Raw genomic sequence first — 58,735 nt, 5'->3', positions numbered from 1 at the left:
TCTCCAGTGAACTGTTACCATATCAGTTGATCGCAAGAACGAGATCAGTCTAATTCCTAAACAAATTGTTCAGACTTGTGAACTGGATGAAACAACTCGAGTCAAAAAAAATTGTTAAACGTAAACGAGGATACATTTCATTTTTTGACTATTCTAGTAGAGTAGTCTTTCTTAACCAATGTCTTACAGCACCACTAGAGCTGTGTGGAGTGCTGGCAGCTTAAACGCTGCTTTAAAACATTTAGAAAAAGCCAAGCGGTTTCAGAAAGTGACGCGAAAGCACTGAAGGGGAGAGATGTTTTGGCGAGAGAACAGACTGCTCTCTGTTTTCGTCTCTTCCTCTCTCTCCACCTGGGCAGCACAGCCTGGCAGTGGATGATACGAGCGTTTGGCAGCCTGGTGCTCAGGGCCGACCCCGTGCCTCCACCTCCCGCCTCTGGCCTGCCCATTCACCACCTCCAAACACAAGCAGTGCCCTCGGCACAATGCAACATCTCCAAATACTGAGCTGAAAAAGACAGCCTTTAGTAGTTTTAAAATGAAGTTCAGATTTTTTAATAAGGTCTTTTTAATTTGACAACCTTACGAAATGTTAGATTCATTTGTTTTGTTTCACACTTTATAAAATACAATGGTGCAAAAAAAACAAAAAACAACATTACTACAACAGGGGCTGTACATGGCTCTTAAAGGAACAATTCACTGAAATATATTTGATTTTTTGGTGAGCTATTGCTTTAATAACAGTATAAATCATGTTTGGATGTGAAATAGAAATGTTGTCCCTCTGATGTAACACTGAGTTTAGTCCTGATCAGAGAGCTCCAGGTCCTCAACCATATCTTCATCTCCTTCAGCCACCTCCTTCAGCTCTGTGTTCAACATCTTCTTTGGTGCTTTGCCTTTAGAAGACGAGGGCTTCTTCTGGTCACCATCTGAGACAATGATAAAAATGGGGAAAAGATAAATGGCATGCTACCTACAGTTAAAGTGGTTGAAAAATATGAGCAGAATTGTGTTGAAAACATATACAGAAGATTTTATATTTTCAAAGTCTTAGTAAATATCTAACCCTAAACTAAGCCAATCCTAGCTCATTACAGAAACATATGGTACCTGAATTATCCTCCTCCAAGTCATCTACATCCTCTTCATTATCATCATCGCTCAGGTCTGAGAGGTCCTCAAGGCCTTCATCGTCCTCATCAGAGTCACCCTTATCCTCTGTAAAAAAAAAAAATTAAAATAAAATAAATAAATAAATAAATTCAGAATGTCTTCAGAACAATATTCATTTGTATTCATTCATTCCGAAGGTCACAAGCTCTAATCTAATTGGTCTTACAAGTGATCTTACTAATACTGAGGTAAGGTGAACAGGCATTTTAAAGTCAACATGAAATCAAAATTCACTGGTGCATGGCTAATCCAAAGAAATATGTTTGACTTTATTTATAAAAAAAAAAAAAAAAAAAAAGTGTAATTTTTGATGAACAATTATCAGTTCTTAAATCCCAAGATCAATATTTTAGACAGGGTTGGGTATCGTTTTTTTTTTTTTCAATACCGGGGCCAAATCGATGCTTTTAAAACTGTATCGGTGCCTAAACCAATACTTAAAAATAATACAAATAAATAAAATTGACCAATTAATAATTGGATTGGCCATTAGCACTAAACACATGATGTCTTTTTCATTCATACTGGATGCCAGAGGGCGCCCTCGCACAAAAAAATCCACATATCCAGTCACAGAAGTAGCAGAACTTTAATTTTAAGATAATTTTAGCTTTAGGCATTTTAATTTAAGAATGTTTAGTTTAGCTAGTTAATGGCAGGCTACCTGCTGCCGTCAGAGCAAGTGTAATTTCTGCATTCACGCACTCCTCGGATGCTCTCATTTCCCGAGTTGTGCTTTTAAGTTGGAATGTGAAAACAGCACGCTCGCATTACTACAAAGATTTGTTGGACTTGTATTCGAGCTTTCCGACTTGAGTTCACGTGCATTTTCTCAGTCGGGAAATTATTTTTCACACGAGGTGCCGGTGATGATGCTTCTTACGTTAGTTTTGGAGAAACAAGTACAAATATTTCAATCGATCGCTCAGGCATGGCACCGAAATCTCCGTTCTGATTCGGTTCTAGTACATACCGGTTACATAGGTACCGGTGCCATATTGGTACCGGGTTTCGGTACCCAACCCTAATTTTAGACTATGTTTTTTTCAGTTGTTTTCAGTTCTCAAAACACGTCTTCCACCTTATAATTTAAAAATTCAATCAATAAATGTTATTTTGACACTCTTTTAATGTGGTGTTAAAGACTGCTTTATCTGCCTCAGTTTAAGTGGCACATGAACTGATCATCACTTTCTTTTCATTAAATAAACATGAATGAACAAAAATAAATATTTAAGAGAAAATATATTTAGAAAAGATACAGAACAACTTATTGAAATGTATCATGGTCGATGTAATCGCTCAAGCAACCGACAAATAAAACAGCTTATAAATAAATGTCACAATGTTACGGTTACCTTAGTAAAGCCCTTTAATGTCCATAAGCTTGACAGTTAGCTAGAAAAAAAAAGAACTCTAAAGAGGAGCATTCTATTAAATAAGTGCAGTATATTACATATTCATTATATTTATACTTTACCTGTTAGTGATGTCTTTATTATTTAATGTATGTTTAAATAAATCTGTCATGTTATTACAAACACTGTTTAAATGTTTATATTTCAACAGCAAATATAAGTAGAAACATAATTATATCACTAAAAAGTTAAGAACATTAAAAACTGCCTTATTTGCTATTTAAATGTTTGCATTCAACTCAGATTTTATTTGAGTGTAGATTTTGTTTTATTGAGTAAACTAATGTTATTTTCAGTTTTGGTTTTGCTGAATTAAAAGTTTAATTTTGGCATTTCAGCCTCTATTTAAAATATAAAGACTTGGTCTGCCGCTAAAATGTATTTTGACTTGTTATATTTACTTTTCACTAAGTGAATACTCATAGTTATAACGTTACAATGTTACATTTAACTTTTAAGACAATCTATACACATGAACTCCCATTAAACACACTCAACAGAAAGAGCTTGCTTGATTCTAGTGGAAGAGTTCGTCTAGAGACTAGACTACACCACAGCTGACCTACCCATGCTGCTCACGCATAGGTTACTATTTACATGACAAAAATAGAGGCTAGCTTCTGACTGCAATTTAGCCTTGTTAATCCAGAGGTGTGTGTGGGAGTGTCTCGTGCTCTCTGAAGAGGACGGGGTTGAAATCCCTGAGCTTTGAAGTGGGATTTGATTAGATGCTGCCTGGGAGGTGAATGGCAGCACAGACACCTCCCCAGCCAGGCACCCTCCACCCTAATTACCCAGCACACACTGGAGCCAGCCAGAGGGGGGAGCCGAGCTTAACACCAGGCGCACACCTTGCTGCTGAGAGGAGCCTCATGCATCTTAATATAACCGGTGACCGACTGACCGGAGAGTTCAGAGAGGGTACAGAAAGTCCACCAGGAGCACGAGGCAAAGACTTTAATGACTGCCTGTGGGGTGATCAATACAGTGAAAATGTAAGAGGGGAGAAAAAAATAAAAAATAAAAATAAAATTCAAAAGACACAATCTACATGTTGCTCTCAGCTCTGAAAACAGCCATGACACAGAAACACTGAAGATGAGGGTGTTTACAAAATCTCCACTTTAAGATGGAGAAAGCTCAAGCCAAGTTTTTGACAACGTTGAAGGCATTAAACGATCTGGCACACTGCAGAGACAACAAAATAACAAACACGACTCAAGAATATTAACGGGCCAAAAGCAGACCAAACCAGCAAGTAGTGAAACACACCAAAACTTAAGAGACTTACAAACTAGAAGTTGGGAAAAGTCATCAGACTACTTCAAAATAGTGACAAACGGATACAGCACATTAATTGGACAATACTGGGCCAACCTGAGTTTATGCCAATGAGAATATCAACTTGTCAATAATTCAAATGATGGAAACTTGATATTAAGTTTGAATCAAAAATCAAAATTATGAACCTTTTGCAAAATGTTTCTGCCTTTTTCTTTAATTAATTTTAAAAGTGAACAGAATCAATGATTGGGGTCAGTGAGATTTTTAAACGTTGCAAGACCTCTGTTATGCTCACAAAGGCGATATTTATTTGATCAAAGATACAGTAAAAATTGATTTTGTTAAATATGAATAACTTTAGTTTTTAAGATACCCTAAATAAATCTTTAATTTGAATAATTATTTAAAGTTGATATGATTCTTTAGGGTCTTAATTAAAAGCCTATAGCATACTTTGGTTAAAAGTTCTCAATGGTAGTGTAAAAAACTTTTTTTTTTACCCTGTCAAAATCAGCTCTGTTTTCATCAAGCCGTTTTTTGGTCCATGTTGCTTTAAATGCTAATGACTCAGCTGACCCCGCCCATCTCTTCTGTGGGGTGACGAGCAGTACTGTTTACCATAGACATACATATCTATGCTGTTTACTTTAGCCTCCAAACTGGCTAACTACTTGATTACCAAAATAATCATTAGTTACAGCACTAGATTAGTTAAAATATTTCTAAATACAACTGCATTGCTTTACTTTTTGTAATTAAAAGACAAATATTTCATCATTGAAAATTTCTTAAAAATAGTATTAAAATATTGGGTCCCACTTTATATCAGGTGGCCTTAACTACTATGTACTTACATTTAAATTAATTATTTGGTACAATGCACTTATTGTGCACATACATGTTTTTACATTGTACTTATATATTTTTAAAATACCTATATGTAGTTACATCTGTAAGTAATTTCTGTAATTACATTTATAATTACACTGTTGACCCATCCCTTACACCAAACCTGTCCCTAACCTTACCCATATCCCACCTCAATAGCAGCAAAAGTGTTTTGCAATACAATATGAACACAATAAGTACATTGTGCATATTTTTTGAAGTAAGTACATAGTAGTTAAGGCCACCTAATATAAAGTGTGACCAAATATGGTCCTCTTTCTACTGAACCAAGTATCTGTATTTTGTCTCATCTCGTGAGCTAAGTGTATTGTCACACCCCTAGTGTCGATAAGCGGTGATATAGCTCATAATTTTCCATGTGTATGATACAGCTTTCATTCTTCAGGTCAACCAAATATTCATGAAAAAAAAAATCAATTTGAATATGGAAAGCACTAACGTTGCCATAGTATTCTTTCAAATGTTAAAGTTTCTAATGTTAAATTTGAAAGAATTTTAATATATTGAAATTTATTCATGTGATGGCAAAGCTGTCTTATTCCAGTCTTCGGTGTCACATGATCCATCAGAAATCATTCTAACATGCAGATTTGGTGCACAAGAAATATTTCTTATTATTATCTATGCTGAAAACAGTTGTGCTGATCAATAATTTTCTGAAAACCATGATACAAATTTTTCAGGTCTGATTGATGAATAAAAATGTTAAAAAGAACAGCATTTACTTGAAATATTTTTTTGTAACTATTTATTTAATGTACTTTACTGAACAAAAGTAGTAATGTCTTTAAAAAAACAAAACGATTCTTTGAATTTCTTCGATTTGTTTTAATTAGCAAAATTAAATGTGCAAAAGGATATATATATATATATATATCATATCCTCAAACTCCAAACAAACTCCAGCACAACCAGTCGTAGTCAGATCTTGTAATAGCCAGTTCAGGGTACGGATATGCAAATATGTGAATGCACAATGACTTTATAAATAAGTCTCTTCCTTCCACTTCCACCCTTTCCTACCCTCTTTCTCACTACAGCGACGACTCTTAGGGTCACACCAGCCGCTTATACTAAATCTCTGCCATGTGACCGCCATAAAACCAACTGCAGAAGTGAAAATGTCTTAATCAAAAGTGTCGAAAAGTGAAATATATTTGTTGGTTTGGTAAAGGAGTAAAACAGAACAACAAATCAACAACAAAAAAAAGAGCTTTCTGTTTGACAATATGCAACAGAGACCACAAATTAATATATTAGAGGTCATGTGACTGTATTCCTCGGGTCTAAGCGCTGGAGGTATGGGGCCAGTTAAGCCGTGTGGTGAAGGAGCGGCCACTAACATCTTTCCAAGCAAATGTTTTGAATTACAAACCCCCACTGGGATCCAAGTATGCAAAAAAAAAGCTTCCTGTAAGAGAGAACAGAGTAAGAGAGAGCGAGAGACAGACAGAATGAGAGAGAGATTTGTAGGGACTCCACACAATGAGCACCAGATGTAATATAAAAAATAAAAATAAAAAAAGCCCTTCCTCTCGCCTCCCACCTCCATGGGACTTTTTCTGCGGCTGTCGGCTCATGGGCGGGAGGAGTGGGAGAGTGTGGCATGTGTCCGACACATGACCCAGCACACAACTCCAGATATAGAGTTAAAGAGGAGAGGCAAGTGCACGTCTGACAGCTGACCTGCCCTCCACCGAGATCCATTCACAGAGAGAGACAGAACACGAGCGAGCGATATTAGGCTCACACATCTGAAATATATTTATTTTGTGTTAGTTAATCGTTATATAATTGTTCTTTGTTTTTGAAATATGTAATACAGTTTCCTGCTTCCACGGAAATGCTTCTAAATATTAAAATGTCAATTGTAAAGATTTAAAAAATCTAATTTAAAATTTTCAAAGCCAACATGAAACCAAAATGATTTGCACATATTATTGGAATATATAATGAATATTTATCTTTATAATCTTTCAACAAAATGTTTAACCTTGCTCTAACTCTAAAAAAAAAACCATTCCCTTCAGTTGACATCAAGCCCTCTTATTTTTCAGCTCCTCCCCTTTAATCCTGTCATATAGAGACCACTTTTACAATCAGTTTAATAAAGTTCCTTACAATTTTTCTGCATAAAATGTGCTTAATTTACTAACCCTAAGGCATACAAGATGCAAATTAGTTTTTTCATTAGAACAGATTTGGAAAAGTCGAGCATTACATCACTTGCCCATCAGTGGATCCTTTGCAGTGAATGGGTGCCATCAGAACGAGTTAAAACAGCTGATAAAAATATTGCAATAATCCACAAGTAATGCAAGTAATTCACAAGCTGCATGTTTGTAATAAATCAATAGACAAATTAAGATGCTCTTTTTTAATTTCAAAATGTTGCTTTTGGCTAAAATATGAGTCCTCTATCCATAATATAATTTTTTTTCCATTGAAAAAGTGTGCTTGTCTGAATCAGGAGAGAAAAATGCATGGATCAAGCACCACTTACAAGCCAAAACAGTTATAAACAAATATTTCGGTGAATTTTGATGTAAGAGGACAACAGGGGATGGACTTTTTCACTGGAGGAAGCATTATCATGGACTCGTGTCCATAGGCGACAGGTTAAAGTTAAAATGTCTTAATGGCAGATTTGTTTCTTACAAACACAAATCTTTTCACTTCACAATGAGTTAACTGATAGACTGGTGTTGTGGGAATTACTTACCAACTGTTTGAACTTTCATTCTAACGGCACACATTCACTGCAGAGGAACCATTGGAGAGCTAGTGATGTAATGCTAAATTTGACCAAATCTGTTCCGATGAACAAACAAACTCATTTACATCTTGTTTGGCATGAGAGAAAATTTCCAACACATTTCAGTTTTGGGTGAACTATTCCTTTAAGCATTACAACAAAACAGAGATAAAATAAAGCTGCACTTCAATAGATCGGTTGGGTTTAAATTTTCTGTGTTTCAGAACCCAACTCTGAGATGAGAATCTTCTGACAGTGCAGTGCAATGGACTACAGCCTCCCAGTGACAAAGAAAGGCATTACAGGAAAACAAAACTCTAGGAATCTTTCCTATTGCACATTAAACATGTATTTGTATGGTATATGCATTAGTTGCAATACAGGAACTGGGCAATATATTAACATGAAGCCTTACCTTTGGATTTGAACAGGTCGTCGTCATCATCGTCGTCACTATCTGACTCAAAAAGCCCCTTGAACTCCTTCTTGTCTGCTTTCTTTTCTTCAGCCTTCTTGCGTTTGATCTCAGGGAGATTCAAGTCCTCCATCTAAATTAAAAAGCGATGGGAAAGAAAAAAAAGATCTTTAAATACTGTCATTAATCAAAACTGGCAAAAACATAAAACACTTCATACGTAACATTAATGAGAATATAATGCTGATGAAATGCTTGTTTTCATTTCAGATTTAGTTGTACACTAAATCTGGTTGAATGGAAGTGGAAGTGTTTTTTTTTTCTAGTTGATGTACAATGAGCTATTCTTTGAGTTTCCTTCCATCTCATTAACATCAGATGTCAAAAAATGAGTCACTGATGAGACTGGGTATTCAACCCCTTTCATCTATATATCTATATCTATATCTATCTATATATATATATATATATATATATATATCTTAATACTACAAAGGATTCAAATTAATAATATAATATAACATAATATAATATAATACAAAAATAATTTAGAAAACAAAAAGCCACAAAAAATAATAAAGTTATATTATTCTCTCCTAAAAACATAATGGGACATGTGTGTGTGTGTGTGTGTGTTGATGGAGGAAGTGGCAGAGGCAGTAGAGGCAGGAGGGAGGCAGTGGTAATCAGATCTGAGCGTGGGGACTTGGTGGATCAAAGCCTGGGACGCAGCCCTGAGCGCTATAATACTCTTCCTGTAGCACTAGCCCTGCCGCCTCCTCCGCCAATCTGCCGCTTCCTAGACGCCAACACTCCGCCTGGTGTCATCTCCATTATCTCCCTATGGACACGCTCCAGCTCCACACACATACACGAACACACACAGTAGGTGCTTTCACAGAACCAGCACTACAGTTTTCACAAAGATGATCACATCTGTGCATTTAATATAAGACTAGCATTAAAATAGCATTTGGGTAAACAGCCATCTCGATATATATTTATAATCCAAAAAATGAGATTCTTTCTGAAGATCAAACCATAGCATTATAATGACACTTTCAATGAAAAAAAAAAAAATTGAGGACCTGTCTAAATCCAACTTCCTGTGAAAGGTGTGGTTTGGATTATTTGAGTCTAATGGTAACCGTGGATGTGGTTTTGGCATTTTTACCCTTTCTTTTCCAGAGATCTCCAGCTGAATCTCCTTTTCACGAAGTTTCTTCCACTGGCTGTAATATTTAGTGAGTGGAGTGCCTTCCTCTGCTACCTGCTTCTCCCAGGCCGCCTGTAAACACACCAAAATAAACACAACGAATGCTACTGCATGTTCACCAATAGGAGAGCTAAACAAAAGGGATCTCAATACACATTCTCAACAAAATAAAGCCATAAAGTTACTCAAAAAGTACAATTGTTCGACATCATGTGTACACACAGGCCTGCTCTGTTATTTTGAATCAATACCCCCCCAAAACACACACACACCAGCAAGTCTGGAACATCTCAGAAAACAAAGATTGTAAGATCTATCACTATACTCTAAAGTGTATTAATGAAGCATCAGGCCAATCGTAGTGGACCAAGAAGCGACCCTTGGTGCACACCTTTTCTCTGAAACAGCAAAAATAAGTGGCTAATAGAAGGATAAAGGGGCAGGGGAGGGTGTAAGAGAGTGCCAGCTTTTCCTTAAAGGTCTTTGTGGATGATATTGATCAGGTAAAATGAGATTAGTTGACCTCCAAATTCAATAGACCGTAATAAATCTCAACTTCAGTCTACAGTTAGCTAAACTTATTTATAACAATTTGCAGTGGTTTGTAGAATAGTGAAAATGATCAAAGCTAGAAAAGGGGCGCAATATGCTCCTTCCTTGATGCAACAGACCCAAACAAAGCTAACAGATGTGTACATGACCAGCGAGGATGAGCTCCCTGGCAAACTGGGGGCTTCATCCTTTGAAGCATCTGTTCAACTACTGCTGTGCACATTCTGGAAGGAAATCCTGATGCGATCACTCAGCACTATGGTGCTAAGGCTAAAATTAACAGCAAGAAATTACAACGCAATGTTTAGGCCATTTCAATGGTTGGTATACATGCACATTGAGCTTTGGTGTCAAGCAGCTGAGATCATTTCAAGTTTAAGAGTGCTGATTTTTTCATATAACCAATATAATTACTATAAATAATAAGCAAATAATTGAAATAAAACTAAAATTTTAACTAAATGAAAATGAGAAATGAAACAAGTTTAACCTGAAGCATTAAAATTACTAACTGAAATAAAACTTGAATTAAAATAAATAACCATTTAGAAATATGTAAATTAAAAAAAAAATTAAAAAATTTAAAAAAAATGAACATTTAAAATCTAAAAATAAAAGTTAATTCAAAATATGAATTAATAAAACAACACTAGGTATTTAGGAATATATTTATTTAACCTCTGTGTGAAGTGTTAGGGTTAGTATTAGAGCTGATGGAGGCACTGGTACAACCCATAGAGACAGATATTTGTTTGTTGGACTGATCTGTGGGGCATGCGGCTTTATGCAGCTGTGCTGGCGGCAGTGCCGGGTGAGAAGTTTGCCATGCCACCCTTGTTACTAAAGGACATCTTTCCCGCTGGCCAGAGCCCAGCGACAGACGCACCCCGGCGTGGTGCCATGCTGTCTGCATGCTCTGCCCTGCTGCATCTCTCCCTACGGCTCAACATTACACAGAGGAGAGACACAGACCCTTCCACCCCTCCTTCATTTCAGTCTTAAACGGCCTTAAATATTTATCAGAAGCACGAGTCAGTCCAGAGACAGCAAGGGGCGGGGAGGAGAGATGAACGGGCTGTGCGTCGGCAGGGGTGACAAATGAGAGCGGAGATGGAGATGAATGGAGCCGAGATCTCGCCCCAGAGAGGAAGCAACTTCTCACCTTCTCTCACAACCTTCACCCCTGCCGTCCCCTCATTTTTTTCTTCCCACCAATTTCATCATTATCAGCCCAGTCAGCACCAGGGTTATTACTGTTAACTGAAACTGCTATAAAGACAAAAATTTGCATTAAAAAAAAAGAAAGAAAATGAATTATAAATGCACACTACAATATGGTCAACAACTAAGCAGAATTCTAAAGAAAATTAATGATATATTTTTAATTAAACTAATATATATATATGCACAATCAAACAGAAAGGAGGCCATCTGATTGATATAGAAAACAACCAACACAGTTCACTTTCTGTATACAACGTTTAGAAATCTTAATTCTAGAATTTTGAAATGGGTGACAATAATAATAATAATTATTATTATTACTATTAGTATTAATATTTATTAGTAGTAGTAATAAACAATAGGGATGCACCGGTATCGGGCCCGATACTGAGCTCCTGTACCCGTACTCGTAAAAATGCCCCTATACTAAACGCCGATACCACACAGCATGTGATAAGTGCCATATTCAGACAAAGAAACACCGACAACAGAACAACAGGCAGCAGAATTGACTTATTAGAGATTAAGAATGTCTACGAAGTATATGTATGCAATGAATATTTAACGCCTGTATAGCTGTTGAGCGCGAGCTGATAAGCAAAGCACGCTGAGTGGATTGAGCGCGCAGATGCGCGAGCTTGTCGAGTTCTCACAGACATCACTGGAAAGTTTGTAGTTCGGTCGGATATTTCAAAAACAAGTAAGTAAAACAATGCACAAGTTACTTAACGATAGGGAGAGGGAGATAGAGAGAGATCATTTCTGTTGTGTGATCTTTATTGATATTCGCTCACTTAGCACGCATCATTTGGATTAAAACTAAATCGTAAATATAAGACCATTTAAATAGGGGCATTCACTATAAACATCATTTATTTTCAACCTTATGCATACACGACTTTCTGGCGAAAGTGAAACTAAAAGCCTGCGTGAAATGCGCTAGGCTATACTGTTGTCCCTCTCATTCTGCACCAGTACAAATACTTGCGCGCGTTGCGCGTTTTGCTTGCTTCATGAGTGTTTCTGCATTATATGAGTGGCTTTGGAAAATAAATCGCAGCACGTTTCAGATGAAAAAACGCGACTTTATCTCTGTACAGTTAGGAGATTTATAAGGAGTGGTTCCCTGCATTAGTACAGCAAAACGCGTGATTACAGTAACAAGCCGCTGCAATGGAGCAGCTCTAATGCTATTAAATAAAAGATGATGTACCATAGAGCAAAGTAACAAAAACTTGTAAAATACATGTTAATGGGTATAATTAAGTGTGAAAATAACCGAAGTATATGGTCAAACCAAAAATTATTCAGACACCACATATAATTTTTGATTTTTTTTTTTGAGTGCAGCACACTATAGTTCATTTATGTAAGTGATGATAGCAAAATAAACTGTGACATATTATACCCAAAAATTCTTCATTCAGTGGACAACCAGTAAAATTGATATAAATTTGGGACCAAAAATTATTCAGTCTGGGAAGTCTGTGAAAAAAAAAAAAAAAACTGAAGTTCAGGTTTGCATGAACCTGGTTTACAGCATGCCCAGGAGACTAAAGGCTGTTATTAAGACTGACAAGGTATTGATAGTTGTGTAAATATTGTCATACTAACAGCTGTCAGTAATTTAACAGTAATTTTTGGTTGATTGTAATCCAGTACATACCGTTCTATCAAAGTTATCTGACATTATCAAACTGAATTTGTTCTGACACAATTTAACTCTTTTCTAAACTATAACGAATAAACTTTGATAATGTTTATGTTATTGTTATTAAATGTTGAAGGTGTCTGAATAAATTTTGGTTTGACTGTATCTATTTGATAAATGAAGTTAACCAACTAACATTATACATAATCTTTTGGTTTCTGTACCCAATATTTAAAAAAAATGTACAAATGCAATGAAAATCGGTATCGGTACCGCAAGTACCAAAAATAAGAGTATCGGTATTGGGCTAGTACTGGAAAAAGTGGTATCGGTGCATCCCTAATAAACAATATTATATTATATTATATTATATTATATTATATATATATATATATATATATATATATATATATATATATATATATATATATATATATATATATATATATATATATATATATATATAAAATGATATAAATATATAAACATGAATTACCTATTTATAAAATTATTCATATATAAAATCCAATATACATTTTCAATTATATAACTAAATGTGACCCTGGACCACAAACAAGTCATAAGTCGCACGGGCATATTTGTAGTAATATCCAACAATACATTGTTTGGGTCAAAATATTTTTCTTTTATGCCAAAAATCATTAGGACATTAAAGATCATGTTCCATGAAGTTATTTTGTAAATTTCTTACCGTAAATCAAAACTTAGTTTTCAATTAGTAATATGCATTGCTAAGTACTTCATTGGACAACTTTAAGGCAATTTTCTCAATATTTTGATTTTTTTTGCACCCTCAGATTACAGATTGTTGTCTCTTGGCCAAATATTGTCTGATCCTAACAAACCATACATCAATGAAAAGCTTATTTTATTCATTTATATGTATAAATCTCAATTTCAAAAAGATTGACCCTTATGACTGGTTTTGTGGTCCAGGATCACAAATATGGATAAAACAATACTGAAACTAAATAAATTAAAAATAAATTCTAAAAAAACTTTTTTGTTTGTTTTTTACACCAGCACTAATTAAAAGTAAACTAAAAAGAAAACAAAACTAATAAAACGGTGAAATGTTCTGTAAATACAATAATCCTGTTCAGCGAGCACAAAGTCTGCTACTGGATTGATGTTACCAGACGCTCGCAGACGAAGCACTTAACGTCTGCTCGTCCTCCTCTGAGTCTCTCGCTGAGAGAAACGGCATTAGAAAGCTTTCCGCTCCATTACTTTCATTTGATCTCACATCCGCCACCGACCCTGCGTCAGGCTACGGTCGTAATAGCATTCCATGCCACGATGGCCGTGTGTGTCTGTCTGAGGACCTGTGACTGCACTTCCTGACCTCCAGGTGGTGTGGTCAACTAGGCTCCAGGCCAACCGCCACATGCTGTTTTCAACTGACCACAGCAACACACACTCAGATGTGTTCACACGTAAACACGCAGGGCTCTGAACACACAAACACAGACGAAGACTGTGGGTGACCAGCAGTCACCTGCGAGGGGACGGAAGGCAGGGTGGTGTTTGAGGTGGGAGGAAAGAGGAGGAACTGCAGGGATAACAGTCTGCTTTTACAGCTAAAATAAACATCTGACTGCCATGTCTGGTCCCAAAGCTCACAAGTGTCTGACTAGATGGTCACTGTGTAATTGGAAAAAACTCAAGAGTGGAGAACAAAAAAAAAAAAAGAAAAAAAGAAAAAAAATCCTTGGGTTGACGGAATGAATCAAAACAAAAATGTTCAAACTCATTTAACGAGTGCTAAAGCAGTTAACACATCAGCTGTACTCAGACAGAGCTACAAATAAGACGTACACAGTAGGAGCAACCGTGACCTGTGTGCATGATTTTAATTCTTGATTTATAGATGGCAACTTCCAGTACTGCAGTTAAACAAAAATACATAAAGGTGTACAATGTGTGCAGAAGACTGTTTAATGCTGCACAGCAATGTTATTACAGTTAACTAAAACTAAAACCATAAAACTAATTTTGTTACTTGAAATAAAATAAACTTTAACTGAAATAAAATTCTCATTTTCATTTCTCATGTTCATTTATTTTATCTTGATGTACTAAAATAACTAAAACTGACATAAAATTAGCAAACCAAAGCAAAATCTGATCATTTAACTACAATTAAAATGAAAACAAAAACAAAACAAATTAATGCAAAAAAAAAAAAAAAATCAGTGATAATAAAATAACCCTGCTGCACAGATATGACACGAATGTACAAAAATTACAAATGCAGAAACAAATGAAAATAATAATATATAACAATATTTAAATTTTTTGAATAGAAAGTATGAATTAATTGTATTGGTTTTATTAAATATAAAACATTTTATAACATTTATAAAAATAAATAAATATAATAATATTTAATTGATATATAACATCATGAATTATTAAATTGAATGGCGGTATACTCATCTACAGGAACTTGGGACTTGATTGCATCTTGCATTTAACAGGATTTTACTGGTTTTTGTTGAACTTTTATATTAATTGCTAACAATATTCTTCCCCATCTGTGTGGCTTTTTGATACAAGGCCTACATTTTGCTAGAAGATTATAAGATAGCTGTAATGCATCCATTTTAATTTCATATTGACTTCAACAACAGTTTGCCCCTTTCCTGGTTAAAAAAAAAAAAAAAAAAAAAAACTACACAAATTTCATGTACTCACCACAGCTGTGACATCAGCCACGCCAAAAGCAGCTTTCTGCCTTCGCCCTGTGATGTAGCTGCAGTTCTCCTGTATCTTTTCCAGCAGCTGGCGCATCTGCTTGCAGTAATTGGCCACTTTGCATTCCTTCAAGAAGGCTTTCAGCTGAGGAGACCAACATGAGAGAGCATGCATGAGAGACAGTAGGGGAAAGAGCAAACAAATGAAACATCACAAAAATTGTGAACACAGAGCCACATGCAATATGAATTTTTAACTATGGTCAAAGAGAAACATTAATATATCTCTAGAAACTCTCTGTACAGATTCAATTTCCAATTTTTTTTTAATTCCTCCAATGAAAAGTATAGAAGAAACGGGAGTGGATATTATAAATAAACCTGACTGGGGCAAAAGAATAAATATTCAAAACCGGATTTTTAAACAGCTGCGAGGAAAGCTTGGTTTTGGCCAGAACAGAGGATGTGGCCAGAGTGTGTGTGTGTGTGTGTGTGTGTGAGAGAGGGCTGAAAGAAGCTGGGGTTTTTTCCTACAGCCTGTGTGTTTGTGTGCTGTCTTAGTGTGAACACTGTGGTCTACGTGTGTGCTGTGTCGCTAGGGTAAGTGTCGGGATGTGTATGTTGAGGTGTGAGGACTAAAATGAGCCATTAAATACAACTGTTGAGCACGCTCCATAACTTTCACTTATTATGATCTGTTGGCGATGTAGTAAATGTTAGGAAGGAAAGTGAATAAGTCAAAGCTTATTCCAGAGTGAGTGAGAACAGTACCTGAATGATGGTGGGCAAAGCCAGCTCAGGGAAGCCAACGGAGCAGGCCTGTGTGTGGAAGTACTCCAGAATGAGGTCATACATCTGCTCCACTAGACCATCCTGAAACAGTGAAAACACATAAACATTCACAAATCAACACATAGGATGCATTCATGGCCCAGAAACATACTATGCGAACAGGGAGGGGACGATGAGTTACCTTCAAATTTATACACCATAGAACTTGTGTTAATGATTTCAGGGAAATTGATATCAATATATTGAATTAGTCTTTAAACTGTTATAAATCACAGATTTGCATTTTTGTACTGATGTCTTTGACCACTGCGCTCACGTCTTCCGTAGTGCTTCGCATGACCAGGGCTGTCCTTAGCTGACGCAGGGCCTGGTGCAAGGTAGGGTGTTGGGCCCCCTTGAACAGTTTAAGCTAACATCCCCTATAGCCTGTCTTGCTTACAATGTAACACGTACCTGCGTTGTGAAATGTGGTCTGACATTAGACTTGGGTAGCTAGGACTGTTTGTGTTGCATAGAATTTGTTTCAGGCTTTCAACAACATCTGTTTATGCTCATTTTTAATTGTTGGATTTGGATTAAAAGGGGTGAACATGAACAGCATTTTTTATTAGTTTGTACTGTTTTCTGAGGTCCACATAATGTTATCAAGATTTGTACATCAAAAAACATAATTTAGAAGTAAAATGCTACTTTCTGTCTAGTTTTTGACCCCCCTCATCAGAACGGTCTGTTTGAATGGCGTGGCAGATTGTAGACTCGGAAGTAAACGCCCACTGCTATGATTGGCTTAAAGCTGTGTATGTTTGACAGCCTACGTCCTTCACAGATGGACACTGCTGTGATTTAGGTTGAAACTGCATAAATACATAAATACTATATCAAACGATCTGGTTAACAGACAAAGCAATAGTGACAACACAAAAACAGTTACTCACATTTGTGTGTTGTGACATTACTGCCAGATCCAATATAGTCAGCACAGCATTGTCTTTTAGTTTAATTATTTTTTTGAAAATCCTGTGTGCAATTGTGCTTTGTTTGTAAACAAATTTGCAGTAAAATAAAGTAAACAAAGGACTGAGTTCTTACTGATGCTTTCTGAAACTTCATTAAAAATAAAGTTCATCCACTATTTCCTAATTTTGGGATCAGAAGGAAGGCAATGCAAAGACGTGTTGTGTTTTTCCAGAATCTGGCACTGCACAGTCTTGTTGTCTTCAAACCATCTTTATCGTTTGGTTTCCGAATAGACCTGCACGTTTGCCTCTTTCGTTATTCACACTGCATGTGCAGATCAGTGGGGCTAAACAGACAGTGATGTCAGTCTTCTTCTGCAGAAGTGGTGTTTAGCCACACTATTACGTCAGAGCGGTGCATTCCACAACCTGTCATTTTGGAAGATTGATTCAATAAAAGTTGTTTTTAGACTAACAAGAACGTTTTGACTTCTGAAACTTAGAGAACGTTTTTATAGTACAAGGACCTCTTATATGTCAAAAGATCAAAAGGAATTTTGATTTCTCAGTTCATCATTTCTTTAATTTTTAGACAAACATCTTTTTAGTTGAGTAAAAAACAAACTTTTATTACACAGGGCAACAGGCAGTGGTATTTTCAGCTAACCTAGTTAACGTGCTTGTATTGCTTGTACAATACAGTTTGATGTTTTTAAAAGAAGTCACTAATGCTCACCAATACAGCATTTATATGATCAAAAATACAGTAAAATGGTAATACCGTAAAATATTATTACTATTTAAAATGTCCATGTTAATATATTTTAAAGTGTAATTTATTCCTGTGATGGTAAAGCTGAATTTTCAGCATCACTACTCCAGTCTTCTGTGTCACATGATCCTTCAGAAATCATTCTAATATGCTGATTTGGTGCTCAAGAACCTTTTTTTTATTATCAATGTTTAAAATGTTTATGTTCAAAAGAACAGAATTCAGGGCTCCAGACAAAAAAATCGAGTAAGGAGCCATTGGCTCCTATAAGAAAAAACTTAGGTGCCAAATTATTTTTTTAGGTGCCACAGAATAAACGCGTTTTATTTATTTGTTTTTCTTTACATTTTGACATTTCAATCATACAGTCATGTGTTTGTCTACTCTTTTCTTGACTTTATCAGCATTTTAATCCATCTTGTAGATGACCTAGGAACTAAAGTTCACTTAAAGTGGGAACTAAACGTCTTTTCCAACTTTATTACACAGAATCTGTACCAATATCATGGACCATAAGAACTTTTAAGTAATTGCAATTTAATAAATTTAAGTTGGTCCAACTTAAAATAAAAAGTGAACAACGCATTTTCAAACTGTTTTTTGTCAGTGTAACTCAGAATTGTCAAGTTCACTTAATGTATTTCTTTAATTATGCATTAAGTTGGCGCTTTAGGAGCAAATATTGCAGCTTCTCCGAGATAAGTATAAACGGAGGTTGGAGCCAGCTCCAAATGGGCGGGACTTGTTAATATTCCCTACACCAAACTCATATTTATTCAATGACATCATTGCCCTTTGAAGTTTAATCCAGCTGTATCGCGGTTCTTGTCTTTCCATCCCCAACTGTAAGACCTCTTGAAATTATAATTAAGACTTTTCTTATACCATTTAACATATTTAAAACTTTTTATGGCCATAAATTTTATACAAGTAAATTGAGAGGTTTTAAGGACCCAACGTATTTAAGTTAGCCCGTTGGGCAGGGCAGTGATACATTTTGGTAGCCCAACTGGGAAACGCAGTAGCCCCGCGATTTTGCGAGCCCTGGGTTTCCTCAATTTTTTAAAGAGAAGTCAACTGATCGCTTTTTACAGTATTAGTTTGGGCTCCTCCTCAATGCATCCTATAGAAATGTTGTCAAATCTCTCACACATCCAGTCGGTTTTTGCATTTTTTATCATATAGACAACAGGTTAAGTAACAATATTAATATGCAAGAGCGAATAAATATAGCAAAATGCTCCTCTTTATAATTCTTTTTCTTGCTGACTGATGAGCTTATGGATAGCCAGCGGTTAGGTATTGTTACGTGGCATTGTTTACAAGCTTTACAAGATTTCCACAGTTTGACACAGAATGAGCGATTACATGAGACATTTCAATAAGTGTAAGCTCTCTTATAAAATAGCCTACCTTTTGATATTAATTCACATTCATTTCATACTATAATAGATAAAGATATAATAGGTTCACTTGCCGCTTGAACTGAGGCACTAAAGCAATTGCGCCTGCCGCATTAAAGAGTGCCAAAACCGCATTTATTTTATGAATTTTGTAATGAATTTGGCAGAATGTTAAAGCTGATACTTTGTTTATTAAAAAGTAACAAAGCACAAAGCTTATTGTGATTACTGGACGGCAAGTGCGCTGCAAACAGGCTAATATGAAGTTCACGCATTTACAGAACTCAGCATATAGACTAAAGATCTTGATAACAAGAAGCCATATTAGTAATGATTAAAAACGAGAATTGTTAACGATATTGCCAATATCCACACAGCTGACAGCTTTACCTGTTGAAGTTTGTTCAAGTTGTGCATGAAATAGACACTGCTTTTCTGCACTTTCACTTTGCACATCTCCGTAATTTTGATCTCTCGCGCTGCACAACTGAGCTGCGTTTAGCAGGCATTTCGGCAGAGATGATGAGGACTGTTTGGAACTCTTTTTTTTCCATTAAAACTTTAATGCGCATCGTCTCAGTTTAATACGTGGACATAAAAGATGTGATCGCAAAACAATCAGGAAAAAAAATCAAGTCATAACATAGTCGCCATTAGCAACCTCAGCAAAAACTTCACTCGCAAATTAATATTTTTGGTCGCAAATGCAACCGTTTTAGTCGCAGTTTGGAGCCCTGGAATTGATCTCAAATATAAATCTTTTATTTATAAGATAGTTTATTGAATGTCTTCACAGTCACTTTTAATCAATTTAATGCACCCTTTCTTAATAAAAGTATTAGGGGTGCACCGATCCGATATTCAGTATCGGTATCGCTCCGATACTGGCATTTTCTGCCGGATCGGGGTATCAGTCAGACGAGACCGATCCAAATCCGATATTGTGCGTATACTATTGACTACTTAAAGAGCACAGTAACTGAAATTTAAAACTGTTAAAAGAAAAGGCTCAAACTATCGCACAGATTTAATACACTATGCATTAATATCTCTTCACTTTGTGCTTTGAACCTTTTTATGCGGACTTGTGGAGCACTGTGACTCTGTGACGTGTTGCCTCAAGCGCATGATTCTGCGCTCGGGATGCGCAGAAACGCTTTGTGCCGCTCTGTATTTGAAGCCTTTCGTATCATAATACTTTTGCACAATGAAAGATTATTAATAGCCTTTCTTGTTTGCCTTATCATATGTTTCTCCCTCATTACTGTGCTATACATTTAAAAGAAATGTCTTTTAATTTTACAGTATATATATATATCTATATATCAATATATTACTTGTTTTTCATGAATGCATATCATTTTACTTTATCATTTTAGATTTAGTCCTACACTTATTCACTTTTATTTGTTCCCCACTAAATAATGTTTTCCCCCCCACTAATTTTAGATTAAAAAAAATTGTGCACTCAGGATTTTTCTAGAGTAACTATTGCTACCGAATTATCCACTACCCTAGTTTATAATAGTATTTTTTGTCACAGATTATAATTATATATGCATTCATTTGTTGTTTTTCTTTACAATAAAGTTGTCTATATTTAGTAGATTGTGTGTAACACAAAAAAAAGTCATGATCAGGTCAACACACATTGAGGTATAAAAATTCAACACTGATTAAAAGAAAAACTGCCCAGGTATCGGATTGATATCGGTATCGGCAGATACTCAGAATTTTTGGAATCGGATCAGGATCGGTTCTGAAAAAGTGGTATCGAGCCACCCCTAAAAAGTATTAATTTCTATAAATATTCTATAAATATTTCTAAATCTTAATAACTCCAATCTTTGTACGGTAGTGTAAATGCAATCCATTTTAACTGATAACTTAAAAACGTGTCTCAAGTTGGAGACATACTGGTGGCGTTTACAGATGGGAGGCATGAATTTCAAAAACTGTGTCAATCTAACACAAAAATAAAAAACCCAGTCCCAGTAGCACTAATGTCCATTACAAATGACACCTGTTCCTGAGGTAACATACAGGGAAAAAACAGCAGTCAATCAGTTTATGCCCTACACAGAAATGGCTGCCCTGCCCCCCACAGAGGATTCACATCTCTACTCAACACCTGGCATACAAGCATTCAAACTAATCCTGACCCGGTTTAGTGCAGGGATCGGACCTAAATCCTCTGCCCTACCTAAAATTCACAGCCGCAGCCTTCGCAAACACATTCCTCCACAATGGAAACGGGAAAACCCTGCTTGTAACTGCCCTTACTAGTCAGGAAATATTTAAGATTTAGTAAGTCAGACAGAGATCCCAGACAGCAAGGGTGGAGCGGCGTCTCGGGGGGCCTATGGATGTGGTGACTTGGCCTGGGTGAACATACTGGAAAGCTTCCCCGTGCCAACCAGGAGAGCAGGATAATCCCTGCAGCTTGTGTGGCAATCCTCTTGGCAGCGACACGGCGCGCGGCGCTTTAGCCTGTGTAGCAGCGTGTTCAGGCTTTCATCTCCTAACCTCAATCCAGTTACAGTCAGTCAGCATGAAGACACGACAGGCTCCTGGCCCAGGAGGAGGGCCGATCTTTATCCAGTCCTTTATCTGATGCATTTAAGTGATTGCCTTGTGTTTCATTTAAATATGACTCTTTGCTCATTATTTTGGATTTGCACTACCGGTCAAAAGTTTTTTTTTTTTTTTAAAGAAATAATACTTTTATTCAGAGAGGACTCATTAAATTGATCAGTTACAGTAAAATATTTCTAATATTACAAAAAACTTTTGAACATTATATTCATCAAAGAATCCTAAAAATGTTTTCTACAAAAAAGCAGCATGACTGTATTCAATATCTGTAGTAATAATAAGTAGTAATAATGTAACAATAATGTTTCTTGAGCAGCAAATCAGCATAATAGAATGATTTCTGAAGGATCATGTGGCACTGATGACTGGAGTAAAAGGCTGCTGAAAATTCAGGTTTGCAATCACAGGAATAAATTACATTTTAAAATATATTCAAATAGAATACATGCAGTTATTTTGAATTGTAATAATATTTAAAAATATTACTATTTTTACTGGATTAATCATCAAATACATGAAACCTATGTGAGATTAATAGACTTAACATTAAAAATGCAGTATACCTTATTAAAAAAATCAACAATAAAGTTCAGTCATGCTCCAAAATTCCAAAATACCAAATTTAAATTTCACTTTTTAAATTACCGATCAACTGATTAACAAATTATACAGTCACTTTTCTCATGAACTCCCACGAAAGCACCAAGAAAAGCAAGTATGAAAATTTGTAATATTTTAGTCAGTTTCTGACATAAAGCTATCATACAACTTCAGAAGAATGAAGGAATAAAGTCCACATGCTTTTAGAAAATGTAAATGTTGAGTGCACTATCCCTTTAAAGTATTAAATGCATTAAATAGTTTTCAATTAACCACATGTGGTAACACATTAATTCTGACAGGCTTAGTATACATACGTAGTCATAAACTGAAAGAACATGAAGAATTTATGAAGGTTTGAAACTCAAAGTAGTACAGGATGTGTCACCTTATAAGCCTTCTCTTGGAGATTGGTCTTGCTGAGTTTGAGGATCACTGCAAAATTGATGGGCTTTATACTCATGCGGCCTGGTTTCTTATTGAAGTCTTCCTGCTGGAGGATCTGAGGAGCAGAGTGAACAAACAGATACATCAGAGCACCGCATCACAGACATACATGCACAGAAAAACACAAATAAAACAAGACTAGAGCAATAGCCCACTGATTATTCAGACAAACAAAAACTGGAGAATAACTCAAGGGCTTATAGTAACTATCTAAGTCAGGTGTACAGACAATTGTTGGGGAAGCTTCTCTGAAACTGTAGCTTCCCATGCAACAAGTCACTCACATAGCTAAACCCTTTTTCCATCGTATTGAGGCTAACTACAACACGAAACATACAGATGAACTACTACTTCATTAACTGATCTACAGGAGTAGAAGAAATATTTTATGAAAGAAATTATATGAATGAATGCACAAAACTAAAGGTACTTTAAAGTAAAGTATCTTGAAAAAAGTAGTAATAGTATGAGAAAAAAAATAGAATCATAGTATATATATATATATATATATATATAAAATTATTGTATCAAAATTAAATAGCCATAACTGAATCTATTTCAGGGGCCAAGGTGTATTTTACTTTTAATAAAATAAAATCATATGAGCACTAAATACAGATTTTTCACTACATAAATCTAGGTACAACCTAATTTACATATCCAAATTAAAAAACCTAGTGATAAATAGCAGCATAGCATTTAATATGAACATTTAAATGGTTAGCTACTAGGGCTGCACGATATATCGTTTCAGCATTGATATCGCAATGTGCACATCCGCGATATTCACATCGCAGGATGTGCGATTTTCATTATACTGATGTTTTTGCGACAGTTGTCGCGTTGCACCACCCACACTGTCTACACTGGATGCGACAAAGCGACCGTTGCAAATCCTATGAACTTTGTGTCAGTACATCATAAAAAGAACGAGGGATTTACTCGTGGGGATTTGCCATGGCACGCCTGCATCCAGTGTAGACAGCATCACTGATTATAATGGGTTCTAAAGTATTTTGTCACGCCGCGCCGCTCGCGTCTGGTGTAGACGCGTTGAGTGCCTAAAATGACACATACGTGCGAAACTGTCAAAATGCATGTCTCTGCAAGTATCCTTGCACAGTTAACTTAACACAGTTGCTTATGTCTTAGGTGAAGGTAAACAATTGATAAAGAAAATGGATAGTATTCACAGCAGTTTAAAGTCCGTGTAAAGAGAATTCTGAGAATTGTTTCTAAACACATTACAAATGTATTGCTGAAACGTATTACAAAGACTCTGAACTTTTTCACATTTCCGGGTTTCTCAGCAGCGGAAGTCGTCATAGTTGGGTTAACTTGAAGAGCGGTGAATGGGAGAGTACCACAAATATATTTTTTGCACTCCCATTTGCTCAAATAGTAATAGAAAAACTCCATGATAGTGTTTTCATGATTTTCAATAAAAGGGAAAAAACTGAGAGAGACTGATAACGGCAGTCAGAAGAGAGAACAATGTCAAATTTACCATCCCTCCCATAGACGCTGCATTAGAAATCCGCTCGCATTAGCGTAAACTAGCTTTTGTAATTTGATGCAAGGTAATACAATACAAAGAATAGTGTTATAAATGTAGATACATTTAAAAAAAAAAATACAAATATGAAAAACTTTCAAGGATTTATGATGCTGATGACCGTTAAACGCGTCATCACAGTCTTGTGAAAAGGGTCCATCGTGGAGTTAAACCGTTGAACAGTTTTTCACCAATAGAGTGGGGGAACTATGACGTCAGAACCCGGAAGAGTAATTCGCCGCGGGTTACTTCGAGATTTTCTTATGGGGTTTTATAATGGGGGTTTTCAATTTATGAGTAAAATAAAGCCTGTGGTAAACATAACTTGACGATACTTTTACGTTTTGTTCTACAATGTAAACTGCACACACTCACAGCCTAAACGTTCTTATCTAGTTACTTATTAAAAACATACGTTTTCAAAAATGAACATAACTGCTTCAAATTTTTAGTTTTGGGTATGGATGTGTGTAATTTACGTTGTAGAAGTATCGTCGAGTTATGTTTACCACAGGCTTTATTTTACTCATAAATTGAAAAACCCCATTATAAAACCCCATAGGAAAATCTCGAAGGAAGCCGCTTTACTGCTTTCTCTTCTTTCAAATCGCACCGGAGCTTGCACTCTTGTGGTGTTTGCCGTTGCTAAGCAACCCTGAGCCGTGCACGCCTTGAAGACGAGAAAGTCTCAACTCACTACAGCGCTGACACGCATTGCGCGAGCTTGCCGCGCGTCTACAATTAAATAACGAACTTGCACGCTCAAACATGTATGGCTGTATAAATCCAATTAAGCTACTAGAGGTAGCAGTAGCATCCAGGGCCGTCGCTAGTGGGGTGAAAGGTGGTGACGATTCTAGGGGCCCACGGCTGAGGGGGGCCCCCGGCGATCTCAGCCGACTGGCTGAGGCCAGCCTAAAAAGACGCTCAGGACAGTTGATGGGCCACTGCTGCGCATAGTCACGAAAGCTTACCGTTTGTGCGTGTTTTTAAGCCTTGCCAATTTAAACATTCAAAAGAGTTTAAAGCATTCCATCACAAGACGCGGAAAAACTCAACTGAGTACTCGTGCGCCGTGTTCGGTGCGCACGCGGAGAGTGGCATCTCACGGACAGCAACACCGAACCGAGTTCTCCTTCGCGCCCTCCTGTACCTGAACCAACAAATGCAAATTGCAGTTTACACATGCAAACAGAAAATTATGTGAAAGAGCCCAATTCAGCACCCGCACGCGGTGTTCTGTGCTCACAGGGCGCACGCAGAGAGACGCGTCTCAAAGCGCTTCAACACCGAATTTGCCTCTTCTTGCTCTTGTCCCACGACATATACAGTGGGTACGGAAAGTATTCAGACCCCCTTAAATTTTTCACTCTTTGTTATATTGCAGCCATTTGCTAAAACCATTTAAGTTGTCAACAATTTAAAAAAAAAACAAATGATAACTTCTAAACCAAACCAGATTTCTTAACTTAAGCAGCAGTCACAACAAAAGTGTTATAGTGTTAACACTTATGTTAAGAAATCTGGTTTGGTTTAGAAGTTATCATTTGTTTGTACTTTTTTCTGATATTCTTAATTTATGAAGTTATTGTTAATTTATTGGGAATATGTTAGTAGAGAGGCGGGTGCCATTTTCTTTATACCTTGTTTTTCTCCTGTTTATGCTAGTTAGGGAGTTAGTGTATTGATTGTATTTCAAGAGAGATCAAGAGGGCATTGAACATCCTTTTATCTTTTTTCTCAAAGACGTTTTCGAAGAGTCAACAGAATTACAGTACAATTGAAAAAGAGGCATTGGCTTTATTGTTAGCACTTCAACATTTTGAGGTGTATTTGGGTAGAAGTAATGTTCCCATTACGCTCTACACCGATCACAACCCCTTGGTGTTTCTTTTGAGAATGTCCCATTCCAACCAACGTTTGATGCGTTGGTCTCTGATTGTGCAAGAATGTAACGTCGAGATTCGGCAATTTGTCAATTCATTTTCCTCAATGTAAATTGACAGAAAAACACAGAATTGTTGACATTTTTGCAGATTTATTAAAAAAGAAAAACTGAAATATCACATGGTCCTAAGTATTCAGACCCTTTGCTGTGACACTCATATTTAACTCAGGTGCTGTCCATTTCTTCTGATCACCCTTGAGATGGTTCTACACCTTCATTTGAGTCCAGCTGTGTTTGATTATACTGATAGGACTTGATTAGGAAAGCCACACACCTGTCTATATAAGACCTTACAGCTCACAGTGCATGTCAGAGCAAATGAGAATCATGAGGTCAAAGGAACTGCCTGAAGAGCTCAGAGACAGAATTGTGGCAAGGCACAGATCTGGCCAAGGTTACAAAAAAAATTCTGCTGCACTTAAGGTCCCTAAGAGCACAGTGGCTTCCATAATCCTTAAATGGAAGACCAGAACCCTTCCTAGAGCTGGCCGTCCGGCCAAACTGAGCTATCGGGGGAGAAGATCCTTGGTGAGAGAGGTAAAGAAGAACCCAAAGATCACTGTGGCTGAGCTCCAGAGATGCAGTCGGGAGATGGGAGAAAGTTGTAGAAAGTCAACCATCACTGCACCCCTCCACCAGTCGGGGCTTTATGGCAGAGTGGCCCGACGGAAGTCTCTCCTCAGTGCAAGACACATGAAAGCCCGCATGGAGTTTGCTAAAAAACACCTGAATAAGATTCTCTGGTCTGATGAGACCAAGATAGAACTTTTTGGCCTTAATTCTAAGCGGTATGTGTGGAGAAAACCAGGCACTGCTCATCACCTGTCCAATACAGTCCCAACAGTGAAGCATGGTGGTGGCAGCATCATGCTGTGGGGGTGTTTTTCAGCTGCAGGGACAGGACGACTGGTTGCAATCGAGGGAAAGATGAATGCGGCCAAGTACAGGGATATCCTGGACGAAAACCTTCTCCAGAGTGCTCAGGACCTCAGACTGGGCCGAAGGTTTACCTTCCAACAAGACAATGACCCTAAGCACACAGCTAAAATAACGAAGGAGTGGCTTCACAACAACTCCGTGACTGTTCTTAAATGACCCAGCCAGAGCCCTGACTTAAACCCAATTGAGCATCTCTGGAGAGACCTAAAAATGGCTGTCCACCAACGTTTACCATCCAACCTGACAGAACTGGAGAGGATCTGCAAGGAGGAATGGCAGAGGATGCCCAAATCCAGGTGTGAAAAACTTGTTGCATCTTTCCCAAAAAGACTCATGGCTGTATTAGATCAAAAGGGTGCTTCTACTAAATACTGAGCAAAGGGTCTGAATACTTAGGACCATGTGATATTTCAGTTTTTCTTTTTCAATAAATCTGCAAAAATGTCAACAATTCTGTGTTTTTCTGTCAATATGGGGTGCTGTGTGTACATTAATGAGAAAAAAAAATTAACTTAAATGATTTTAGCAAATGGCTGCAATATAACAGAGTGAAAAAAGTATTGATAGTTGTGTAAATATTGTCATACTAACAGCTGTCTGAATTTTTGGTTGATTGTAATCCATTACATACCTTTCTGTCAAAGTTATCTGACATTATCAAGATTAATTTGTTCTGACAGTTTAACTCTTGAGTTCTTGTCATATTTTATTACCATTTTCTAAACTATAGCGAATACACTGTGAAAATTTGAGAAATGTATCTGAATAAATTTTGGTTTGGCTGTATATTTCATTTTTACAGTGAAGACTATTTTACATTTGATTATTCGGTTTCTGTACCTCAACACCTACAAACTTGAAAAAACTTAAATATTGTGTAAATAGCACAAATAACTAAATAGAACAAGCATACAAATTAAACAATTTCAAACAGGGCCAATTTTACAATTTACAATTTTAAAGAAATGAATACCTTTTTCAGCAAGGCCTGAACAAAAGTGACAGTAAAACTATTTATAATGTTACAAACATTTATATTTCAAACAAATGCTGCTCTCTTGAACTTTCTAGAAATGTTAAGCAGCACAACTCTTTTCAACATTGATAATTATAAGAAATGTTTCTTGAGCACCAAATCAGCATATTAGAATGATTTCTGACCGATCATGTAACACTGAAGACTAGAATAACGGCTGCTTGAAAAATCAGCTTTGCCATCACAGGAATAAATTATACTTTTAAATATATTGAAACAGAAAACAGTTATTTTAAACTGTAACAGTATATCATAATATTACTGTCTTTACTGTTTTCTTAAATCAAATAAATGATTATTATTGAGAATTATTGTAAAAATTGATTAAGTGATTCATTGATTAAAATTAATAAGATTTCCCATTTGTTTTGTTTATTAATTTAATTTATATATTTTTTATAAGTTTATTAAAGCTGTAAGTGCAATGTGATCAAAAATATGCAGTGTAGTAAAAGTAACTTGGTGGATTTGAATTAACAAATTTTTTTCTCATAATTCACATTTTTGTAGGAAACATATAAAGGTCCTTGCAAACTGAGTCCGAAATTTTGCATATGTGTTTTTTCATTTTTCGTATTCGTTATGCTTTCCTATCAAAATGCTTGCTACGGATGAGAAAATGCAGAAAATCGAACCTGATCCAATTTTTTTTTAATGATGAACGAAAGTTTCGGAGGCAGTGTGTAAACGTGATTGACACAACATGAGGTCGTATTTATTTTTTAACATGCGAAAATGTCGGACTCAAGTGTGTCTTAGAATGAATGCTTTTCACTATAACACATATACATATACATTATATATATATATATATATATATATATATAAAGAGTTGATTTGCAAAAAACGATAAACGCCACTTTCAAAAACAATTAGCTGATTGCCATGCATTATTCTCCACATATAACGTTAACCCTAACCCTACCCTCCGAACCCTAAACACGCTTTGTCAAAAAAAGCCGGTATTGTCCACTTTCAAGGCATCGCGAGTTCACGTTTTACTGCAGAAGCCGACAAGCGCCCTTGTTGTTTTTGAACAGAAGCCGATAAGTCCATTTTAGCGAATCAGCACGCTGTATTCAGGTCAGGTGACAAGGCTGCTTTCACTTTGAAAAGACATGCTAGCTGAGAGGAGTTTCGTCAAAGCTGACTAAAAGTGATCAAGGATGGATAATTTCGACGAACTTGATGAACCTGTGATATCTTCATCAGAGCGAAAAAGGAAAATAAAAGCTGAAACGTTTTCACGGAGCCTTGCAAAAGCAGTGCGTTACAATGGTGAGGGAAAAGTCCATACAGTTTATGATCACAATAACAACGTTTGTCAGGCATCTACATTGTCATCTGAGGAGATTACAAAGATTAAACGAGTGTTTTTTTAAAACTCTAAAACATAAAATGTGGAGTTATCTGCTTTTGCCAAAAAACAACTGTTGGAGTTATCTACTTTTGCTATAAAACAAACTTTTAATATGTAAATAAAAACATACTTTCGATGAACTTTCATTTTGTAAATGACCTGTAATTGTTTAAGTTATTATTACTTAATCAAAACAACCCAACTGCAGTTTGATTGATAGTACAAAGTCAAGTCATGTCACTCGGCGGCCATCTTTGAAACGCCTCTCGGGCATGCAAGTGCAACTCCTATCACTTTGTATGGGGAAACAAAAAAATCTCCCAAACTGTTCACTAAGCTTACGATTAAATTTCATATTTGAAATCACCAATAAATGTTGTTTCTTTTGCTCAAATAGCGTTATAAAATGGTTATTTTTCAGGCTAGATCAGCCAGTGCGCATGCGAAGTGTTAGGCGCACGTCTCAGAACGCTGACATCAACCGGGACTTCTAACTGCAGCTGCAGTGAAGCGCTGACTTTACCAATTAGCGATTGGCTCTTTCATTCAGAAGGCGGGGCTTCCTGTAAGACGGTTTCAACGGCAACATAAACGTTACTGCGCATGCGAGCTTTTGTGGCCCTAACTTAACGTCCGGTAGACATCCAAATAGAATCAATAACAACAGCCAAGTCCCTCTAGAGTAGATTATTTTTTGATAAGCAAAATATGTTTGCTGCTTAAATCAGACGGACTTATTAAAAATGCAAATTCATTCTCTGCCAGCAGAAGGTGCTTTAAAGCGGGGGAACATGCAAGACGAAATTAAAATGACATTGAACATTTTCTAAAGACAGTCTTCCTTCAGAAATACAGTGATATAAAAACACCCGCGCCTCGTTTTGATTTTTAAACGTGCATTATGTGCTCATGTTTATTCAATGAAGCCTTCTGAAAAATTGGTCAGTTTTGATATCGTGGGGTCACCACAAATAAATAAATGTATGGGAAACACATCCCACGGCACAACAACCTGATCCCAGCTTCATTACTCATGAGTCATCACTTTAACTTTAACTGCGTTTATAGCCGGCACCACTAACCAGACCGATAAACAAACACAGACCGGAAGTCAACTACTGATGAAACCGTCTAGTCTTTGATATTACTTGGACTGCGCAATAAAAAAAACGTGATTTCTGAAAAAAATAAATAAATAAATGGAGTTATCAGTTTTTGCAAATGAACTCTTCATAAAAAAAATTATATATATATATAAATAAATAAAACAACTACTTATATATTATAACTACTACATTACTTACTTTCTCCTTAACAAATAACTGAAAGATGCAATCAGCCTGCCTACTTTGGTACATGGCTATGACTTCTCCCTTAACTCTCTCTGTGCTACTGCATTTGAGAGCAGTTGAAAGTGCTTGACGAGGTCATCTAGAACCAGCAAGGTGTGTGTGTGTGTATGTGCTCATGGACGGCCGGTCTGTGCAAACAACGGATGTGGTGTCGGCCTGCGGGACATAGGAGGAAGTGGTGGCGCATGGTCCCAACCTGATACGCTCAGGGTTTACTGCAACAGGAAGCTTGAAATCATAGAGCACAGATAAAGAGAGAGAGGGAGAAAGAGCGGGAAAAGAGAAAAATAAAGAGAGAGACATGCCCTACCCTACTTCGTTGCACGCCTAATTTTTAACATGAGTGCGAAAACAGGAAGTGGACTGCATCACAAATAAACATAGGGAGCAAGAAGGGGGTCGGTGGGAGTCAGTCGCCACACTGACAGAGGATGTGGTCTGTGCAACACGTTTGAGAGCTGAGTGAGAACCACAGACCTCCCTCACACACACACACACACACACACACACACACACACACACACACAGACACACACACAGACACACACGTACGCTCTTCCCCCCCAGGCTTTATCGCAGTATGGTCAGGACTGGTGGGAGATCACAGCCAAGCAGTGACCACCCCCATCCCGTCCCCCCGTCCCCCCGTCCCCATCCCTCCCTTCCGTTGGTCTCGGCTGCTGTCGCCTCCACGCTTCTATTCTCACAACAGCTGTCACCGCAGGGGCCCACGCCAGCCACACACAAACACACACGTTTTGTCACCCGCCTCACACTGTGGAAAATGTTGACAGTTTGTGACCTCTACTTCTCCCAAAAACGAAGACGCGCAGCGTTCGCACACATTAGGATGCGCATTCATGCAGACCGCATACTCTGATCTCTGGTGTCTTTTATCTTTTAGTCTTTAATTCAAAGCTTGTCGACCGTTTAGGTAGCTTGTCTCGTCTTACTTTTTGGTTTTTTCCAATAGCGACTAGATGGTGGGTTTTTGGAACAACTAATCTGTATAATTAGGCTCCACCAGACCCCAATCAGATGTGATGTTAGGGAGCGTCTGTATTGTACAAGTTCTCATGTTCAAAAAACACATGAATTTCCGATTCCTTTTAACAACCCACGATAGTTCTGTAATCTGAGCTTTACAAGTTTGAGGTTTTATCCATTAAGAATCAACTGGATTGTGAAAAGTGGTTAAATATGAGTTTCCATAAATAGCTAAACTATGGTTTAAAAGTGTGGGGTCAGTAAGTTTTATTTTGTGTTTTTGAAAGAAGTATTTTTTTTTTTAATGAGAAGTATTTATTCACGAAGGCTGCATTTATTTGATTAAAAATACAGTAAAACAATAATATATATATATATATATATATATATATATATAAATAAATAAAAATAAATAATAATAATAATAAATATATATATATATATAATGTATAAATGTAATTTATTCCTGTGATGACAATGCTGAATTTTCGGAATCATTACTCCAGTCTTCAGTGTTAAATGACCCTTCAGAAATCATTCTAATATGTTGATTTGGTGCTCAAGAAACAATTCTTATTACCAATGTTAAAAACAGTTGTGCTGCACAATATTTTTGTGGAAATCATTACAGATTTTTTCCACAATTAAAAACAACAGCATTTATTTAAAGTGGATGTCTAATGCCATTCCATGCATTCTAAGTTATTTACACTGCTAAAGAGTTGGATTCTCATGCTAAACATGACCAAAGTCTCAAAAAACAAGTTGGGCGTATGACGGAGTATTTCTGCCAAAGACACTCCTTCTGGGTTCGTATAAGTTTCGGAAATTGTCCCTCAAAAGAAAGAGTCGACTCTGAATCATTGAAACAAGTCGTTTTTAAAACGAATCTTAAGCTGTTTCATGTTGACGTCAACATAAAACATTAGCATATTGCCAGCCCACTTGTTGCCACTAGGTGCCATTAAAAATAGCTGTTTCCCCGGTAACGGCTGTACACAAAGCAGCACTGCTCTCTGCTTTAAATGAAATCAACCAATCACCGCAGATTAGCATCACGCAAAGGAGGGCTTTGGAAAAATTAATCGTTGAGCGAATCGTTTGGGAGTCGTTGAGCAAATAAGGTAAAAATAAATGCATATTATAAGAAAATGAAAGTGTTTTTTGACATTGCATGCATGTCAACCTGTTGTTGGGGACTCCCAAAACCAAAATACGAACCTTTCATAACCCATAATAGGGGCACTTTAAATGTCTTTACTGTCACTTTTGATGAATTTAACAAGTCCTTGCTAAATAAAGGTTTTTCAAATTTAAGAAAACTTTTGAGCAGCAGTGTATTTGGCTGTTGGTTAATGTTTTACAATAGCATTGCCTAAATAAATGTAACTGAATAAGGAGAAAAAAGAAACTACCTTAAAATGTATTAAAAATGGTGCATGTGTTACAAAAAAGGGATGAATACAGCCAACTTCTTTCCATTTACAGCACTCGCAGTCTATCAGCACAAGCACAGCATGCTAAACCCCTGCATTTCTTAATCTACTTAAAAAACAACAACATATATTAAAGTATAAAAGCTATGCTAGTTGACCGCACAAATTGACCCTTTAGTTGGTAGATTCTTCATCAGAAGAATTCTTGTAATTGTACTTCAAATGTGATGAAAGGTCAGAGCATGGAGAAGTCTTTTTATAGTTAACTGTAAAAAAGCAGGACGACCATGATGACAAACGCCGTGGGTACAGTACTCATACACAAACCCAAACCACGTCCACCCACACAAGAACCTGTTTATTCAAGGCAGCCTGGGAGACGCAGGGAGACATCAGAACAGTTGATGACGGCATGATATGCCAGTCTCACCTCTAGCAGGAAGGGCAGGGCGGGCACGTATGTCTTGGTGTTGGCAGACAGCAGGATGATCGCTCTGACACAATGCAGTCGCAGAGGGTAATACCGAGAGATGGGCACAAGCCTACAAATACACACACAAACACATAATGGAGCCTGATTTGATAGAGATGAACCGAGTTCTGCAAGCGAACAAATAATGTGGATTTTTTGGCATTATTTTTTTAATATCTGAATTTATATTTTGTTAGGTCTTCACTTTTGCAGACAGAAAGATAATGCAATATTCAGAGCTAAAGTTCTGAGCTCAAATCGACACACTGAGAATTGTAAATTTAAATGTGGTTAATGGCGCCACTTGCTGGTAAAAACACTGTCATGACAGTAACTCATAATGGCATTTACAGAATAGCTCACCCCTCAAAAAATAAAATAGTGATTTTTCTGATAACAACTTGTGATAGCGATTTAAAATGTGCTTGTTTGTAGGGCTGCACAATTTTTGTGATTATACATTAACTATATAATAAAATAATTACTATTATTACTATTACTACTACTACTAAATAAACAATTAAAAATTACTAAAAAATAAATAAATAAACATTACATTTGTAATATTCACTGTAAATTAGAGTACTTGAGAGAAATATAATAATTGTACATTAAGAACACAGTTCGGCACTTCACTCTGAAACATGCAGTGCATGTATTTGATAATCACACAAAACTATAATCGCAATTTCGATTTTATTTTGATTAATCATGCAGGCCAACATTAATGATTTTCTCTCCAAAAATGACAAAAAAGCACCACGCTGGCCCATATGACTCGTATAATATACTCAATGTGGGTGAAATATCTCTTTAAAGATACGCAAAAATCATCAACAACAAACAAATTAACAAAAAAAAAAAACAATCAATCATACTTGATGCAGCCGATGATGACTTGACACAGTGGGTAGATCAACGGCTCCAAAACCTCGCTGGGGTAAATGGTGCTCAACACCCGACACCACAGATACAGACAGTGCATATACTGCCAGTTATACACGGACTGATATGTCTCCTGAGGATGCACAAAACAGAAAAACATGGATCAAGGCAAGCTGACATCTGCAAAAAATATATTGGACGTATTTCTTAGTGATAGAGTATATCCAAAAGAGGAAAAATATACGTAAGGTTGAATAATGCCAAACAATTCTTAAACAGCAATTTTCAAAGAGAAGACTTTTCTTTGGAATAACAAGCACAGATGAATCATTCACAATAAGATCATGATTAAGAAAACAAATGTGGTCAATTTTATTGTTGTGTTAACTTCAAATAGTCATTTATTTTTTAACACAGAAGAATACAGGTCAAGACTTCTAACTACCTTCTTCTTCAAATTAATGGCGCTCCTGAGGTGGATGGCTAGCTGACGAATATAAATAAAGGCATGCTGGTAGGACACCTGTGTGTCCAGTGAGTACATCTCAGCAAGAGTCCGCTGCATGAAATTAATCATGGGAAGAGTGTTGGGTGACGTGAACTTGCAGTTCTTTACGTAGGCAATGTACATTTGCTGCAAACAGAAAACTCACTGTTAATAATGAACATCTTTACTAGTATTTCATCATATTTTATTCAGCAAGTCTACATGAAATGCACCAAAAGTAACAGCAAAGCCATTTATAATGATTCAAAAGATTTCATTTCATTCTTTTGAACTTTCTATTGATCAAAGAATCCTGAAAAAGTATCACTGTTTTTACTAAATATTAAAAAGTTGTTTTCAAAACTGATAGATGGTAATGTTAAATGTTTCTTGAGTACTGAATTAGCATATTAGAATGATTTCTGAAAGATCATGTGACACTGAAGAATGGAGTAATGAAAATTTGCCAACACATGATTTTTTTTTTTACATTTTTAAATCAAATAAATGCAGCCTTGGTGAGCATAAGAGGCTTTAAAAACATTTTTAAAATGTTACCTATTGCAATATTCAACTCAATTTTTAGTATGTGAGCAATTTTTTGTCAACTCATGTTCTCTTGCTGTTTATGTTATTTGAGAAAACAACAATATATGACAGGAACATTTAGTGCAAATCACATCAAACGGGAAATAAACGTATGATGTTGTAAAACCTAACTTACCTTAAGAATAGAGTTTAGGTAGATTTCCTGTTTGTTTCGACAGATTTTGTTGAGAGCCAGGAAGGCAAGAACCCTCACAGTCTCCTCTCCTGTGCTCCAGTGTTTGATCAGACTCTAATGTCACAAACAAAAAACACCACAGATGCTGACTTGTTTTTGTTGTTTGATTAAAAGCATCCGTGTCAGTGCACTGAGCACCATTTCTGTCTTTAAGTTAGAGTCATTGATTCGCAGTACTTACTTTCAGAAAGTGCCTGCACTGTTTTGGCAGACACAGGTAGTATGGCACCATCTGGTTGGCATGACGGAGAACTGCAGTTATGACCGTGGACTGGGTTAAACTGGAGAGGAGCTGAAATCACACGTTAACACTGGGATTCATGAACTGGCTAAAAATAAATGAGAAGAAAAAAAAAAATGTAGGAAAAATCTACCTGAACAACACCAGCAATATACATCTTAATATCAATCTGATTTTTCTGCCATCTGGGACTTGAAGATGGAAGTATTAATCTGAAAGTACAGATTATCACAATATCGTGTAAAGAAATCTGACTGATTCAAATATCTATCTATACAGCAGGAGGAACAGAGCTGTTACTTTTTCTGGCCTTTCTCTGGAGCTTTCAGCTTCAGCATTTTGTTCAGAGCTGCATGCATGTCCTTTATGCAGAACAGGATGAGGGAATTGAACACTGTAATTGGAAACAGGCTGTCAGTGAGCACAAACACATTCGGTTCTGTATGCAAGTGTCCTAAAAAAATCCAGTTAGTTACCCGCGCTGTCTGAGATGGTATATCGACACAGCTCCTCAGAGTCGCCCTTTGTTGTCGCCACGGCAGCCTTGAAGGCTTGTGTGATGTCCCTAATCAATTTTGCCGTGGGCTCTTTCTGGAAAGAAAAACATTAGAACAAAATTCAATAAAGAGTTCTAAACCCTGAATCAAACCAACCATCTTCAAGATTAGATTGCAAACATCACAAACTTTGATTTGAAGCAAAACAAAAAGTATCTGTATGACCCTGGACCACAAAACCAGTCTTAAGTAGCACGGTTATATTTGTAGCAATAGCCAAAAATACATTGCATGGGTCAAAATGAACGATTTTTTATTTATGCCAAAAATCATTAGGATATTAAGTACAGATCATGTTCCATGAAGATATTTTGTAAATTTCCTACCATAAATATATTTAAACTTAATTTTTTGATTAGTAATATGCATTGCTAAGAACTTAGACTGCTAAGACAGCTTTAAAGTCACCCTCAGATTCCAGATTTTCAAATAGTTGTATCTCGGCCAAATATTGTCCCTAACAAACCATACATCAATGGAAAGCTTATTTATTCAGCTTTTATGTGATTTATAAATCTCAAACCCTTATGACTGGTTTTGTGGTGTGGTATGTATATATATATATATATATATATATACCACACACCATCATTCAAAAGTGTGTGTGTGTGTGTTTTTAATGTTGAGTCTCTATGCTCACCAAGGCTGCATCTATCTGATCAGAAATAGTTTTTATAATTATTATAATTTAATTTTTCTATTTTAATGCATTTAAGAAGGCAGTTTATTCCTATAATGTTTAAGCTGAATTTTCAGCAGTCATTTCTCCAGTTTTCAGTGTCACATGTAGGCCTGTCGCAATAATCAATATATCGACTTATCGTGCAATATATGTACATGACCTCAATCATTTTTGGTGACGCAATATATCGCCCATTATATTTACTTAAAAATTAATGTCACTATGTTTTGTACATTCCACTTGCGCCTGTGTCTTTTGCAGCTTCTCATCCATAACGTGGTGTAGTCATGAGGTGCTAGTTCAAATTTAAAAAATGCTTCTACAAAAAAACTTTAATCTGCAGATATGGCCTCGTTTAGGAGTCTGTGCCTTTGTGCATACAGAAATCTGACAGCTAAGTAGTGATTGTGTTTTTCTGTTACATTATGATTATATATTCAGTGACATAAAACAGTTTTTAAAATGACAATGATATCGCTTATCGCAATTATTTCTGGGGCAATATATCCCACAACAAAAAGTTATCGTGACAGGCCAAGTCACATGATCCTTAAGAAATCATTCTAATATGCTGATTTGCTGCTCAAATAACATTTCTTATTAGTGTTGAAAACAGTTGTACTTCTTAATATTTGTGTGGTTATATATTTTTTTAGGATTCTTTGATGAATAAAATGTTCAAAAGAACATTTATTCAAAATGTTAAGCATTTTCTAACATTAGAAATGTCTTTACTGTATTTTTTTTTGATCAAATTAATGCATCCTTGCTAAATAAAAATAACAACTTCTTCAAAAAAAAAAAATTACGGACCCTAAATTTTTAAACAGTAGTGATGGGGTCCTACTCCTTTGCCTCAACATTCATTTCACTGATTAGTGGTTCTTTACCAGAAATAACAATATCTCCCCCTTGTGTCAGTTTCAAAATTTACAGCTAACCATGTCATTGGAAAATTTACATTTCAGGGTTTTTTGGTGTAAATTCAGGATGTCTCGTTTACTATAAAAAATAAATCCATATAACAGCTTGAAAGAAAAGGAAAAAACAAAACACACTGGTCATCCAGTATAGTTAAGCATCCTCTTTTGACAATGAATGAGAGCTCATACTGATCATCTGAAAGTTCCTAACTAAAAACATACTGAATAAAAGATCATATTAACATGTTACCCTGAGTCCAGTTCTCCAGTTCTCAATCATTGCTTCTGTGACTTTGGTAGCTTCTTTAGGCTTTTTCACATCCTTTTTTCCTGATTCCCCCTCGTCATTATCATCAGCTTCCTATTGTCACATAAAAACTGTGATTTTTTTATATTCCAAGGAAAACACACACATTTATAGTATAAAAAGTAATTAATAATTTGTTGCAAAGGAAGAACTAAATGACTGACCTCCAGTTGAGAAGGGAGTTTGTGGTACATCCTCTCCTCTTCATCCTCCTCCTCATCTTCAAGGCTATCAGAGTCATCAAAATTCAAGAGCTTCTCGTCATTTTCTTGTAAGAACTCATAGAATTCTGGGTCTTTGCTCTTGAGGGCTGACAGATGGTCCTTGTGCTCAGATGCCTTGCCCTGCTTTTTGACAGACCTGTGACACAGTTTATCAGAGTTAGATCACATTATCTCACAAGCTTCCTCCAGTGCTAACAATAGCATATACTCAGTAAACATTTGTAGAATGTAGCAGAGAATAGGAATAAAAATGGGACACTGGAATTACCATTAAAATGTGAAGGCAATACTTACATCTTCTGAGGTGCAGGTTTCTTCATCTTTCCTTTCTGTTGTGTTGATTCCTCATCCTCACAATCATCTTCCTCACCAGAATCAAACCCAGATAACATGAACTCATCCACACTGAGATCCTCCAATTTCCTGCACATAGATGGCACATCACTAAAGCATTCGGTAAATTTTAGTTTACTACGTGTTCAGCTAGTTGCATCCCAAGTACGTATATTGTGTTTGTTTTGTTTACATTTATTTGTACATTAATGCTTTACAAAGCACCCTTTTAGTAAAAAAAAAAAAAAAAAAAAAAGGAAATGTATTTTGAGTTATTATATCAGTCAACTGCATGACACAGCTTATCACACGATCCCCATCATGTAGAATAAAACAGCTCATTCTAGATTAGGGGATTTTAAACTGTGGTCCAGGGACCCCAAGGGCCACAAACAGTGCTAGGGGGTCTCTGGAAAGGTTTAGAGAAAAACAGAGTAAAAAATAAATAAATAAATAATAATAAACATAATCATCAATAAAAATAATTAAAAACTAAATTGAAATAACTAAATTTGATTAGAACAAAAATTGCTTAAAATAAATATATAGAATTATATATAAAAATTAGTTATTTTTTTATTGATGATTAACTGATTAAAATAAAATTTCATTTAAATAACGAATCTAACATCACAGCACTTACAGTGAGTAAAAATAGTAATGCAACGTAATATAAACTAAATATTTTCCAAATAATACATATTAACATGGCCTTTATATATGAAAGTATATAGCTAGCTGCCTTTTAAAATTTAGGATGGGGGTCCCTAGCATATAAATGATCATAGTTGGGGGTCCATCCATGATCTAAAAGACTGAAACCCCCGTTCTAGAAAACTTCAACATGATTGTAATATTACTCAAAAGTGTTGTTCATTTCTTAATGCACAGAGCTTTTTTAATATTAAAAAAAATGACTCAAGGAAGCATGGTTAGACAACTTTCCCTCCACTGTAAAGTGAAAATATAAGGAATGTTTTTATTTTTATTTTTTTTATATAAATTACATTTGGAAGGTTACTGAATACTTACATTACAAAAGCAAAAGTTAATTTTCTCAAGATTAGAATAATAATCATCCAATTCTTAATAAGCACATGTAGTTCTAGTACACCAGAAAATGACTAGTTATTCCTAAACTCATTTTGGAGCTGCTTATGGTGGAAAATGCAAAAATCAATTCAGACTTAACTATTATATATTTATGGTCAAGGCGACCATGTTCTCTCCATAAATGTTGAGTAATATATGTTGATCTCCCAAAAGACAGCTGAATTTTAGTTCATCAGTGGCTAAAACTAGCTAGTAGCTACCGTCAAATAACCAGATAAGTGTCTTATGAAGCGAATTGAGCTCTGACACCTCCATATACATTCAAATTTACTGTACTTTTACTCAAACAATAATATATGATGATGTATGCGAGGTTAAATAGCTAATAATGGCACATACCTCTTGTTTTTCCCTGCCATGCTGGATAAGAAACGTGCACAGGGACGCAATACCCACAATGCACCGCTTTCGGCAGCTCAGCTGAGTTGATCTCTTGGTTAACGTTGCGTTAAACAAAAAAAAAAAAAAAACGAAAGCCCACAGTCGTTTTAACTAAAGGTCATAATGACTTCGTTTTTGATTCCTTATGTGTTTGGTAATATTATTATAAATAGATTATTTGTCTTTACATATAAGTGATACAGGATTTTTATTTTATTTTATTTTTTACCAATTACAGAAGGTTTCCAGCCACTGACGATATGTAAAATTCATAAAAATTATATAAAATAACTCCCTAAGTATCTAAAACCCCCGATACAGGTCTCCAATCACAAAGGTTGGTAGACAAAGCAGACACATTTGTGGTGGGCGTGACATAAACAACAGAGTATTACAATTTTTAGTAATGCCGATCAGAGCTGAGACAGATGTCTGTTTTGATGCGACATGTGATGTAGCATGTCAACTAACCACGCACGGCTAAATAAATCACTACATGCATCAAAATTAATCATCACACACGGACAAAACTGGAGAGAGCGCTACACAGAAAGAAACGAGTCTTGTCAATCAGACACAGACGACGGCAGGTGAGTATAGATTCTGATCTCATCCAGACCGAATTGCAACTCAATCAGCTGACAAAAAAAGCAACATTTATTTAATTATCATTTAATTGTTTTAAAAATATGCTTTTAAAAATATACGTTGTGCAAACACATGCTAATCGTGTCAAAGCTGCAGTGTGAAATTTCTCTGTGGTATTGTTGTGCTTTGTTCAGACATCAGTTTGTCAATTGATCATGTTTAAAACTCGTGCATTGAGCATTGACTTCTCCGTGTCTGGTGCTGTAGTTTAATAAAGCGTTTGAAATGTTATGAGGGCTGTATGATGCTTTTCATTTCTGTCAGTGCAACTGATCTCTATGTCTGCACTGTATCCCCTTTGAACAAAGAAAATATGAGATCAGCTAAGCGATTCACTGCTATATAAGGCAACACATTCCTCTATTGTATGATTTTACGTGTAGTTATTGTATTTACGTGGATAGCAGACATTTATTTCCTATACATGCACAATGAGCTTTAGCAATTTCCCATTCGTGAACGAATCGTTGTTATGAGTCTACATTTTGAATCTTTTCGATGAACCCATTCTGAAAGATTCGAATCGCACTTAATCGTTTCTCGCTTCAGAAACTCGAATCCTCTTTTTTTAAGGACATGTCGGAATGAACTGGTAAGCATGTTAAGCATTCAAAAATGGTTTTTAAATTAAAAAGAAAACGTATTCATAAAACGTAAAAAAAGAAAAGAAAAAGTAATTAACGGCAATTTGTGCCAACATATGGTTTACTTGGAATATTCAAAGCATTTAATATGCACCGCAGGGATATCAGTGACCTTGTGTAAACCTATTGAATTCGTGACACAAAATAATGGAAAAATAAAATAATTGCTGAATTATTTTAGAACCGGTTCTTTGAAACGAACTATTAGAAGGAGCCGATTCGCGAAAATGATTCGGACTTTCCATCACTAGCTAACTGTAGTTAAGGAGGAATGATTTAAGAATTGTGTTGAGGCTTTTAAAGATTGTAGAGGGGGCGTTATCAGATTGCTCGACGACTCCTTGTTCTGTTCTGTTTGGATGTGAGCAGTTTTATCAGAGCCTAATTTAAGAGCCAAATAATTAGAAAAACAAACATCCGGCGCGACCTTAAAAAGTGACGTCAGCCTCCACCACTCATGCGGCTTTCATTTACGTCAACAACACACAAGCTCCCAGACTGAGGCTTTATGCATTTTTCATATGGACTCTTAATACTCAGCCGCTGCACTCTAGGATTCAATCCAAAATATTCTTCATAAAGCAGAGAAACGAAACTAAAGGAAAGGGCGTCCATCAGTCCAGGTAGTGCTGGTTATGCTCAGTGTTATTGTGCTGCATGACTTGTGTAGAACAGAGGAGGAGGGGAGAGATGCTCTGTCTGGATGGCACACTGTGTGCTGAGTCAGATTTAATGATATTGGGGATGTTTGTAGGGATTGTCTTTAGCTGTACAGAACAGCTTGTCTAGAATGTAGGAAGAAAAGTGCAATTATTATGTGTTGTATAATCTGGTCCTTGCATTTCTGCTAAATACCAGTTACTACAGCTATTGCTACTACTGTAAAATCTTAAAATATGAGTATACTTTCTTTTTCTAACAGTGTATGAAGCTTTCAAAAACGTTTTCATATTAGTATAGTCATATTTATTTTATTACTCATTTGTTTTAATTTTACACAGTATAGTACAGTTTTATTCTAGTAGCAATGGTCTTACTATGGTTACAATGGTCATTTTTAGTTAAGGGAGTTTAGTTTTAATGGAGTATCTTTTGATAAATGCATCATTACCTGAAATGAACCATCATAATACAACTTCTATTCAGCAGCAATACTGGAATATCAATTTGTTACTGTTTTGAAGGGCCTCACAGAGCCATCTATAGAAACCCTATCCTGAGTGCCTACCAAACTACAACAAAACTGTTGTCAACAGTTTCATCTCTTCTGCATGTTTAAACAGTTTATTAGTGACCTCAGGTTTCAGACCGCAGTGTTTGCTTTGTATAACCAAAGGATTTATACATCTGAAACCCCACAGCCATTTTGTGGGCAGCCACACGACTGCTGGCTGTAATACTGAGCCTATGACTGCATGCACTTTTCATGCTCTTTCACCTGTCGGCTGTTATTTAGTGTAACATGAGTAATGCTTTGGAGTTGGAGTGGTATTGTTAGGAAAACAGTGGCTTTTATTCGTTCTATTCATCAAAACATCCCATTGCTGGATGCTTTATTTGATTTTTTTTTATTTTTAAAACAGTATCTACCTCATCTTGCAATCCCACCTTTGTCAACTGGATTGCTATTTATCACCCTCCTTTAAAATGTCTCATGCAGCTCCATCCCACTCAAAGTGAAGTGTATGACAGATACCAGCACATGCTACCGTGGGCACCTTGGTTTCTATAGTGATGCTTTTGATGAAGAATTGAATGTGTGCAGCTGGCTGGCCAACTCATCACGACGTGTCCTGGTCCAACCTTTCCATACCACTGGTCCTTTCAGCTGGAACACGGTTTCATTTTTATAATCAACCGGACGGTTTATTTATTCAGTGAGTGTGCCTGAGTCTTTGTGCACGAGAGACCAATTTTAAAAAGCTTTCAAGGCCTCGGGCCAGTGAGAAAAGGCCACTGACTATTGAGGAGCAAACCATATGTAGCTATAAGCTGTAAAATGAGTGGAAATTTGTGAAGTGATCATTTTCATGATATTTAATGCTCGAGCGCTTCGGCCTGGATGGGTTCCCCCATTATGATTCTGTACTCGTTGTTCAAAATGCCTTGAAGCAACCATTATGCTGTATGGAAAGGAAATGTGAACCAAGAAAGCACAAATTAAGATGGATTTACAGCCTGGCGAATAACTCAAAGATTGTTAGAGAGGTAATGCACAAACATTAAACATGTCTAACAGCTAATTAATAATTAGCTTTAGCTTGAATTAGTGTTCTTAAAAACCCTTGTGAAATCATTTTTTATTTCCTTGACTTAGTCTCAACTTATTTCCTATTGAAAAACAGCCCGGTTTCGAAAGTAAAATTTCTTATTTATTTTCTCCATAGAGGAATTTATTTTATGAATGATTAAAGACCTACTGTTGGTGAGGTTGTTAATAAATGGTATATGATTATATGCTTTGTTGATGTCATTCGCAATGCTTCATGGGACTATAGCTGTGTAGGGAAGTACACAGTCTTGTACCTTTGTGTTTTTTTTTGTTTTGTTTTTTTTTTGGCTTTTTTGTCTGATTTTAAAATATATTTTTGCCGCAAATGACATTTTTGCAATATTACATGGTTTTGGTTTATTGCTTATAGACCATTACAATCCCTATAGGGAAAATACTTGAAGAACCAAGGCCACTGAAAAAGTAGTTTGATTAGGGGGCGGGGCATTGTCAGTTTTTGAGAGCATTTGATTTAGAGTGTAGATTTCAAATGTTAAGTTAAGTTAAGTCGTGACGTATTGTCAAGTATGGTGACCCATACTCGAAATGGTATGAAATGAAATGCTCTGCATTTCATTTCCAAGTGCACACACACAGCAGTGAGTAGTGAACAAGTGCACACACACACCCGGAGCAGTGGGCAGCCTTCTAGTGCATTCGCATATAGACTTATACTAAAAGCCACAAAACTCTATGCTCGGTTTCATAGGGTGTGTTTCTGTCTTCCTTTAGTGTCTTAGAGCGAGGCCCAGGCTCCAGCAGGCCACGGTGAGCATGATGGAGGGGGGTATGCAGCTGCTGAACCGGGACGGCCACAGCATCTCGCACAACTCCAAGCGCCACTACCATGACTCCTTTGTGTCTATGAACCGCATGCGGCAGCGTGGCCTGCTCTGCGACATCGTGCTCCATGTGGCCAACAAGGAGATCAAAGCACACAAGGTGGTGCTGGCCTCCTGTAGTCCATACTTCCATGCCATGTTTACAAGTATGTCTTATTCTATGTTACTATAAGTCTATTTTTAAAACATATATTTATTAAATATAATTTTTGCGATATTTTTAGAGGATACTACCATTTAGATGGTTTCAAAGCTAACACACATGAACTAAAAGTTAAAAACACATCTTGACTTCACATGGTCTTTAAGGTGTATTGTGTATTGTGTAGTGTTTATTTCTGATGTGTACATTACCTCAGCTTCCTTTTCAAGCCTTTCCTTCCTTCCTGCCGTTTGTCATCACCTAATGTTTTTTCCATGCTTTATTCTCTTCCCTGTACTGGTCTCAGATCAGCAGGTGCCTGGTTTTTCCTATTGCTCGTGTGTCCCGCTGCACCTCAGACTAGAGTGTGATGGTATGAGTCAGGACAGTGTGGGCTGTTCAGAGCCATGACTATTCTGAACTTACCATACACTAGATCTACTAACAGTGCACTGATGTAAACTCCATTATACATATCAAAACTTAAATTGCTTAACACCACAACCTCTGGACTAATTTGTTCTGAGTTTTCTGCATTTCTCTTATGGGGAATGCTATTTTTTACATTTTCTCTAAATGTTTGCCAACAGTATGATGAAAAATAATATCTTATTAGAAATAAGTGGTTATTATTGTGTATTTAAAACACAAAAGTAGATCTCTTTCATTTCATAAAATGCCATATGCTTTGTTAGTCAATGGGAATATGAAAAAGTTGTTTGTGCAAACAGAATACACAATTTGTCTAAAAAGTTAGAAAATAGAATTTAAGCGATCTAGTGATTTTTATTTTGTGTGGAATGTTAATTTAACATCAGTGTTGTCATAGATCTCAAAAAGTGTTATTTTAGTATTACTTGTAAGCAATTATAGTGTTTATTAATATTTATTAATATCTATTTGTTTCAGTTAACAAGACCGATTTTTAAAAATAGGTTTAGTTAACAATAACAACACTGTCTCAAGGTTCATTCACTCCTACAGTGATTTCCGGTGACCGTTGGCAACATATCAAAATCAAGCAGAGTTCATGCAAATGATAAAATGTGGTGACAACCATTGGGAGTACAGACAGTGATCCACTGTCTGATAACAGTTAAATACAGCAGTCAAGTAGGACTGTCTGCTAGCGTCCAACAGCACAAAGACTCTGAACTCTGATCAGATGTTCAGCCCATTTGTGATCAGATTTTCAAAAGCTATTGTCAGTTGAGCAGTACCAATAACTTTAGGGCTACTCAGCGCCCTCTAGAGGCCACTGTATGTGTGAACGGGCCATAACGGTATCGTCAAACCCCCGGGAAGCTGCCTAAATCTACAAGTGTTCTGCAAAAGCCTCGGTTTGAGAGAAACTGCTGTGTGTTGTGACTGTGCAGATGAGATGTCGGAGAGCCGTCAGACTCATGTGACCCTGCATGACATTGACCCTCAGGCTCTGGAGCAGCTGGTGCAGTACGCCTACACTGCCGAAATTGTAGTAGGAGAGGGAAATGTGCAGGTACGTCACCTTTAGTGTCTTTTGAAGTGCATTATGTATATATCACACTCACAATTACCCTGTGTGAGGTTATCCTGTTTGCTTTGTGAGGTACTACCAAGATGGGATGCTCAGACGGTTTGTGCAAATTTAACAATTTGCATCTTTGCAAATGAAGGTCTTCTGATACTTGTGCTGTTTCAAAAGAGCAAATGCACACACTACCAGTCAAAAGTTTTTGAACAGTAAGATTTTTAATGCTTTTTAAAGAAGTCTCTTCTGCTCACCAAGCCTGCATTTATTTGGTCCAAAGTAAAGCAAAAACAATATAATTCTGAAATATTTTACTATTTAAAATAACTGTTTTCTATTTAAATATATTTTTAAATGTAATTTATTCCTGTGATTTCAAAGCTGAATTTTGAGCATCATTACTCCAGTCACATGATCCTTCAGAAATCATTCTAATATTCTGATTTGCTGCTAAAAAAAAACATTTATTATTATTATGTTGAAAACAACTGAGTAGAATTGTTTCTTTAATGAATAGAAATTTCAGGAGAACAGCATTTATCTGAAATAGAAATCCTTTGTAACATTATAAATGTCTTTATCATCATTTAAAGCATCCTTGCTAAATAAAAGTATTAATTTCTAAATTTATTTCCCCCAAAAAATTATATACACTCCAAGCTTTTGAATGGTGTAGTGTATAATGTTACAACAGCTTTTAGTTTAAGATAAATGCTGATCTTTGGATCTTTCTATTCATCAAAGAATCCTGAAAAAATCCTTAAATATTGATAATAATAATAAATAATAAAAAACAGCAAATAAGCATAATAGAATGATTTCTGAAGGATTATGTAAGACTGAAGTAATGATGCTGAAAATTGAGCTTTGATCACAAGAATAAATTGCATTATAAAATATATTCCAATACAAAGCAGTTATTTTAAATAGTAAAAATATTTCACAATATTACTGCTTTTGCTGTATTTTGGATCAAATAAATGCAGGCTTGGTGAGCAGAAGAGGATTCTTTAAAAAAAAAAAAAAACATAAAAAATCTTACTGTTCAAAAACTTTTGTGTATGTGCCAGCTAGTTTACAGGAAATTGACCTGATGGAGTGGTCACATAAGCAAAATTTCTGCAAAATTTTCAGTAAAATTTAGCGAAAAAGTCTGTTGTCTGTTGTCAGTAGTGTAGCGATGTAAAAACTCACTCAGAAGTCACTTTAAAATCAAGCAGCTTTCTCTTGGTTAATGCATCTACGAAATCTGCACTCATGCGAAACTCCCGATTGTATGGCATATTACTGAAATGACTGATTTTCGATCACAAAATTTTGTAAGCAAAACTCTGATAATGCGGACCTTAAGAAAGCCTTATGATGTTAAAGATTCACATACTTTATTCTAGTTTTCCTTCGTTTCACCCACTGTATCTTGTCTATACCTTGGGCAGACCCTGTTGCCTGCAGCTAGTCTCCTGCAGCTCAACGGAGTGAGAGATGCCTGCTGCAAATTCCTTCTCAGCCAGCTGGACCCCTCAAACTGCCTGGGCATCCGTGGCTTTGCAGACACTCACTCCTGCAGCGACCTTCTCAAGTCGGCCCATAAGTATGTCCTGCAGCACTTTGTAGAGGTATCGAAGACTGAGGAGTTTATGCTGCTACCTCTCAAACAGGTGAGACATCTGCTTTGGAACAGTAATGTAGTCACACACAAAAAAAATATCATTGTCATCATTTTCAGTGTTATTATATTTTTATTAGATATTTAAAAAAATAGTTTTACTTCGCTCTAATTTATTTGTATTTCAGTTTTAGTATTTCATTACTTATGGTATGTGCTTAAAATTATTTATTTTAGTCAAATTTTTAAGCTAAGTTTAGGTTTTACATTTTATATGTAATATTTATAATACAAATATTAAAAAAATATTTTATTTTATATTTTAATTACTGAAATTTAGCTAATAACCTGACCACTCTTTCGTATAATAAATGTGAAGCAAGACTGGGGCTGTTAAGCTCAAAAATAAAAAATAAAAAAACATAATAGATTTGTGCGAGGAATTGAAATGCCCAGGGTAATCAGAAATTCAAACTTAATTTTTGACGAAGAAACTCTGATCCTAGAGGGCATTCAAGAATAGAATTATTCAGGATGTAAAAAGAGGGGTGTAAAGTGTACCATGATTAAATGATGCATGGAGAGCGCTGGGGAGCTGAGCCATAACAATCCTTGGAGGAAAAATGGTTTTGGCTACGGATGTCTAATTATATATGTGTCACTGACACCACTTCCTGTCACACTGGCCTTGAGCTTTTTAAAAACAGAATCTCTTGAACCTCTCTCGTCCTCCCTGTCGCCTGGGAAGTCTTGATTCTTTTGACTTGGTCTGAGGAAAAAAAAAAGATATGTACTATTTTGACCTTCAGTGCAGGAAGGCTGGTCACATCCTGGTTTTTAAAACACCCCTCACCCTCTTGAAAAAAAGAAAAAAAAACCTGGAGAAAGCTGTCAGATAGAATTTCCATTCATTTCAATGTCAGTTGCTCAGCTGACGCAGTGTCTCTTGGAATTATGTGGTTCAAATTCTGCCATCTTTTCTCACAGGCGCTCTGGGAACAGAAGTTTTTAATCCTCAGAGCTGTAAAAGCCATGTGACCAGAAGCTGTGACGTGAAAGGCGGAAGAAAAGGAAATTCATTAATATCCCTATATAACATATTACAATACATACTACAAGTTTGGGGGTTGTTTTGTTTGTTTGTTTCTATTTGAAATAGAAATATTTTGTAACATTATGAAAACAAACCCCAAACATTTGAATTGTTGTATATTATATAGGGATTTTAACAACATGAATTCATTTTGCTTTAGAATTTTTATTAAACCTTAATGTTTTCAACATTAAAAACATTAATAATCAGAAATGTTTCTTGAACATTGCACCAAATCATCATATTAAAATGAATTCTGAAGGATCATGTGACACTGATGACTGCTGAAATTTCAGCTTTGCCATCACAGGAATAAAAGACATTTAAAAAAAAAATATATGAATATAGAAAACAGTTATTTTAAATTGTAATATTATTTCAGAATTTTACAGTTTTTACTGTATTTTGACCAAATAAATACAGCATAAAAAGCTTTCAAAAACAAAAATCTGTGTGATTCAGTAGCGTACATATTTTATATATAATTACATAATCCCAAAATTATAATTATTACAATACCATAATTAAATATTAGCATTTTACATATTGCTCGTAAAAAATGTATTCAGTCAGCATACACAGGAGCATGGCTGTGAAAGCAGAGAGATGTTTTGGCCCCAGATAATATAGTTATAGCATCTATCAGCAGAAGCTAACTGGACCATGCTAATCAGCCAAACCTTGACCTCTTCTTCGACTCGCAAAAGCTAAAATGTCAGAACGCATTGCCCCACGGTGACACTGATATAAGTGCTCTCTGCGTCAGCACCTTCAATACAGTGTCAATCATCCGCTCAAATACACGGCGAAAACAGCACGTCAGTGAGAAGCTAAGACAGCTAATCAGCAGAAAGCAGCTCTTGCTCTCATACGACACTAATTTCATCAGCCCTAATCCGCTCTCTTCACAGAAAAGCATCTTTTGAATAAATGGAGTGCTGCTGGTATTAGCATCTCTGTGCTTTGAAAGGTTGCGTGATTCTATGAAATCCCCCTGCTGTTTAGACACTGTTTGGAGCGAACCATTAATAAGAGGTTGCTCATGACATTGGCTGCGGTTCTCTCTCTCTCTCTGATTCTCTCACTCTTAACAGCTGTTGCGGGCTGGAGGCTCCCATTGGCCCCGTATTTAACCCAGAAGACCTGGGAAATGCTTGTAGCCATGTTAACTATGGCCTCTGCCCCAAATAAACAAACCGTCTGTGACAGGAACATTACAGAGGCTGTTGTAGTGATTTTGCAAGCGTAGATTAGATGATAGTGTAATGGTAAGCTAAAGCCTTATATCACAACACAAAAGAAAAGAAAGCTAATGTGTGCAATTTTTGCATCACTCACAGCAGCAAATGGAATTGGAAAAACAGTGATAACTGTTTCCCAAACAATTTTATCAGCCTTTCCTCCCCCACCTCCCCGTCTGCCATTGTTCAATCTAAACACTCACTCAGCACTATTGGTTAACCCAGAAGTTGACATGTTAGTAATATGGAGTAAACACAAGCAAACACAGCAATGTTTTGAAAAGAGGTCTTAATATATATAATTGGGTCAAAATCATCTTATTTTATTTTATGCCAAAAATCATTAGGATATAGTAAAGATCATGTTCTATGAAGATATTTTGTAAATTTCCTACCATAAATATCAAAACTTAATTTTTGATTGGTAATATGCATTGTTAAGAACTTAATTTGGACAACTTTAAAAGCAATTTTCTCAATATTTTTTTGCACCCTCAGATTCCAGATTTTCAAATATTGTCCCTAATAAACCAAACATCAATGGAAAGCTTATTCAGCTTTCAGATGATGTATAAATCTCAATTTCAAAAAATTGACCCTTATGACTGGTTTTGTGGTCCAGGGTCACATATATGGATTATTACATTATTTATTTATTTATTTTTTAATTTGATGCTATCGTTTAAAAGTTTGGGGTCAATATGATTTTTCTTTTTAAAGAAAATAATACTTTTTATTCAACAGGGATGCATTAAATCGATTAAAGGTAAAGACATTTATAATGTTACAAAAATGTTTATTTCAAATAAATGATAAAAGCTGTTATTTGGAACTTTTTTCGTTTTCCACAAAAATATTAAACAGCTCAACTGTTTTTAACATGAATAACAAGAAGAAATGTTACATTTTGAGCACCAATCTGCATTTTTGAAGGATCATGTGACACTGAAGACTGGAATAGTGGCTGCTGATAATTTGCATTACCGGAGATTTTAAAATTCTTGCCGACCACAAAAAAGTGAATGGTAGTGTCTAGTGTGTATATATGTATTTACAAAAATGTACCTTTAATTTATGTGACTTCGCAATAACAAAGGTTCCAATGATTTTTAAAATATTTAAATTGTCTAATGAATAGAGAGTTTGTGAAATTATACATTTATAGTCCGTGTTGATCAATGTAATATTGACTTTAAGCTAGTGCTGTCAAACGATTAATCTCATCCAAAATAAGTTTTTGTTTACATATATAAGTGTGTACTGTGTATATTTATTATGTATAGATAAGTACAAACACATGCATGTATAGATTTAAGAAAAATGTTGTTTATATATATTAAATATATTTTTATATAATATGAAATATAATAATATAAATATATAAATGTATATACATGTGCATATTTCCAAAATATATACTGTATGTGTGTATTTATATATACATAATAGATCAATACAGTGCACTGCACATATTATGTAAACAAAAACTTTTATTTTGGATGCGATTTATCTTTAAACAAATTCTTTTTCAAACAGAGATCTGTTTTTTGACATTCTGTGCAGAACACGATGTGCTCAGACTCAAACTGAGCACATCTGTCCTGTACAATATATTACATAAGATGTCTAGATGCACTTCATTCAGATTAAAACAGCAATTTGTCTTTTAGTTATGTAAACACTTTAGTCCAACTGAAACCATACCACTCCTTTGTTTTTATGATCGCTTGTGAACCTTCTTGTGATTTCTGCAGGTGCTGGATCTGATTTCTAGTGATAACCTGAATGTCCCATCAGAGGAGGAGGTGTACAGGGCTGTGCTGAGCTGGGTCAAGCATGACATTGATGGGCGGAGGCAGCATGTGCCCCGGGTGGGTATGATTCCTCCTGTCAAACTGCGCTTTTAGCAACATCACAGTATATCACAGGATTAATGCTTATAAAGGATTATGTCTCTACAAATCGATACTCGTTTCTCTATTCCCTCCCTTTGCTTTTTTTAATCCTTTTTAAGCACACATCTTACCTCTCACTCTTTCCATCCATGTTTTCAGCTGATGAAGTGTGTGCGGCTGCCCCTGCTGACACGAGACTTCCTGATGAGTAATGTGGATACGGAGCTGCTGGTGCGTCACCACTCTGAGTGCAAAGACCTGCTGATCGAGGCACTGAAGTATCACTTGATGCCCGAGCAGAGGGGTGTTCTCAGTAACAGCCGCACACGACGCGTCGCTGCGAGGGAGCCAGTCCGGTGCTCTTTGCTGTAGGTCTGTAAATCAGGACAAGAGCACATAAAACACACATGCACATACGTCGGTGGGTTGGTGGGTTGATTTAAATGCAAAATGCCTTTCAGGTGGGGGCAGTCTTTTTGCCATTCATGGAGACTGTGAGGCCTATGACACTAGGACAGACCGCTGGCACATGGTTGCATCCATGTCGACGCGGCGGGCACGAGTCGGAGTGGCTGCTATTGGAAACAAGCTCTACGCTGTTGGAGGGTACGCAGACCCAAAAGCCTCATCTTTGTCGGAGAATCGACTGTTTTTTCCTTCTATAAGAGCAAACTAAAGTGGTAGAGACCCTTGTATTGCGGACCTTTTAAGTTTTGAGGCATCAATGTGTGTGTCTCGCCTACTTTAGCATAAAAATAGTCAAACTTGGCATTTACCTGTTTCCTCCCCCTTTGGAAAAGAATAATTAAAAAGGTAGGGAAGCCAAATTCTTTCACATAAGGAAAAAATGCTTTGGAAATTCATAATTATGACAAAAAGTCATAATTATCGCATTAAAATAAGTCAAGATTGTCAAAATCAAAATCTAAATTGAGATGAAAGTATAATTATGACAAGTAATTATGACAAGTATAGGTTTTTGATATCATTTTATTGTTATAATTCCTACGTTGTACATCATAATTTTAACTTTTCATTTCATAAATATGAATGTAAACAAATTTTTTGGTATATTTTTTTTTTTCTTACGTGGCAGAAATGGGCTTCCATAGAAGTTGACTTGATACAGCATCTTAAAAATGCAGCACCCATAATGCACAATGCTGAAAAAACAGCAAGATGCAACACAGCAGCCAAGGCCACACATCCAGATTTGATTTATTACATTACAAAAGGAACAGAATGTGCAGAAAGCCACATTATTTTCTTAAGATTACCCTGCTGAAGCAATCAAGAAGTTACCTAAGATTAGTTAGGAAATGTGTCAGCTGTTGACTAATGAATTTCTGTGAATGATGACGGTCTTGTCTTTACTTGCATAATAAAGACGCAATATATACAAAAACACATGTGAAAGATCTATTGTTCATCTTTTGACTTCTCCCAAACCAGGTATGATGGCACTTCTGATTTGGCTACTGTAGAGTCGTATGACCCTGTAACCAATGCGTGGCAACCTGAGGTGTCTATGGGAACGAGGAGGAGCTGTTTAGGTGTGGCGGTCCTGCATGGGCTGCTGTATGCAGCAGGAGGATACGATGGTGCTTCTTGTCTCAACAGGTATACTATCCAGACAAACAAACGTAATAATAAAATTTTAAGAATAAAAATTATCTCAAATATATTTGTATATATTAAAAATAAAAGTTTTTAATATTATTAAAAAAGTCTCTCTCTCTTTGATTTCGTCTGCAGTGCGGAGAGGTATGACCCTCTGACCAGTACCTGGACCTCCATCGCTGCCATGAGCACCAGGAGGAGATACGTTAGAGTGGCCACATTAGGTAGAAACATGTAATGATAATGTACTAATAAATGTAAAGGATTGTCATCAGCACAGCTGCAAGCACTTCCTCTATATCTTAAGCAGTTGAAATTGAACCGCAAACATGAACCCGTTTCACCTATTTCTTCTATTAGATGGCAGTTTGTACGCAGTCGGTGGGTATGACAGCTCCTCACACTTAGCCACGGTAGAAAAGTACGACCCTCAGGTAGGTGACACATGTCTCTCTAGCATGTTGAAAACATCTCCAGGGTGTGTTTTATGTTTATTCTCCATGGTTAAATAAATGACTAAGTATGTTAATTTATTTTTAGAGTAATGCCTGGACTGCCATTGCCAACATGCTGAGCAGGAGGAGCAGCGCAGGAGTTGCTGTTTTGGAGGGCATGCTTTATGTTGCTGGGGGCAATGATGGTACCAGCTGCCTAAATTCAGTGGAACGATATAATCCGAAAACCAACACCTGGGAGGGAGTGGCCCCCATGAACATCCGCAGGTTTGATAGTGATCTTCAAGCGTTTGTTTAAAGGGATAGTTCACCCAAAAATGACATTTCTGTCATGAATTACTCACCCTCATGTCGTTCCAAACCTGTAAGACCTTTGTTCATCTTCGAACACTAGATATTTTTGATGAAATCCAAGAGCTTTCTGACCTTGCATAGACAGCAACGCAACTACCACATTCAAGGCCCAGAAAGGTAATAAGGACATACTACGAGAATACTTTTTGCGTGCAAAGAATACAAAAATAATAATTCTTAATTCTATAATTTCTTCTATTCTGTGTCACAGACATGTGTCAAGGTACTGTCGTGAACAAGCGTCGAAGACTGACAGGCAAAAAGTATTCTCGTAGCTTCATAACATTACGGATGAACCACTGATGTCACATGGACTATTTTAATGATGTCCTTACTACCTTTCTGGGCCTTGAACATTGTAGTTGCGTTGCTGTCTATGCAGGGTCAGAAAGCTCTTGGATTTCATCAAAAATACTTGTGTAGATTTGTATTCCGAAGATGAAAAAAGTTCTTACAGGTTTGGAATGACATGAGAGGGAGTAATGCAAATTTCCTTTTGGGTGAACTATCCCTTTCACAGAAGAAACTACCCTTTTAGGTGCAAAAAAATCATTCGGTTCCTGATGGACCATCTCTTCTCTTGATCTTCAGGAGCACACATGACCTGGTCGCCATGGATGGCTGGCTATATGCAGTTGGAGGCAATGATGGCAGCTCTAGTCTCAACTCCATAGAAAAGTACAACCCTCGTAGCAACAAATGGGTGGCGGCGTCGTGTATGTTCACACGCCGTAGCAGCGTGGGAGTCGCTGTTCTGGAGCTCCTCAACTTTCCTCCTCCGTCCTCTCCAACTCTTTCCGTCTCCTCCACAAGTCTTTGACAAAGGGTAAAGACCCGGCTTAGCTCCAGCGGCCTGCCCTGTGTAGCCAAGAGGCGCAACTGCTCGGTTTGAGCATCAGACGAGGAGTGATTTGTGGGCCACAGTGCCCTCCTTCTGCCTGGAGGAACACTGCAGCATGAGGGTAAAAAAAGGATGAAAAGAAAAAAAAACACACACTCACACACTCTCACCCTATAAACCCCAGTGCTTGAAAGTGCAAAATAATGTTGCTCTGCCATTTTGCGGTCACTTTGTGTATGATGTATATCTAAATGTATATTTATGTTTACGATTCTTTTTTGAAATACTAAGAAATAATATATTAAACAAAACAAAACAAAAAAGAATGAAAAACTTTAGGAATGTAGCTCTTGACAGGTTCTGCCACGCATGTTTACAAAAATTTCGTCCTGGCAGAAAATAATATTGTAGTGCTGCTGTGCCACACTAGGTGGTAGTAATGTGCAATGCTGCCCTGTCTCACCACAGATGCGCATGGACATTTAGAAGCAGAAAATTCACACAAAACGGTGGCTGGATTCTACACTACGTACACCTGAGTGTGTCAGATCATGTTGACAACATAATATATGTTTTACTTATTTTCCTATTTATTTATCAAATGTAATATAAACATATGACACTATTTCAGAGATGTTTGAAGGACCACCTTAAGAGACTTAAGAGAGGAAATATAGTTTTAACATACTAATGGACATACTACATATCATAGAAGCACTGGTGTTTGGTATGAAATGTGAGATTTAGGAAGAACAGGTATTTAGTGTTTTATCTAACGGACATGTTTGGTTTGTTTTCTACAGTCATGTATTACAAGCCTTTGAGAGTTTGCGCTCTACCTGAGTGCAAACTTTACTAATATGACACGTCTATATCACTAACCAGGAGAAATGTCTTTTTTTATAAAGACTATAGCCATACCTAAAACTAGCTGTGACATTAAAGCTGCACTTTTTTCATTTCTCGTGTTTCGAAAGGGTGAACGGTGCTCAGAACTAATTCTGATTCACTAACGGGTAATCAGTAACACTGACACTTCAATATCAAGCCCTTCAATGTGAGTAACTCGGCTATTATAAGCTCCTATATGTTGTATGTCACATTTATTAGTCTTTAGTTAGTAAACCATGTCATTGTGGATTGCATTTTCGAAACTTTGTTGATTTGCCAGGGCTGTCAGATTTGACAGCTTGATAGGTATAGTTAGTTTGTGTTGTGTTGTGTTGTGATGTCATTGGTAACGGCCACTACCAATGCATCTTACCTCAGATGGGTAGATGAGTGAACGGTGAGTTTTGTGAGTAATTAGTTTATCTGATGAGAGCACAGATCGCCCCAAAACAAAGGATAGTTCCCCCAAAATAAGGTTGTTATAAACATGTATGACGTTCTTTATTAGGTGGAACACAAAGGAATATATTTAGAAGAATTGTCTGTACAATTTGAAGTAGATGGGAATAAAAGAACAGTTGTATGAGAAGAGAGCAGCTTGGACATTCTGCTAAATATCTTCTTTTTGAAGACAATAAGTTTTGAAATGACATAAGGGTGAGTAAATGATTTTCTTTTTTGGGGAACTATACCTTTAAGTCAATCCTGCTCTCTGCCATTTTACGTAGGTTTTAAAATGTAGCGTAGTATTATATGATTTCAAAACTTCTGAGAAGTTAGGATATTGTTTCCTTTTTTAAAGGACTTTGTTAATTCAGAGAAACTTGTTTAAGGACAGTATAAGTCTGTGTCTAGGGAGATCAGAGTGCTGTGTATGTGTGTTTCTGTAGAGGTGAAGCATCCTGCACTTTGACCATACATACATAACACCACAGGACCACAACCCCGCAGAAAGGAATTACAGTATATGTATATAACCAAATATCCTGAAACTTGTGCAATGTCAATATAACTGTGGCTTTCTTTTTCTTTTTTCTTTTTTTTTTTTTTCTTTTTGGATTGTAATGTTGTTGAATGTGTTATTTATATTGTGCCAGTTATGTTTTGCTATATTTAAGAACAAACATGAATTTTTTTGCACTAATGTCAAATGGAGCAATATACTGCTGTATAAAATCAAAACACACAACTGTAAATTAAATAAAGCTGTTTTCAGGTGGAATGTGAGCTTAATCTCATTTGAACAAATAAATTGGCGTGTTATTAAAGAAATAGTTCACCCAAAAAATAAACATTCTGTTGCCCTCATGCCATTACTAACCTGCATGACTTACTTTCTTCGGCAGAACACTAAGATGATGTCATCTTTCATGTTCCACAGGAGAAAAAGCTAAATTAAATAATAATAATAATACAAGTTTGAAACAACAGTGAGTGAATTATATCATTTTCATTTTTGAACAAACTAATATCAGAAGAAAGTGTAACTAAGTTTATGTATTATTAGCATTTGTGCAAGTTACATGTTAAAATACTTCATGTAATGGATAAAATTCTGTCATTGTTTGCTCACCCTCATGCATTTTAAAACCTGAATGACCTGAAAGTAAAAGAATTCATACCAGAATATTCAAGCTGCTTACAATGAAAGTGAATGGTGACCAAAGCTGTCAAGCAAGATTTTTTAAATTTATTTAAAACCTCTGTTCTCACAAATGGTCTCAGGAGTGCATGAGTTGTATGGAGTATTTATTGTCTGGTCACCATCCACTTACACTGTATGGAAAAGAGCAG

At 36.3% G+C, this 58,735-nt stretch overlaps 2 protein-coding genes across 2 annotated transcripts; one reads left to right on the top strand and one right to left on the bottom strand.

The window, feature by feature from the left end:
- Window positions 1-539: 539 nt before the first annotated feature.
- On the bottom strand, window positions 540-40,993 carry noc2l (NOC2-like nucleolar associated transcriptional repressor). The gene is made up of 19 exons (XM_058763068.1): window positions 40,846-40,993; window positions 39,355-39,483; window positions 39,001-39,196; window positions 38,780-38,890; window positions 36,844-36,958; window positions 36,668-36,761; window positions 36,501-36,579; window positions 36,308-36,418; window positions 36,067-36,180; window positions 35,301-35,489; window positions 34,849-34,988; window positions 33,929-34,040; window positions 22,827-22,940; window positions 16,092-16,193; window positions 15,322-15,465; window positions 9,135-9,248; window positions 7,961-8,093; window positions 1,117-1,224; window positions 540-935 (listed from the first exon to the last, which is right to left on the bottom strand). Exons 1-19 carry the CDS (start codon window positions 40,863-40,865, stop codon window positions 805-807), a joined length of 2,256 nt encoding a protein of 751 aa, XP_058619051.1. The 5' UTR covers window positions 40,866-40,993; the 3' UTR covers window positions 540-804.
- Window positions 40,994-42,811: 1,818 nt separating this feature from the next.
- klhl17 (kelch-like family member 17) lies at window positions 42,812-58,261 on the top strand. Its single transcript, XM_058763070.1, is given in 13 exon segments — window positions 42,812-44,387; window positions 45,184-45,439; window positions 46,812-46,933; window positions 48,382-48,603; window positions 52,640-52,756; window positions 52,940-53,108; window positions 53,111-53,152; window positions 53,242-53,386; window positions 54,233-54,400; window positions 54,536-54,624; window positions 54,761-54,834; window positions 54,941-55,122; window positions 55,801-58,261. Coding segments are annotated over 13 exon segments (1,983 nt in total). The 5' UTR covers window positions 42,812-44,219; the 3' UTR covers window positions 56,030-58,261.
- Window positions 58,262-58,735: the final 474 nt, after the last annotated feature.

Source organism: Onychostoma macrolepis, chromosome 23, assembly GCF_012432095.1.
Source record: "Onychostoma macrolepis isolate SWU-2019 chromosome 23, ASM1243209v1, whole genome shotgun sequence".
Classification (NCBI taxonomy): Eukaryota; Metazoa; Chordata; class Actinopteri; order Cypriniformes; family Cyprinidae; genus Onychostoma; species Onychostoma macrolepis.
Note: the sequence above shows the minus strand (reverse complement) of the source record. Positions and strands in the feature narration are given on the sequence as shown.

Coding starts and splice junctions, on each gene's coding strand:
- noc2l (XM_058763068.1), bottom strand. CDS start 40,865: ATGGCAGGGAAAAACAAGAG. Junction 1,225..7,960: donor CGACCTGTTCAAATCCAAAG/GTAAGGCTTCAT, acceptor TTTTTTTTACAG/AGGATAAGGGTGACTCTGAT. Junction 936..1,116: donor CTTGGAGGAGGATAATTCAG/GTACCATATGTT, acceptor TCATTGTCTCAG/ATGGTGACCAGAAGAAGCCC.